Below are 60,948 nucleotides of genomic sequence, written 5' to 3' on the forward strand. Positions count from 1 at the left end.
ACATAAAGAATATGTAAATCATTCTTTTTCATATTTATTTATGGTTAATGTTTTTATGATATAAGTAATATTGTAAGTATTAGTACTCGTAAAAATTCATCCATCAGGGGGTAAAGTAAGGTTCGAAAGGTTGTAAAGTAAGTACTCTCAATCTAAGTACGCCTTATATAAAGTTAAATTAATGGAATTGAGTGTTACCGTTATGTCGTGAAAAATTACCATGTTAAGTACATCCGATAGAAATATAAAAATCCAACATGCGCTCGGTTAATTTATAAACCTATATTATAAGTATATTATAAAACTCATCAATCAAACTGCCTAACTAGAATTGCAGGTTAAAATATAATTTATAAGACAATAATAATCCTGCCATCTGTAATGATTACAACGGTCATCACCCGTTATAATTTTACAAGTCTTTTACAGTCTATTTATTTATTTGGGAAACAAACCATATTACAATCAATGTATTCTAAGATACGTGTATTCTTTTTTCTAGTTTGCAGTCTTAACATGTTAACAAATCATTGTTATTTTAGTTGATAAATAATGTAAGACTAATGTAAGGCCATCGATGTGGGAGTTGTATCTGAGTTAGGTGCTCTACATAAAATGTGTTAAACTGATCGTCAGAAAGTACTCACTATATTTTGAAGTGAATATCAAATGCGGAGTCGTAGGTACCGACAAAATGAACACAATATTTGTTCGTATATCATTTTGTGTCTATAGACGAAAAATGTTTTTAAATACAGAATTCGAATCCTTGAACAATTTTATCTTATGATTTACTTTTGTAGGAAACCTGGAACAAAAGATGTACCAAAGAAGATTAGCTAGCTATGTATTCTTAAAATATTATACAGGAAATGTATACAGAATAATTATAATGTAATAATTATTAGAATCCCTATAATTCCATGTGGTTGAATTTTATTCAAAAATGGTAAAAATTTTACTCAACGGACGTGACTAGAAATATGTTATTCAAATCGAATTTAGATTCGCCTTTAGCACATTACCAAAATTATTTAGATATCAATTTTGTAATTATGACATTTATAAATACTTAAGAATTCTACGACATATAATTCGCAGACGTTCTTTAAAAACAATTCATTACGCAAGAATTGGAAATATATTGTGCACTTTTCAATCTCAAGCGAGCATACAAAAAGAGAAGTAAAATATTTTTGACCAATTAACTACTTCGTCGAGCGAATTTAATTGGCAGAGCTATGCAAATAAAATTAGTCACGTTACCTACGACTCTCGGAACACAATAATATGATATATATGTCTGTTTACGTAATCCGCTCAACATGGTAACCGGTATAGAATATTCGTAAAACGCAATATAATAAAACGCCATATGACGCCAACGACCAGTCAGACAAGATAATATCGAGTAGATAACTATATATGACCAAATCTAACAGAGTTTTTTTCATAATTTTAGCATACTGAAAAGTTGCTTGTAGTGTTAATTTATTGCAGCAAATTATGAATTTTAATAAAGAAGCTATAGATCGGACTACCCATGGACTAAAAGCACCTTATCTGAACTTTACCAATTAGGTACGTGATACTGGCATGATTAGTATAGGTAACAGTTATGTCAATTCAGTTCATTCAAACTATATTCAGAGTTGAATGCAACGTGGTTTGTTTTATTTAAAATACAGGTTGGTAACAAAATATTATACTTTTTCACATTTATTTGAAATAGAAATATTTTCATGTCGAATATTTGAAATATGAAATGTAAAACACTAGCGATTTCTCTTTAAAAAAAAAATACCAGACCACAGATTTTAAAACGTACCTCCTTCTAGCGTCGGAAAACAGTCCTTTGTTTTTTTTATTTATTTATTAGGGAAAATAAACAATAGGGTACCGGACTCATTTTTGTTCTTAACTATTATCAAATATTTACATAATATAAATTATAACACAGAAGGTATTATTAAAATCCGGTAAAAAATCAACAAGTTAGAAGTCTTTGAATTTCGGTGGAAGGGGTAATTAACAAGAAACAGAAAAGAGACGAAATATCCACATGTGACGTCATCGGGAATTACGACGCGTGCGAAAAAAAGAGATAAAGCGATATCCCCACATCGCGCCCACTTCTGCACGTTACAATATTTTAAATATGAATTACTCGCAAATTTTTTAACCAATTTTTATGCAGTTTTCGCAGGAGTGCTTCTTTTTCGTATTATTAACCATTACATATAGAATAATGTACAAAATCAAGCATAGGCCGGTCCCCTATTGTACATTACAAGTTAGTTAAACAGTATTTAACACAACGTTTGTTGGGAAATGAATAAAACCTAAATTAAAACAATCTTTCCATGGGTGAAGAGCACAAACTTCTGTAAAATTGTTTGACCCTATTTTTATATTTAGATAGTTTTCAAGAATGATAAGCTCTTTGTTTTTTCATTTGTCTTCGATCTGCTGCTCTCGGCAATGTCTCATGTTTTTTCGTACTTTGCCCTTAAGCCATGAATTGTGCGGTTTCGTTTTTTTTGTCTGTTGACTTTCATCTGTTATAATGATGCTTTGTAGTAACTAACCCAATTTGAACTGGGGCAGTATCGTTACTCCAATAAGACTCCATTTATTTCAGGTGATAAACTTATGGAAAATTCTTTCTATGTTCCCTTTTTGTTATGATATAGTATCTTATATATTATATTATAATTCACAATGCAAGTCAAATACTTTAAATTGCCACCCTGTGGCGAATCTAATCTGATCCTTCCAGACGCCAAAGTGGGCAGAAGTTATCATTGTACCAATTGTTGTCGTAAATGTAATCTAGAGCTGTAGAAATTGCTTTCAGTACTTCAGCGAATTATAAGATCGCTGAATATATATCAGAGATAAAAATACTACAAAAGAAAGATCAGTGGAGAGCTATTTCCTACAATAAATAAAACGTTCCCACACATTTGTAAAAAATATATTAAATAAAATCCTTTTATAAATTATATGGTTAGATAGGCAGGCGCACTTTAATGACACTAAATGAAATAGACCATTAAAATTAATCATTTTTCAGATTTTATATTTTAATTCCCTAATTTCTAATAATAATAAAAAATTGATTAAAGTTACATACATGTACACAAGTCCTAAATCACATTTATTCACAGGGGTTAACCCTGGGTCTGTGGACACGTGCGTGCGGCACAACGGCGGGTCCATAGTGGATTTGTCGTTTGGGAGCCCCGCCGTCGCACGTCGTGTCCAGGGCTGGAGAGTCCTAGTGGGCGTGGAGACTTTGTCGGACCATCGTTACATCAGGTTCGACGTCTCCGCGTCCTCGAGTATCCGGCCCAACAGTGGTGGACCGAGTGCGCCTAATCAGGACGGCCCGCGGTGGGCGTTACGGCGCCTCGATAGGGAGGCCCTAGGGCTGGCCGCTCTGGTAGTGTCGTGGCTCCCCGCGCCGGAGGGTCCGGTGCGGGTCGAGCAGGAGGCGGAGTGGTTCGGGGTGGCAATGTCGGATGTTTGCGACGCTGCCATGCCCCGGGCCCTCCGTAGTCCTCCGCGGCGGCAGGTGTACTGGTGGTCGGCGGAGTTAGCGCAGTTGCGCGCGTCTTGCGTGGCTGCGCGCCGTCGTTACGCCAGGCATCGCCGTCGCCGTATCAGAAGCAGCACGCACCAAGACCAGGAGCGGCAGCTCTACGGCCTCTACAAGGAGGCGAAGAGAGCGCTGCGGGTGGCCTTGCATAAGGCCAAGGTCGCGGCACGCAGGGAGTTTCTGGAGACTCTCGACGCGGACCCGTGGGGGCGCCCCTACAAATTAGTAATGAATAAGCTTCGTCCAGCGGCGCCCCCGCTGTCGCATAGTCTCCGGCCAGAACTACTGGCCAACGTCGTCGCGGCCTTGTTTCCGGCCACCGAGGATACCACTCCTCCATCGATGGCGCCACCGGAAGTGGCGTCATTAGAGCTATCGGCAAGGGATATTCCGGAGGTTTCGCCCGCGGAAATGCGGACGGCAGTGTTGCGGCTGAGGGGCAAGAACACTGCCCCGGGTCTCGACGGCATCCCAGGGAAAGCCTGGGTGCTAGCCCTCGAGCACCTGGGGCCGCGGCTCCGCAGCCTGTTCTCCGCCTGTATGGTGCAGGGCGTCTTCCCGGCGCGTTGGAAAACCGGGAAGCTCGTCCTGCTGAAGAAGGAGGGGCGACCCGCAGAGTCGCCGTCGGCCTACCGACCCATCGTGTTACTCGACGAGGTCGCTAAACTCTTCGAGCGCGTAATCCATGCTCGCCTCGTCGAGCACCTCGAGAGGGTCGGTCCAAACTTGGCCGACTGTCAGTACGGGTTTCGGTGTGGACGCTCTACCGTCCACGCGATTCTGCGGGTCAAGTCGCGGGCGGAGGAAGCAGTGGCCAGGGGTAAAGTCGTTATTGCTATTTCATTAGACGTCTCAAATGCGTTCAATTCGCTCCCCTGGCCATGCATCAACGAGGCACTGCGGTACCACGTGGTGCCGCCCTATCTCAGGCGTCTGGTGCACGCGTACCTTTCTGACAGGTACGTGGTGTATCCGGGCGCCGACGGGTGGCACCGGAGAGCAATGACGTGCGGTGTCCCGCAGGGGTCGGTTCTAGGCCCCCCTCTTGTGGAACATCGGCTACGACTGGGTGCTCCGTGGTGCCAATCTCCGAGGCGTCGGCGTGACGTGTTATGCGGATGACACGCTTGTCACGGCGACGTGCAAGACCTTCCAGGATGCCGCGATCCTGGCGGCGGTGGGCACCGGCAATGTAGTGAGCCGAATCCGGCGGTTAGGTTTAAAGGTGGCTCTCGAAAAGACCGAGGCCATTTGTTTTCACGGGCCTTGGAGAGGGCCGCCGGCCGGTGCCCACATCGTGGTTGAGGGGGTGCGGATTCCCATCGGCAAAAATATGAAATATTTGGGTTTGATTTTGGATAGCCGGTGGGATTTCCGCGCCCATTTTGAGAAATTAAGGACGAGATTGTCAAGGGCAGCGGGCGCTCTTTCTAGCCTGCTGCCCAACCTGGAAGGTCCTGGTATCCCCTGCCGAAGGTTGTACCACGGGGTCGTGCGGTCCATGGCACTGTACGGCAGCCCGGTCTGGGCTGACGCCCTGGGGCGGCGTTCTGTCGCCCTCCTGCGGGGCCCGCAGCGAGTCATTGCGCAGCGGGCCATACGGGCGTACCGTACGGTCTCGTACGAGGCGGCTTGTGTTTTGGCCGGATTCCTGCCCTGGGATCTGGATGCCAAATCTCTCTCCGACGCTTTTCACTGGAGGGAGGAGGCGTTCGGGAACGGGCAGCGTCCGGCCCCGAAGGAGGTGGAGGCTAAAAGGGTCTCCTTACGGCGAGCCACCGTGGAGGAGTGGCGTCTCAGGCTGGAGGCCCCGTCAGCGGGGCTTCGGGCCGTCGCGGCAGTGCGTCCTGTCTTTGCGCAATGGCTGGACAGGCGCCACGGCGCGGCGACATTTCGCCTTACGCAGATGCTCACCGGGCATGGTTGCTTCGGTGAGTACCTGTGGAAAATAGTAGGCACAGAAGTAAGCGCCGTGTGTCACCATTGTGGCAACTGCCCGCGGGATACGGCCCAACACACGAAGGAGTCTTGCCCAGCCTGGGACGAGGAGCGCAGCGCTCTCGTTTCAGTCGTCGGAGGAGATCTCTCGCTGCCAGCCGTGGTCGCCTCCATGGTCGGCAGTCGGGAGGCCTGGCGTGCGGTGGCCCACTTCTGCGAGGTGGTCCTCTCGCAGAAGGAGGATCCCTCCCGCCGTCAGAGGAGACGTAGGAGGCGCCGGGTGGACGACTGACCGGCGTCTCCCGCCCTGTGGAATGGGGGCGTTTGGAGAATTCCACCACGGTATCCCCTGCCTGTCGTAAGAGGCGACTAATAGGGGCCACGAATGGGGTCGTCGGCGGGTAGCAGGGGGCTGTCCGCCCTAGTACATTTTTGTGCATTTTGCACAATTTTCGGTTGACCCCCGGGATGGACGGCAGTGTGTTGTTGGCCTCATACTGCCGTAGACGCCGAGGGCGTCCTTGGGTGCGCGGGGGCTTCTGAGCGCCCCCCCATAGGAGACGGGCCGCAAGGCGGCACCGCGCAGGGACGGCTGCGGTCGTAGACTTAGACACTACAACGTCAGAGGAAGCCCGCAGCCGTCCCAAATGCGCCGAAGAGGGCCACCGCGGAGTTTTAGCTGGTAGGCCGTGCGTAGGTTAAGTTGTACATATGGTTAGGGACTCGGCCCGGCAGTCGCTCGAAGGTCACCATCAAATCCGGGCGGCTCAACGTCGGGCCGTAAGGCACGGTTACCCTAGCATAACCGCTCAGTCGCCCCCCGCGAAGGCTGGGCGGTAGTAATAAGGTACTTTCTCCGCGAAACAAAAAAAAAAAAAAAAAAAAAGGGTTTAACCCTGGAATGCCGGGCCCATTTTGCGTTAATGTCTCTTCGGTGCCACGGTACATTTGAAAAAATCGAATTGAATATGTAATTGTGTTAAAATTTTTACACGATAAAATTATAATAAATTTAACAAGAAATTTACTCAACTGATTTGATATTTTCTTTCGTTTGGTAAAAATATACAATACAATTCCTATATTTAATAATTTTGATATCTTATCAAGAATATAATTCAATTTATAGTTTTAAACGCTATAAAGTATTATATTATTTACCGTGTAGTAAAGAGTAACCGGTGATAGGCGACACTATTCGTTGTTCTAAATCAACGTTTGTAGTTTCTGCACACAAAGTCAAAAACTGTCATTTTTAAACAATTGAAATTCGCGTAGCTACAGGTGTGAACTCAGTGACGGCTCAAAGCGTACCTGAGACCTGCGCGCGGGGAGGGGATATAGAGGTGAATAATTCACCTCTATTTATTTTGACGCATTTGAAGCTGTCAGTGTCTATCTAGATATATTCTTAATCAAATGTAAGAACAATATTATCCATGTTCTCTTCGACAATAATTTTAAATATTTGCATTCGTTTTTTTACCGGCCAGCTGTCTTTAAAGATAGGGTGCTGGCTCAGACAGTATAACCAAGCTATTAATAGGTACTGATATAATTATGTATCATGATTTGTATGATTCAATTATAATTTAACCAAATTGACAATAGTTAATAAACTTACGGAGAAATATTAAGAATATTATGTTTTTTGGAGTACCCAATTTTTTGTTTACCTTCCTACATAGAGTATTTTGTGAAGTATCGTGTCTATTAATTTGCCCGGAGTATAGTATAGCTTCAAAATAGAAAACAAAATACACATATGTCTTTATCCTACAAGGGGTAGGGAGAAATGTGAACAAAGCACCCACCTTTTGCCATGCGTATCTGTCCCATAACGTGATAGGTGAGCCTATCGGCATATTAGACATCATTCCAGACTACCTTTCTAAAACGTTAGCTTTTACCTGTGGTTCCGCTTGTGAAAAGTTTTTCCGTGATAAATATTTACCCGCGATATAAAACCTGTAGCACTCAGAAGTAATTCGAAGCTCACTCAGCTTCCTATTAGTGAAAATCCGTTTAGTAATTCCAGATATTAGGTAGCGCCTTCAAACTAACAAACAAACAAACTCTTCAGCTTCCTCTTCAGTAACAATACAATAGTATTAATAAAACAATTGTTTAATAAAACAATAAATAATAAACTTATAAAACAAAAAAAATATGAATGATGAAACGTCACCCGATGAAAAATTTAGGTACTTAAGCACCTATACTTATTTTATTGTATTCATTCCGAGAACATTAATTCTAAAAAAATGTATTATAACGGATTAACTACGGCGTATCCTTGTTAAGGAGTTAGAGTATCCACGTATATCAATCTACAATCGATAATTATTGAGAAGAATTAGAAATTAGAGTTCCTCACGCTTCTGTCAGACCGATTCTTGACTTGACAAGAAGCCCGACTTTGAGAGCATCTTCAAAGTATTTATTAAACATTATATTTCTCTAATATAGGTAGGTAGTTAAATCAATATATTATGTATTATGTACTAAAAAACAATAATATTTCCAATAATAGGTACAATCATTGAAACAATAAAGTAACATGTCATAAATGATTGAGTAACCACAAGATTTTATTGGCAACAATTGTTTATAATAGAACTGCTTGAACTTTATCCTCTCATCTGCTTGAGAGAGTTTTGGCGCGTTAAGTTTTAGGAGGCAGTTTGAAATACTCAGCATGAAAATGTTTTGGGGGTGACCTATCGTCATTTTAGATAATTAACTTTTTGCATTAGTTACAGTTTATAAATAACAAACCAGTGTTTTGTTGTTGTGTTTACGCCCTTATTAATTCGTAAAATAAAAACGTTTGTAGTTATACCCTTGTCTACTTTCTCAATATAAATAAATGTCTAAAACCCTTTTTTCGCTGTATTTTAACTACACAGATCGAAAAAGCTCGAAAAGTTAAGTAAGGCTACAACATAGTTATTTTGTCCAAATCTTCTTCTATCTATATATATAAAAAAGAATTCCTACTTCTCTTGGTTTCCCTCACGCGTGAACGGCTGGACCGATTTCACTATATTTCTTTTTGTTTTGTTTGTTATTATCAGAAGGTTCTTATGAAAGAAAAATATAAAAAAATTGCGCGGAAAATTAGAAAATTTAAGAAAACTTAACGAAAATATTAATCTCATATACCTGTCAATTGTTTGAAATAACTGTCGAGTCAACTAGTGTTAAATAATGATCAGAGATCTCTCCACCTGAGCGAAGTATACCACATTACCTTCATAAGTGGTTAATTAAAATACTGCCCAGTCCGTCTGTAAATATAACAACACGATTTAAATTGAAATAACACAAAATTATTGAACATAGGTAAGCAGGAACTAGGAAACCATTTATAATTAATATCTAATATGACGACTCTGTGACGCCAAAAGGCAAATTAAACGCATAAATTGCTTATAGTAAATAAGTACGAAGCAAAGCTTTGTTTGTCGTAGCAACGATATTAATTTCGTAGTGTACCTGATTTTAACTCATAAAATCATTCAATAAGTATAGGGAATGTATAGGTATTATTCATGATGCGTTTTATGAAAAATATATACCTAAATAGGTATATATATCGTAATATCGAGATTAAATATTCTCGATATTACGATCGCACTATGTCGATGAACAGGTATCTAGTTATAGTAACTTTTCGAAACTTGTATGAAGCCAACATAGCTAACTTAAAACACATTACCGTGGCGTATAAGCATAGTATGAAATTTTCCCTAAGAAATAAAATTACTTAGGGTTTCTTTTTAGGTCATTCTTCTAGGTAGGTGCGTGTAGGTAAAGTACTTATAAATTTATGTTGGATAGATTCACCAGTTTATTGATTACACTAAACAGAGCGCAAGATGAAAGTGATCATCATTTCAACATTTCAACATTTCGACATTTTACACTTTCTATTAATTCTAGATTTTTTCTTTATTAATTCTAAAACATTTTTGTTATACTTGATTTATTTTTAAAAGATGGTTATTTTTGTAACTAAATACTGCAAATGTAACAGTTTTTTTTTAAATTAATGAAATAATATTTCACTCTAGTAAAAAGATCGAAACGTCGCTTACGATATTCTTGAAAAAGTTCATTTTGTTCATGACATTGAGTCCTATATGACCATAGTGATAATCAAGAAGATATTATTTATCTCTTGCGTACAAAAATGTAAATAATTAAATTAAATCGCGATTGGGGATTAGTTTGTGTAGGTATATGGGGATACAAACAGGCCGGCACAATTATGTCGACTGGTAGGGGAGAGGAGAGGTAATCATCGTTCGTCAGTCGACACCCTATGGGACCCTACGCTACTTACTATCAGGTACTGGACAATCTGCAAAAAAGTATGCTAATACAAACGCAGGCAAACTTGACGACATGAGAAAATGCTATTACAGAGAAGCAGTTTCCACAAGAGAAGAATGGGCAAGATACTCTAGTAGGTATTGCTCTTTACAAATTCCGTTCAAGGATATAAAGTAGGTATATATAGTATTAAATGCATGAAAAATATCTTGCTTTCTATTTAGTTGAGAGAAATTAATTTATTTACTTGCAAAATAATAAATTTTCAATCACGAAATAATTTGATGATATACTTAAAATGTTAACAATATACTACTAATTATTGGTAATTAGATATTATAGTAGACGAAATGGAAAACACATAAGCAGCACCCGTTTACGAGTAAGACGCATGTTTCAGACATCAGCCTACTGAACCAGGTTGCGGGGAAACGGCCGACCCAGCACACGACATCACCCTAGGAATAAACAGTTAGAGCACGTCTTACCCAAACCGCTAACAACTACTTCATTATTATTTTTTTTAATTATCCGTGAAAGTCTAAAATTATATTTTTCTTACTGCTACAATATTAAAAAATGTGTCTCTAATTTAAGTAATTCTTATTAATAAATTTGGACTTTGTGAAGTACAAACATGTTAATAACTATTATCTTTGCTATTATCTATGTACAAGAACCGTCATTAAATTTGAAAAGAAACAAATGTGTGACCTCCATTGGTGACCTCAGAACAATGACAAGCAATGTGAGCTTGCAAAAACGTTCACAAAAAAGGTTTTATTTTTATTCACCACCGTTCAGACCATAATGTCTCAGACATAATGTAGATATAAGACAAAGACCATAAAGACAAAACTTGGATCGCCTCCTTAGTTTCGCGGCAGCGTAATAAGTATATGAATGTGAATTAGAATTTCGTAGGTTCGATTCTCACATAACGCTGTTTTCCGTTTCTTCAAGTAACACTATGTTAATTTTTATATTATAACAATTTACCCGGGATGGCATTCTTCAGAGAAGATAGACGTCAAACCGGTAGCCGGTTGTAAACACTTACCCAGACCATTTCTGCAAAATGCTTGATGAAGAGTAAATATTAAGTCGACTAATCAAAAAGAGTAATCACGGCAACATCGGTAGTTAGTCTCACTTACTTACTGTAGATGACGGGGGCGTTCATCTGTGTGCAGGGACTTATGTGCTTTACGATAATCATAGACAGGTCGCTAGGCGGCATCGTGCATGGACGATTGCGTTGTTTAAGGTGGTAGCTCAAGGTCCATTTTCATACATTTTGTTTCGGCTTTAATCTGGGTAACTAAACAAGTATTGGCAAGTAAAGAATTTAAATTCACGTCTAGTTAGTGATTAGTTCTCGCAGTTGAAGAAAAATGTAAAAATAATTAATAATCATGGATATTTCTGCCTTTAAAATTTCGTCATATTAAATTTTAAAGGCCGAAATATCCATGATTATTAATTATTTTTACATTTTTCTTCAACTGCGTGCCAATACTTGTTTAGTTACCCAGATTAAAGCCGAAACAAAATGTATGAAAATGGACCTTGAGCTACCACCTTAACAGACAGGAGTAGGTAATACAAGAAATATCTCTAGCGTTATCAATGCGCCGAAGGACACCGCGGGGTTTTGGTTAGTAAGTATTTATTTATTTATTTATAGATACAGATACAGACAACAGATTAAATTGTACACATAATTAGGTACATTCATAACAAACATGATACAAATCTTGCGTCCATTTACTACTGTACACAGCAATCACTCACGCAGCATAGATATAAAAAAACAGCAGTTACGTTCAGTTTTAACACTAATACTAACAATAAACATTAGTTCATAAAATTAAATTAATTTGAGATCTTAAAAAACAAGAAGCATCACATGGGTGATTTGATTTGAATATCCCTGGCATTACATTATACACATATTATTATTGTTGTATGCCGGTATAGGATGTATATACATAATATTATAGGCATAAGATTTGACATTTTATTTAATACTGTTTACATACGTCTAACATACTTACTTATATACTAATTACTCTACACACATGTACATTATCTTAAAAGAATATTTTATCCTAAAAATAATAACATTTTTATTTTGAAACTAAAAAGATCAAGAATTTTTTTCAATGCATACAGGAGGTTATTAGCTAGATTTTTCAAATTACACCGCCATTTTCAAACTTCCACCAATGTCTGCAACCAATCTACAAAAGGTGACAAATGACATTTAACAGATTTGACACTTGACAGCATGAGCCGGTGACAGCCCAGCTGGAAAGATTGTTAGTGCTTTTTGATATTGATATTTGAAAACAAATTGGAATTGGATATCGATAAATAAATTACAGTTAACAAAAATGTGCAATAAAGGTTTAAAAGTTGCTGAACTTTTTACCAAAGCTGTAGCTTCTACCAAGTGTTTTGATCAAAATCTTCGAAAGGTATGATATTTGTAGTTACTTAGTTAGGTAGATTACATAGCTTTTATTTTTATATTTTCGGTTACGTAAATTCTAAGTCTTATTAATTTGAATTAATTTGAACTTGCGCACCTACATTAGTAGGTGCGCTTTATCACAAATTTTATAATGTATATTTATGTTATTGTTACATAAATTATTATAGGTAGGTATTAATACATTAAAAAGTTTTAATAGATAGGTAAAATACATACCTAGTATCTGTTTGTTTATAATAATCCCTGGCACTCAGCTACAATATTCATATAAAGGTAGGCCTATTCCATTAATCACATAATTTCTTTTCTGTTAGCTAAATATTTTGTCATGGGTCTGATAGGAGTACCTTTACTTAGCAGTGGTGCAGATAAACTAATTCTTATGGTCATACCTTTGCAAACATGTCAAATAAGTATTGTGTTTGCTACATTATTAATATAAAAAAATTGTGTAATGATAAAAGATTTTCATCCTTATTCCTTCTAATTACTATCACATAAACTATTCTGTTTAAAATCCAAATTAAGGGCTAAAATTTATATGAATTATTTGACTAGAAAACCCTTACCTGAGGGTCCAGTGAACAATTGTATTGTTTTATGGATCATCACTTATCATATTATGATATTGTCATAACCTTCACGAAGAACTGCCCTAATTGGGAAAAATACTCATCTCAAGAAAAAGAGTGGATTCATTTATAATATTATGTTTTATTTAGGTGAAGGTAGTATGTTGTGGAGAAGGTAAAATGGTGACAGAGTTTCAAGTTGGTCCTGAGCACCTTAATCAGAGAGGAACTCTTCATGGTGGCTTCATTGCACATCTTGTGGATGCCATTTCAACATATGCATTAACTACTAATGAAAAAGTTGATACTAGGGGTGTATCTCTTGATTTAAGCATCAGGTATGTACCTAATACATCAACAATATAGAGAGAAATAGAATGTAATTATTTATGAAATACCTATGAAACATTTAATAATAATAATATAAGATAAGCCCTGTATTATATCCTAAAAATCCCACTGTTGGGCATGTCCCATTATTGAGAGGGATTAAGCCATAGTTTACCACGCTGGCCTAGTGCGGGTTGGTAGACTTCACAAACCCTTGAAAATTCCTCATAATAGAGAATTTCTCAGGTATGCAGATTTCCTCACGATGAAACATTTATTTCCATTTAAAATTTCTGTGTTATTGTTATATCCTAGCAGATTTTCTACCATAGCATTCAACTATAATTTAAATAGTTTATGAAATCTTATTTCTAAGTTATCTGTAGGTTCTTTTTACATTTAACTTACACTGCAATTTACATATTATGTTATGTCATGTATGGCCTTGGTCCCCTGTCATTATGAGAGCTGCAACAATAATTCTTACTGTAAAATGGGTTCTGAAGGACATTGGATATCACTCTAGGTTGCCTCACTTGTTAGCCAGCATATGCTGTAAATAGAACTAAGATAACATTTTACAAAAATATTTCATGCAGATTATTTGAGATATAAAACAGACATATTGCAAAATACCCCAGTAGGTATAAGTATATGATTGGTGTGCACTTGGTGGGGCCTGAGGTCACTACCCACCTGCTATTGCTAAATCCAGTGAATTGTGAATACTGGTTTAAACCATCAGAAATTCTAGACTTGATAGGATATATTCTATTTCTTTATGTTATTTGTCTTGTTTCCACTCTTTGGTGGTCTATGTGTAACAGAGTCAATAAATACCTTATATTATTTTTGTTCAGTTACTTGAGTGCTGCAAGAGAGGGCGAAAATATTGAAGTAGAAGCGGTTACAATTAAAACAGGTAAAAAAATTGCTTTCTTAGAGGTGAAAGTACGTAATAAGGATAAAAACCAGTTGTTGGCGACTGGTCGTCATACTAAATACATTGGAATTTAATTTGTTTGCTTTAAGTATGTTTATGTACAATGATTAGTAGAAAAAAATATTTGCCTTTTATTTTTAAGTACATAAATAAACAGACATAAATTCTTCATGCAATTTTATAATCTTGAACAATAATCTGTGGTCTACCATATTACATATGCATGTATTATTTACATTATTTTATTAATGTATATTGCATATTAAATATTACCAAGAAATTTGTGTAAATTGTTTACTGTTTGATCCAAGTGTATCTACGTATCAGTGGCATCCTTGGGGAGGGACGGGGAGGGGCGTGCGCGATTCGGTTCGCCTTCTGGAGCCTCTCGTTATAGGCAGGCATTGCTCTTACAGAGGAACCTCGCACGGGATCTTAGCTGAGAAACTTTTTTTAGGTTACCACCACTCTCTTTCTTTTTGAAGTTTTTAAAATCGGGTAGCTCTATTTACTCCGTCCCGAAGTCCCAAGTCTCGGCTAAGGCCGCTACTGATACCTATAGATAGAATAGAGATAGAAAAGTTTTTAAATAGCAGTTAATTTTATTTCCTAATTGTACATTTTATGACACAGTGATTTTATAATGTAATAAAATGTGTATATTTATTATTTGTAGATAAACTAAATATAACTGATATTAAAATAATCTTTTATTTCACATTCGTACGTAGTTAACTACTAGTTAGACCGCAGAGGTTGGCAACTTTGCAAGGATTCAGGAATACCTTCGATTTTTTGTCGTCTTTGCAAATCATCACTAGCCAATCAATATACTTAACACATTTGTAAGTATGTCACAGAAGCTAGGTTCTGATTGGTATATTTGAGATAGAACGAAAAAAGCGATTGGGATCATTTTATTGAAAATGGCGGTAAATCGATTTAGTATTCATATACCTACTACAAATAAACGCGTCATACACTAACAAAATTGCACACAAAAACAGCGCATTATTTACTATAGTCAATGCCTTAGCGGGTCGCATTGATACGACCCGAGTGGGCCCGAGTGTGCCCGAATGGGCCCGACCGTCGACCGCCCCGTCGCCATGACAGTCGAATAAAATGCATTTATTAGTTAAAACATAGGTTAAATAGTGTATACTTATTACTAAAGTATGAAATGAAACCTTTTTTTCATTCGCAGTTGGAGTATAATTTGTACATCGTCTAAAACACAGGAAGGAATTTTATTTATAAAAATACAAAAAGTTAGTAAGCCGATTAGCCGCGACAGTGGTTGGAAGTTAACTAAGTGAATATCGGGCAATTACCTTACTTTCGTCTTGCCAGTATTGAGCTCGGATAACGTATCTATAATCTATGTAATAAAAACATCTAGCTTTACACACGCGTGGCTAATTCTAGCGATATGTGATAAAGCATTGGGTGGTGATTTAGTTAAGTCAAGGCACAGTATCAGTCCTGCATCGATAATAGGGATAACGTTTAAGTATCGATGTAGAATTCGGATTATAGATAAGTATCTGGCGAAGGTACAGAACCAGCAAAATAACGACGGTACTTATTACTGTCTTACTGCGAATGTATGTACTTATCACTAATGAATCCCTGGAAAAAGTCCATGCATGCTAACAGTAGTAAATATTGTGTCAAACATCTTCTTAAATTTAAATGCCTGTAGTATTATCATATTTTAAAAAAATCCTAGTGATGAATTCCGCACCTGCTCTATATTTAGGTTCTAGTTCTATTATGTTTATTAAATGGTACAAGCAGGTATTATTACTTACTAAATATTGACTACATGTTTGTTCAAGACAAAATGACTAAAATTAGGTTTCATTGATTTTGCTTTGTCCATGTATTGGTGGAGATCAAAATATAAACCCTCGTATAAGTTTGGCGTATGTACCTAAATCCACGATTAATTTTGCACAATTATTCTAGCGTTCATTACTTGCGTAGAAATCTATGAATTGGTATCATCTTCCATTTTCATCTATTGTGTTTATGATTAGGTCGATCCAAGTTCCGCACTCAAGTCCGCACAGATAACCAATTACTTGAGCTGCAAACCAATAAAAGCGCCTGTAATCAAAATTATTGCAAAGTTGCACTTGCCCCTAAACCAGATTCTAAGCCGTGAATGTAAGTCCAGAGAAGCTCGTTGACAAAATGGATAATGGAATGTGGAAGTGAGTGAAAATGGATTTAAACACATTGGACGCTTTTTAGTTTAAATGGGCTAGTTTTGTGGAAGAGGTGGCAAAGCCAGCATCTGCAAAGATTTCATCTCTTATTGTTAAAAATGTTAATTACTTGCCTTTTTGTTATAATCTCATTCTCGCTTACTGCATAAATACAGAACGTTATTGATTTAATTTCAGTTATTGGATACCACGCTAGAGGCATTAAGAGTATAAAATCCTCGTACTTCATATGGAGTCCATGAATTATTATAAGTCAATAATAAATGTAAAAAGATAAGTATTAAAAAAATATATATTCATTTGTTTTATCGCAACTGAATGACGAAAATAAAAAATAAGTAATACCTTTGTTTAATGTTTATTATTTATTTATAAGTTCCTATTGTGTTTAAGTTTTTACAAAATTTTAATTTTTTTCCTCCTAACTATTAATGTTTGTTAGTCACATTATATTTACTTTGTGAATGTTGTATATGTATACCTGTAAGTGGCATGCATATCAGCCAATTGTCAACACGCAATACTTTTTTATTTAGATTTAAGATTATGTATGCTGTTGTTGTACGTACCTTATTAAATAAATAAATGGGCATGTCGGTCACATGTAAAACGATACGACCGCCCATAATAGTATAAATAAAAACATACAAAACTTTGAATTAGAAAGTACTAGATTTTGCTTTCGCCTGCGTGAAGGAGTTGTCCGGGATATTTTTTTTCCGACTTACTTGACATATATCATTATATTATGACCAAATTAGACAAAATCATTGTAAATTGTGACCTACGTGTTATTCTGAAGTAGGTGTAACCAATATTACTATAAAGTTTTATCCGTGAAAGAGGAACAAACATACATATACATCCATACATCCACCCTCACAAATTTTCGCATTTATAAGATTAGTACGATTAGTAGGACTCGACACTGCACTTTGCTCGTCATCTAGAGACGTATAAATGTTAAGTCACATAAAGCCCAGTAATTAAGTTGGCCACAGTAACGTTTAAACTTTGACATAGCAATGTAAACATGATGGTGCTTGCCGGCAGAAATAGAATAAGTGTTATCCATCACAAATGATTTGAAAAAAAAAACATATATAAAGACGATAACTCTGACACAAAAAAACTTGCAAAACAAATAAAATGTTTTCGTTAGCTCATTAATTTCTTTATAATAATAATATCAGCCCTGTATTATATACTTGCCCACTGCTGAGCACGGGTCTCCTCTACTACTGAAAGGGATTAGGCCTTAGTCCACCACGCTGGCCTAGTGCGGATTGGCAGACTTCACACACCTTCGAAATTTCTATAGAGAATTTCTCAGATGTGCAGATTTCCTCACAATGTTTTCCTTCACCGTTAAAGCGTAAGCGTAAGATAAATTCACAAAGATTATAGTAATATTATTTCTAGTAATAGTATTTCTTTATAGAAATATTATTTCTAGTAATATTAATTTATTTTAATTTTAAGCGCACTCGCGTCACGTGACCGAAACCCAACTGGGCGGGAAGAAAATACTTATTTTAGCGTTTTTTTGTAATAAAGTTAGACATTTTTGTTTACTTTTTAGAGATATTTTTGAGTTAGCGGTTGTTAATTTTTTTTATTTAATTTTTCTTTCAAAGTTTTAAAATAATTTAAAATAATTAGTTTCGCCTCCATGCGGCCGCGATAATCATCTATGCAACATCATTATACTGATTAAGAGCATTCTTAAGAATCCAAGCACGCATCTGCTATAAGTTGCTGAGTGGTCGAATATCCCACGGACTATTTGATGCTGCAGAATCAGTTTATGTTGCTTTGTCTAGCAAATAACATCGAAGTAATAGCAGGTAGGTAAATCAAATTTCAAATCAATCGGACCTGAAGAAGGGTAGGAAATAAAACTGATGATCTTTAAACGCCTGAACAGATTTTCATAAATTATAGCTGAGACCCATCTTGATCTCATTAGCTTTCAAACAAAACTCAATAAAATCTGCCCATTCCTTTGAGAGCTGAAATGCTATAGAATGTGAGTATGTGTACTCACATTCAACTTTCAACATCCCTATTTTTGGGTGGGAGGTTAACAATAGTAGTTTTGCAGGTTGTTATGGAATTTAGAACTAATTTATTTTGAACAATAATATTAAAAATAAACAGTCTAAAATTACGTTAACAATTCAAAAATTCTTATTATTTATTATTCATTCTTTTGTTCCGTAAAATCAGTTCATTTAGTTTACTTCCAGAATTGCGAATGCGCGATATTATTAGTACCACGTGGCACCGATATGGATGTATTGCTTTTTAATTAATTATGTATTTTTAATGAATATTTATTAATCTATATCTTCTATACTTATAATAAATCTGTAGAGAGGTCAATTCTGTACATGAAATATATTTCCAAAATAACTATCAGGGGGTGATTAGGGATCGATACTGATGCCAAAAATGCAATTAGTACGATTTTTGTCTGTCTGTCTGTCTGTCTGTCTGTATAACCGTTATAGAAACAAAAACTACTCGACGGATTTTAACGAAACTTGGTACAATTATTTGTCATACTCCTGTGCTGGTTATAGTATACTTTTCATCACGCTACAATTAATAGGAGCAGAGCAGTGAAGGGAAATGTTGGGAAAACGGGAGAAGTTACTCCCTTTTTTAAGCTTCCGTCGGGTGTGCAACCTTAATGGTTAAAGCTACACAGAAATCATGTATGACGGAAATGTTCTCCTTAAAATTATGTAAAAAATATCCCACGACAGCATATGTCTATCTTTTATGGTTGACTCACAATAACACATGTAACTCCCGATAGCTTAGCAGTTCGGAGATTTCTCATTATATTTGTCTACTCTTACGTTTATAACACTCTCAGTCATCCCTAATTAAAAAAGTTAACATTATTAAATATTCCATAAAAAAGAATCATAGAAATACCGAAGTTATACATGAAATACGCTAATAATAAGCCATCATGCGTGAATACTGAAACATGCTATAAGGATTATTTTTGTATATATATAAGGTCGCGAACGCACAGGCAGGCGGCTTGCTTGGCACCTAGAGGCTAGCGAATCACCTAGCGAGTAGCTTCGTAAAACGAACATTCTCGAACGTTCGCGACCGGCTCCATTTTTGAAGTCCGAAATCCACGCGGGCGAAGCTGCGGGCGGAAGCTAGTTTACAATAAATTTGTAAAATACATATGTCAATATTGGGATGTTGACATTTGTCACATTACTATTAAACTTCTTATATCTTTGGCAACACTTCATCTGTCAAATTACTTCGTTAAAAACTAAACTGTATATTATAATTTATTCACTGCTGCAAAAGTTCGAGGTCGAAACGCCCAGGCATTTCACTAGAAGTTGGAAAAAAGAAATGCATTCATATTTTAAATATCAGGAAATTGTTTTCTTTGGGAAAATTTTCATAGATGCGAACTTTAAAGAGTACTACGTGTACACAGCACGTAGAAGATTTAAAAGTCATAACGACAATTTACAACGTTTAGGGTGCATTCCCACTAGGACCCTTATGAACTTTCCATTCTTGTATGCATATGTATAATATATTTTTTTACTCAATAGTTCATTAAATAACTTAATGTAGTAAGAGTAATCCGGTACTTGCAGCTAAATATGCAAAGGTTTGTGAAAATGTTGCTCACACACTACATCTGTATGCCCGAAGGAGTAGACAGAGATGCAACAATGCGAAAAGTGGGTACCGTCGTTTCGCAAGCAATTTAATGTATGTATTTTGTATACATGTTGAGTTTTCCGAACTTGGACTTACATTATAGCTATAAGTTATGATATTTAAATTAGTGCTATCGAAGTGCTAAGTCTTCTGGGAAACCTAATAAATAAAATAATGAATTTGACCGGAAAAACGCAATCACATCACTTTGCACGACCAGAGTATCGAACCCAGGGTATCACGGCGCTGTGGTACCGCGCGTGCAAGATCACTACGCCACAGACCGTGAAGATATTAGGAAGTTAGTTAAGGCCTTGTGAGGTACACGAATTTTAATAGTTTTGCCCGGCTTTGGTCGCTTAACATCACTGCTGCTGGTAATGAAATATCTGTTTTACCATTTTTACATTTACCCAAACCTTTATAATTTTTTTTTCGTATTTCCCCAAAACCTTTATGTATAATTTGGACTGGCACGCGATATACAGGTCTAATTTATTTTATTAGGGTCTTAATGTACTTTCTGTTCATGTCGGCGATAATGCATCAGGTTCTTAATGTACTCTTAGTTCATCTCGGCGATAATTAAAAACCTAAATGCAATTAGTTCACTTTAAGTTTAATTTTTCAATCTTCAAATAAAAGTTATTCATAGGGTTAATTTTAGTTGTAAATTTAATAAGGTTTTTATGTATTTAATGAGTATTTTTATTCTGTTGATTAAGAAATCATTCTTAAAATGAACTGAATAATAATATGTCGGAGAGTAAAATAAAACAATCATTATTTTTTATTTTTAATCCATAATTCTTAAGACATACGACACTACGCATCATATATTGTATACATAACTAATGGTTAATGTTTATTTAGGTGTATTTTCATATTCATAATAATACACTATCTTATGCTAAGACCAGAAAAAATGTTATATATTGTAGGTATCCATATAGCCTCTAACTTTGAAAATTTGCTCATGTAAATCGTTTTCTAAATCTACAACATCAATACATTGTTTACGTTTTTGATTATAATACTTATATTGAAATATTTATTTCAGAGTTAAATAGTTGATTATAATGTATTATGTGTTATTACCTCGTATAATTATCAAGCAGTTTATTAAAAGGATGCAATAACATAAAAAAGTGTATTTCAGAAATGGTAGGTATTGCAATGGAAAAAAAATTGAGCCGTTAGTAACTTACACTGATATTGTCTAAGACTAATTTAGTAAATACATCAAAAATAATAACAGTGCAGTTCGTATTCTTATATCAAAACTTTATAATAAGATATATCATAAAAAATAATTAGTTTAAGTCTCATTTCTTTGGACCTCATAGGAAGAATTAGCGAAAAGATAAATACATAATACTTAGTTCATATATATGAAGGGTTAAGTAACAATATATAATAAAATAATAGTATAATGTATATCGCAATGTTTAGCCCGATTTACAATTTTGTTCGAGAATGTTAATTTTTTTCTGCATCTGATCGATAGTATTCAACAGATATTTCTGTATCTTTTCCAGATTACTTAAACGATCTTCTTCGTCTGTATCAAGAGTAAATAGATAATCATTTGTTTCCCTTCGAAGACGTGGCTTTTCTTTGCTGTAACCGTCATTGTCAGCGCATGATTCGCAATCAGCCCAAAACCGTAAATCCATCGAGGGAAGGTCTTCGCAAGAAGAGAGTCCATCTTGGACTTCCGGTAATAAAAAGACATTTTCTCCAATTGTATCAATATTGTCACCATTATCGCATAAAACCCGAGCTAAGCTTGTTTCTTTTATTTGTCGCAGCTGATCCATCTTAAATACACTAGGATTTTCGTACCACAATCTATCACCATCTCGTAACCGGGTGAATTGTTCAATCAGCAAACACCTGAACAGTGGTCCTATTTTGCCGCCTTCGACTTGGTCTTCGAGGATGCCACCTACCCAAACATCGATATTGTGTACGGAACCATAAAGCTCCTTTAATTTGTCTCTGATTGTTTTATCACTTATTTCGCCAGCTAAGTCGTCAAAATCATCTACTTCAGTCATGTTACAGAATTCTCGCCATTTTGTGTAAGGTGGTATACCGTGATCGCGACCCCTCTGAATATTTATCGCAGCCAAGTCAAGAGCAACAGCGTGAGCGCTATAGAAAAGTTTTTCAGTCAGTTCGGAATTCAGATTTTGAGTTGGAGTCTTCAATTTAGCGGGTGTCGTAAACATGCCCCTTAATAAGGGATCAACTCCTCCTTCATCAACTAGCCGCCATGGTGAGAAAAAGGCATGTCGAAGGAGTAGGTGGCCTTGTGGGATTGGCTCGAAATTTTCGTCATAGCGATGCAGGACAGGGTTAATCATAGAATGTCCAAATCTCAAAGCAGCAGTGGCAAAAACATTTGAAACAGAGGGATTTATATACGAATCATATTCTTTATATTTTCCTAGTTGTTTATAACCTTCAGGCCCCAAAATGATAGGAAGCCAGTGCTCGTAAGTTATGTATTGTATTTCTGCACCTACTATTTTTCTGGCTTCTTGATATACTTTGTCGCCGTCCCAAAACGGATTTAAAGCTTTTAACTGCAAAGCAATTCGGTTATGCTCTCTCATCCAAATAGTATGCATTGCTGCTAAACCAATTTGTTCATTAGCTCTGATATCACCAGCGACAAAACAGTTTCGATTACTTTCTGCTAGGTTAAGTCTGCAATCCATGCCATTTATTCCCACTGTAGGCAGCAGAGGTTTCCTACCTGGAAATGTAGCACCCACTCGTAATAGTCCATTGTTGTTTGTTAAATCTCGTAGATCTTCAGCGACAGCTTCTTCAAAACCATAAACTTGTGATGCATCAATGAAAGAAGTTAACTGGTTAATTTGCTCTCTCGGCTGTAATGTTCCGAAAAGAACTGATGTCATACCAGATCCACAAACTGCACTTGTTCGAATAAAATCGATACACCTTCGATTAGTGACTCGCGGATCTTTCGGCGGAATATCGATAGGAAAACAAGGTGGCGCGTAGTCACAAGTTTTTTTGCAATCTACTCCATCCCATGTCTGCGAACTAACTGAAGGCAATGCGTGATCTAAGTCATGGTCTAACCATTGACCCCATTGCATAGCCATATGAGTGATTTCTACATCTTGGGATATGTCTTTAGTAGTTATAATAGATGTTGATACTAAGCGTGCCGGCGGTAAAGCAAACCCGTTATATTTTAAATCTTTATTCCATCCTACAGGTTGGCTGAAACCATTTTCGTAGATGGGATATAGAATACGTCTAAATCCAGTCAGAGAACTTCCCCAGGTGGGATGCGCGAAGTTATTGCAACTGCCGTCAACAGTACGATATTTACTGTGATAACACATATCAGAGCAATCTTTAGATTCTCTGTGGGCCACACATCCAGACAGTCTAGCGATAATGTCCAAGTGTTCGTTTGTTAGAACATTCTGATAATTAAATGGTTCTGCTGAATTAATTTTCTGGCCATTTTGGATATATTCTTTAACTTTATCCAAGGTCCTTTCGTAAATTTCGGCTGCGCGTGCAATTTCTCTCGCAGGGGCATTCGGAAATCTGGTCATTCTGTAGAGATCATGGATATCTACCTTAGAACTGTTATTTTTAAACATTTCTTCAATTGTTCGTGCAATGGCCTGATCAACGTCACGAGTAGCTTGTGTTAAAGCGATATTAACATACTCGTCTCCTGGAAGCACATGATCTTTTACTGTTAAGAAAACAGAAGTAGTGTCACGACCATATTCGTTAAAAGCTGAACATTCATACCGACCGCTGTCAGTCACTGATACGTTTCTAATAATAAGGCTTCCAATAAGTGTTATAGAAATTCTTTCGTTATCCAATATACGAGAACCATCCTTCGTCCATTCTACTGTTGCTGGAGGCTCGCTTTCTACCTCACACGGTAATTGTACAGATGTTTCTTTATAAGCGTCGGTATCTTCAGGCTTCAATACGATCTTAGGAGGAATTACCTTGATATCTTGGACTTTTAATATAGCCGAAGCTTCTATTTGCCCCTCAGTGTTTTCTGCCCTACAGTGATAAATTCCTTCGTCTTCATTCGTTACTGCGACTAGTGTCAAGTTTTGATAATCGTCATTAAATATTACATTTTCGCCTGGCGGTAAGATTAAAGTGTTTCGGAACCATTTCAGTATAGGCCTAGGAATGCCCCTAGCGGAACACATAAATTCAGCGTTATCTCCGAGAGCAACAGTTTCATTGTTCGGAACAACAATAAATGATGGAGCAGCTGAAAAAAAATGTGTTACTATTGAGATTTAAAGGACATACAAGATTATGTACTATTTAGAAATCGGACTTACCTTTCACTTCAAGTGAAACTGATGTGGCAACTTTTCCGTGCCTATTTTCAGCTTGGCATGTATATTCGCCTGCATCGTCTTCTTGAACATTCTTTATCGACAAAGTGCCATTGCGATGAATAGACATCCGTTCAGTTAATAAAATTCTTTCACCGTTAAGAAGCCACATTAGATGAGGCATTGGGAAGCCACTTGCTACACAATCGAAACTTACAAATGGTTGGTTTACTTTGGCAATCTGTCTCCTGGGCAAGAGCGTAAATTCAGGTACACCTGAAAATTATATATAAGACGTATGAATACAAATTATGAAAGATGTTAATTGTATTAACACGTCATATCCTAATAAACACTCACTACTTTCTCCTTGCGCATCACGTTGAACTATCATTTTGGCCGGTTTGGAATGTGCAGCACCAGCAGGATTTACAGCCATACATTCGAAGACTCCGACATCATTTTCATCAGGTTCATGAACCATAAGAGTTCCATTATCAAGAAGTTCATAACGGCTTCCGTCCAAAGGTACCGCAGTCGAATCACGCAACCAAATAATATCAGGTTCGGGTTCGCCACTTGCAACGCATGTGAACGTGGCATCATTTCCAAAACTTACTTGTACATCTTGTGGATCAGTTTTAATCTCGGGATGTCCTGCAAAATTTTCAATTGCCAATCAATAATCTCAATGTGCTTATAGGGGCAATGTCCTCCTTCACATTACCTATAAGCACAGGCGTAACCAGCTTCCAAGTCAGGGGGAAGAGGAGGTAAAACATAAGTCCCAATAATATTCACATTATACTAATAGCTACCTACTTATATACAAATGAATGTTCTTGTTTTGAATCTAGGTGCCACATACCGACCTTCCCGTCATTCCCCTTCAGTACACCTATGTCTAAAGGTGTGTTTTATCTATAATTCTTCAATAGCTAATCTGTCATATATACTTATAATTTGTCATAGATTTTCATCATCGCCTATATCAGGCGTAATTCGTAATCAACCTTTTTCTATACGGGCCAGAAGTCATCTTTGTTATGGTGCTTCGGGCCACGCAAATGCATATACCGACTTAAGTGTCTATAAACGTAATTAAAATTTAAGACTTATTTATTTCGTTAAAACTTTCAAATTTAACGGATTCTCTATGTTCCTATTGTATTAAGTTACAGTACAAGTGATCTTGGGAAAATTTTCTTTAGTTTTCTTGAAATTTTTGTAAACAAGTTGGCATCTTGCAAGAGCTCAGCTGACCGTATGCAAAAGCTCGTCGGGCCGATGTCTGAGTACCTATAGCAATCTAAATTACAATATTATTTTAACTCTGCTAATATAAAATCTGTTCATTACGTATAATTTAGAGTAGTTAGATTTCGTCGTACTACACTATTATACTGCATAATTTATAACAAGCTATTTTTTTAAATTTTGTATGCTTATTAAGTAATACGCAATAATATTTGATCAGTTGTGACTAAAGTAATGGAAAATTAAGTATGCGCTCATTGTAACGCGACGGAAGTTCGGCGACGTAAATCATTCATGACTCCTGGTGGCACATCACTAAGACTGATAACAAAATTAAATATATCTACTTAATTAAGTATATCTACTTAATTCATAGCTAAAAGACATAAGTAAACATTATATTTGAAGACATAGTTGCACTAAGTAAGGATTGTTCTTACTAACCCTAAAAGGTGTTAACTGTAAACCCTTAAGCAAGTTACCCATAACATGGTGTGGGACGGACATGGGTTAATATATTCCATTAATTTTGGAGTACAAAAATCATTAACTACCAACTAATGGATTACATTTGCTGTATCTATAACTATCACATTAAATTATATTACAAATCCAGTAACAATAGATCGTTGCTCACTGCTCAAATCGTGCAAGAATATCATCAAAGAGGTTATGAATGCATAAAGTACCAAAAATTACATACGACAATTAAAATCGTTTTCGCTCATGGATGCCAATGCAGTTCCAGTGACGCTGGCAGGTTGGTAGCACGTGGCGGCAACATTCATATCGCTGTGCTGGGCGAGCATCCGAACCAACCACAGCATGGAGCAATCGCAGACCAGAGCGTTGCTGTCCAGGCGTAATTTACGTAACTTCGGCATGCCGCTAAACGAGCCCTTCGGAATGCTTTTTAAATGGTTGTTATGCAAGTACCTAAAAATGTAAAAATAAAGTGTACACTTATGTATGTCATTATATAGATATTACGACGGAATACTGAATATTACCGGTAATTATATCTATGATGCAATTAGGCCGCAGCTCGCATTAAAATGGAATGACAAATTATAATTATTAGTAGCAATAACCTAGCGGGAGTTAATTAAATGTAAATGAGAGTTTCGGGTTCGATCCCAGGACACCGGACACGCATGGGTAACTTTTTCACTTAACGCTGTTTAGTTACCAATCGCTTGGTTCTGTGGCAAAGGTAAACATTACGAAGAAATCCGTAAACCTGGAGTTCTAGATAGGAATTTGAAAGGGCACTTTGCAGATCGCATTAAGCTAGCGTAGTGGACAAAATATCTAATTTTCCTGTACTAAACAGGGTCATACTCATAAATCAGGAAAACGCCATTAACCCGTTCTTTGAAATTACTACTTAATATTGATGTTATTAAAAAAAAAAAACGTAAAAAAAACTCTCGTAAAATCATTTCACAAGGACCCATTACTCGCGATACAAAATTAATAACCTCAATTTTTCCTCAATAGCATATTCTTTTGGTTTTAGGGTTATATAATCATTATGCTAATTAATCCAAACGAAACATTTTTTTTTTACGTGAATATCGACTTTCTATAACAATCTGTTTGTTAACCGGTTAACACCTGTCGAAGGGGTTTTACCCTTACCTGAAAAAATAACCTGAGTCAAAGAGCCTTTTTGGTCGCTGGTTTTCCATGCTGTTTTACCCTATGACTTATTTTAAAAACTCTATCTTGTAAACTCCTCAGAACAGAACCCCATAAAAATCTCGCTGTTATATGTATATAAACATAGATTTTATTTATCGATATCGATCAACAATCGAACATTTACTCGCTGGTTGTTACCTATAAAAGGGTCCCGCTACAACTTTGTTAGTGTTTGGTATTTGTTTGTGAGATTGTTTGTTCTAAAAATTGCGATGTTCATATTTACCATACGCTAAACTGATATTTTTTCCCTAGAATCGAAGTAGGCATTTAGATATGATGCGGAACAGACTGCACTGTTATCATTTAATAAGAGTGGAATCATTTCCCACTTTTATTAATTGCAAATTTATAGTATGTATCTAAGTACTATACAAACGGTGAGTGGGTAACGAGCAGGAATATGCAGATTTCCGAATAATGTCTTAAAAAACTATTTTGGATCTTTTTGGTAATTTTATACTACCATAATATTCCTTATTAAATTGTCTATCTAATAGTCTTGGCTGAAAATTAAATTGATGTATACTTTAGGAGGAGATAAACACAATCAACAACTTTAGTGGTATTTTCATAATAAAATGATCGAAACAATATCTACATAATAAAAAATTTGAAATAACCAACGTTTAAATAACATATTACAGAAATACGATGTTATTTTTTTTATATTAATTATAAATTTCAGCCAACTTCTAAAAATTGGTTAGCACGCCATGTTGCTACCTAATCTCTAATGAGTACTTGGTTAGTTGAAGATCATGAGAGTTCACGACTGCAATGTCGATTAAGCGGGCTTTATTTACATGTTGCCTATAATTATTATTGTGGTGGCATTAATATATTATTATAGTTACTTACAGTCTTTCGAGGCGAGGTATATTAGAGAACGTCTCCGGCTTAATATGGTGTATTTCGTTCACATGTAAATATCTGTAAAAAAAAAATTATTTACGAGAACTTTTTCTACAAAATGACACTATAATGCACATTATATAAGAATAAAATATAAATACGTATACTAAGAAAACGATAAGTATCTATTGGTAGAAATAAATCAATCGATCACCTAGAAGAACAAAAGTGGAGAAATGTGATGGATTCCTAGATCGATTCCCACAAAGTAAACGTTATTACTATTTGATTAGTAGGTTGCCTTTATTTAATATCAAGTTATTTAAAAGCTAGTTTTTCTATCAGAGATAAAAGTTAGATAAATATAAGATACCTGAAGACAAAAACTAAAACAAGGTTACTTTAAATACAACGCAAGTCAATTTTAAGTTATAGTTATGTTATTGAAATATTACTGATTCACTTTCCTATTCAGAAAGTTTGTAATGTATAATAAAGGTAACTGATAATTGAAAAGCAGACAAGTACAAGTTGGACTCGTGCGCCGAAGATTCCATACAAACTTGTAGGTACGGTATCTAAGTGCGTATATAAGTTTAAACTTGACAAACTTAACTTTGCATCCCTAGACACGGTTGTTGCATCAACCGCATATTATAAGTTTGTATTAGTAAATTTCGTTTCTTTTTGTTATTGAAGTATATATTGTCAGATTTCAGTTTTTTTCTTCAATGAGCTGTTAGGTACTTAGTGTTTCTTGTTAAATTACATGATCCTGGGTCAACATGAACCAGAGGTCACCTATGGGTTTGAACTTAAAACTTTGATTTTTTTTTTTCACCTAAAAGGGACCGTAGTCCCGAGTATTTGATATAAATTTTAAATTGATAACTCTACGCGTTTCTTACAAAAAAAAAATTTGATAGATATATCGTACTTTTGTGGTACGGAACCTTAACAATCAGCTCAAATAAAAAATAGACACGACAGAAAATAAGTATTACTTTTAAGTATTAGATGTTCCAAACTGTCCTGATTCAGGGAATAAACTGAGATAATAAGTACTACAGATTAAATGAATTAGAATCTGTGATCAAAGCAACTATAACTGAATAAGTACCTACTACTTAATAGTACCTATTTAATATGTGCACAATAAATCGAAAAAAAATTACGCCTGCTGCCACCAACTTATGCGTAACCTAAATGATATCTTGCGGCTAAAAATAAGTAGGCGCCACTATTCAAATTGCAACCGAGAACTAATAATAGGCGTATCGGTTAATTTAATATGCGAAGTCATGTGCTTTGATTTCCCCTTTGTGTAATTAATGCGAATTATTCCGCAACTGGAGTTTACAGTGAACAGTGCCTACGCTTGACAATATACCTAGCGCCCACTACCATTCGAAACTATCAAGGATATATCAAATAATGACATAAAAATATCAATTTCTAATAAAGTATTTATATACTTAATAAAAAGAAAGTCGACAAATTGTACTTTCAAAGAAACTTGTTGGAGACCGTACATAGAAAATGGACATTAATATATAAACCAATTTGAAATATAGGCACAAAATAAGTTTTCAACCTCAAATTGTGATAAAAAGCAATAAATAAGTTTTAGCACAACTTGTAGCAAGGTTAAAGGGTTACGAAATAATGACAAATCTTACTTGTTACAAACCCACATCATTCATTATATTAACAGACTATAAAACTAATTTAAACATAAGTACTTTCGTAACAAAAAGTATTGGAGGACACATTATCTAATATTTATTATAATATTAACTATAAGAGGAGTATGTACTTTACTTAAATAAAATTAAAATTTATTTATTAGAATTTTCAAATTATCCCTGAAGTAAAATTAATAGTGTCTATAACCAGGATATCGTGAAAACATAACTCGGACTGGCTACGCATATTTTAATTTTCGTCTCCAATAAAATGTTCACAAGAAATTGTGTCGTGAAGTTTTAGAGACCATGATAACTCATCGACAGTAAAATAATCGCGTACTTTTTATTTAAAGCTGTAAGAGAAACATAGAATACACATACACCAACTATTATTGTTTCGTTATTTTTGCAGTTCACAACACAACAATTATGAGCTATTTCAAAATACAAAACAAATTATAGCAATATTCGAAATAGGTGCTTAATTTAGTTCACTATTGTTGTAAAATTCTGCCACGGCGTGCGCTGCGATCGCTTTACTATACTCTCATATTGCACTTCGCACATGAGCAACTCGGCACATATGCGAGTACTGCTTTTACTACTTATTGTCATTCCTGTTTTGGGTCAGAATTTTACTATTTCTTATATTTTTTCGCATATTTTGTCGCTTCACGCGCTCGCGGTGGGCTAATAAGTATTACATGACGGTCAGCTTTGCAGGACCCTTTTTTTGCTCCTCGTCCGGAATCACCGATTTTGCTGTTTTCTACTATTTATTTTAATATGATTTCTTGCTAAGATTGCCAGATTTTTTTTCAATCTATAAGAGACAAATGCTTAAATGGGCAAAAAATACGGGATTTCTTTTTTTTTACCCGGGACAAATAAGAAACAAAATTATTTTGTGACATTTTTTTATTTTTTCCGCGGATCGAGTCAGTTTTAACATATTTTTATTCAATTTAACATATTTGTAAAAAATATAATTGTAATTAAAAACAGGTATGAACTCTCTTTTTATTAAATTTATTAAAAACCGAGTCTTATTGATATGTTTGCGAAAATGCGAACATTGCGTGTGTGAGTACTAGTCAATCATAGATCGATCGATTTACGGGACCAAAGTTCGTCCCGCCGGGACATTTTAAAATATGCCTAAATACCGCACGTCCCGGTAAATACGGGACGTCTGGCAAAGCTATTTGTTCCATATATTGTTTTACATAGCTAAAGCTGTACAGTATAACGCTACTTATGTGTGGGTTTACACACATTCCAATGTTTCCCATGTCCGTACGAAGTATGAACTGAGGTGCCATATATTGTGAAGTGAATTGTTCTTTCATTAAGGTTAATTACTTCTTTCTGCTTAGAATATTAAATAATTTGTTCCGCGACTCATGGAATTTATAGCCAAAAATTTTAGAATTTTCGTGCATATAAATGTGGCTTGAGTATTTAGGTGTTAAATGGCTTGCTTTTGTATTTGCCATAATTTTTCATTGTATTGCATCTACCAATTATTTGGTACCGACAACGCTAATGTTATTATTTTTTAAATGCTCTAAGAACAAAATAATTATCTTTATTAAATAATAACAATAGATAAAATATTCTTGCACACCACATTTTTTGTTTTGTAAAGTAAGTTAATAAAAATACCTAGTTATAAGTAAGTATATTTATATAGTAAATGCTATAAGGTGCGTTGCGATAAGACAGTCTTCAGGGTAACATCGTATAAATCGAATGACTTGCTATTGTATTATAATTGTTGACTTCTGACACCATTCTCGGCGTTGCCATTATGTAATTCCCCACGATACACTAGTTTGGCTGAGGAGAGACAATTAAGATGCGTTTACGGTCCCAACAAATTAAATACCTGTATTTTACCGTTCCCTTAAAGATCCAGTCTAGCCCATTGCATGAATTTGCTTTATTTAAATTAAGTATTGAAATAAGTAGAGTTTTTAACAGCTTTTCGAGTTATACGGTAGGTACAATTAAGTAAAAAAATCTCTAAGCTTATCGAAACACGTCTATTAACTAAGATCTGGTCTATACGGGTAAAGTTATTTGTCTTATAAGAATGGATTAAATTTATCTGATCTTAAGATTGTAAAATTATATAAGTGTTTGTCAAAGTTTATACACAAGCTGTATTCACTTCGCAATTCATTTTTTAATGTCAATTTTTTTTTTTATGTTTGTGTAAATTACTACGCAGGTCGGAATACTTGCACTTTTTACATACTTTGGAGACTCCTTAAAATGCACGGTTTTACTGCTGTGAAAGTCCTAAATTTCTCGCACATTGCTAATAATATAGTAAGTGCTATTTTAAAGCCTCTTATAATATTACCTGTTATTTTTAAAGAAATAAGAAAATGCATTAACAATGCATGCATTTAACGCCTTAAAAACGATCGATTTTACCCCAACGCATCTCTGACCATTTTTAACTCTACTTACTTTGATTGTAGCTCCTTTATCCGTGTTATCTATATGAGGCGTTTTTTTTTCGAAGAATATCCAAACTAACAGGTAACGTATAAAATCATTAATATAGATCCATAAGAATTGCTATAACACAAACGACGCTAAAGTAAAAGATCTAAAGACATAATCAAGTCGCCGTACGGCTAATTTGATGACGTCCTTAATTATTGCAAATCTTAAAATTTGTTACTTAAAGACATTTGTGGTCCTCTACGATTTAATTTTAAAATTTGTCTCTCCTTTGAAAAATTACGTTATATAATTAAAAGCGGTGTTTTGTAAGTAAAATAAAATTAGTTGACCCAAATGATTACTAAAATTTAATAGTCGATCGATAAATTATCGATTATGGGATTGCGTAACTTAGTGGGTACCTACTTCATTTTTTATCGGGTTTAAAAACGCTTTATTTTCTTTCGTGGCGCCATTTACTATTCATTACAGATAAAAGTATCTCTATGAATGGTCATGGAGCGGCAATCGGCTCCAAAAATCTTATTAAATACTTGCTGCTATTTTTGAACCATTATTTGTTGCCGTTTATACAAATATTCATACAACCATTTTATTTTATGTTTATCATCGACTCATGCTAAATAAAGATTTATGCGTACTTTATTACTCACACAAAATATAGAGTTTAATTGCATACCCGATATATTATAAACTACCGGTGGCAGCCCTACATAATAGACTTCGAGAGAGGCGTTGCTTTGTTTTCTATAAGCGTTAACGGTATAAAGGCACCTTGTCTACTATAGGTATTTGGATGGATCGTCAATGGGATGGATCAATTGTCCTTTGTTGAAAGATGTTCCCAACAATAAGAAGTTGTAAAAACCTATTCATCAATAAGATAAGTTTTTATTTGAATCTAGTTATTAAATCAGCTATTTATTTGTTCTTTCAAAGTACCTTTATTATTATATAATATATACTTTAATCGCCCCGAACATATCATATTATTACGTAAGTACCAATTAGAACAATTTGTACATTACAATATTTAGCAAATTTTATCTGAAGTAGCGGGAATATAGGTATTTATATATATTTAATTATCAGAAGCTTCTAGTGTTTGTTCTAAATTCTAGAAGATCCACATAATACTTGAAGAACATAGAGACGGTTTCCATTTTAAAATGAAGGAATAGGCATACAGGAAGGCGGGAGGTGTTTTGCTTCCAAATTCTTACTCACTACTGAAGCCAACAAGTATTTAAGTGTGTGAAGTAACACTTCTGCGAGACAGTGGTATCATCGTGCTAGAACCTGCCAGCTCCTACTGTAGACACTGTACAACTTAACAAAATAACTGGATTCTACAAAATAAAAAATAGTTGCTTAATAGTTTTAGGTCACAAAAATGTACAACACATGTTATTATAATACATTTATTTCAGTGTTTACCATAAATTTCAGGTTGGACTTTATTATTCTAGTTTTATTATTTCATACCAAACTATTGGTTCTAGTCCCACAAAAAAAACTACTTTACCAAAGCTAGATAGATACCGATGTAAGCACTTACTGGAATTCTAACATACTTTTTAACAGCCGCTATTTCGAAAAAACATTTACATTTCGTCACATCTATTTTATATATCGCTAGTAGAGCTCTCTTTGATACTCATGTACATTGTATATTTCATACCTACTTATATATTTCGCTGTCTAATGTTATTAAGGAAAAATTTAAAGGAAAAACAAAATCTTGTTTTTAATGTAGGTACTGAGTGTACAGACAAAATATTTTTTTAAAAAACAACTGAATCATAACTCATTACTCAACTCGTAAATCAATGGCACATAAATATGCCTTTTTAAATTGAATAAATTATGGCTTATTTATGAACGGTTATGTGTTTAAAATTGAGGTCAATTATTGTTATTGAACGAAATATATATGCCAAAACAGAAAATCGTCTCCTTATCAAATATCTATTATTCTAATCCACTCATACTTGAGAACAACAATAATTGTAGTCGTGACCGTCTCGAAATTATTTGAATTCAATGACGTTTTGTTTGTCCTTAAACAAGTGTTTGCGGTTAGATATGCAATATTTATAACAAAGCAATGACATCATTTTCTGGAGAAACTATTAAACAGAGACGAGCACATTCTCGCCATAGTTACATATCTCATTAGAACATACCATTTATAAACTCGGTGAGTTCGTAAATAACGATGTAACCTACGTAAAGTTTTGCGCACGGATTTCGCTTATTGCAACGGTAAAATAACTTTATGAAGAAATAGTTTTAAACGCTGTTTAGATATTTACACTGATATTTATAAAAACCTCTGTTTACAGCTATAAAATTTTTTGCTATGACTTTAAAGAGATGGTTATAAGCAGTCTTATTATTAGGAAATAAAAAATCCCATTTATCAAACCGTTTAGCTATGTAAAGAGCAAATATTGGTTCCAGAATCTGATTTTGATACAAAACCAGTAACAGACTGTATGATACAGAAATCCTCACTCAACTAGATAGGTATTACTTACGCAACAAATGTTTTAGCATCATGAATGAAATCATTAGTTAGATATTAAATTACTTTGAATCTATGACATGAGGACGCGGTTATTATTATTATGATGACACCTACGTCAATTTATGAAGATAGTTGGTACTACATATTTTAAGTGGTATTACCCAGAAATTTGATAAATCGTTGTATTATTTTCAATTACAATTTACTGTATAGACTCGGTGTTGGATTTGTCAATATATCTCATAATCCCACGGTTTAGGGGTAACAGCCGCCTAGGTGGCGACTTATTTAAAAGTAGGAGCGGCACAAATAGGCCAATTTTCTGAAAATTTTATGCGAGACGTCAAGTATATGTAGCTTACCTGAGGGAGTTTTCTTTAAGCTTGCAATATATTCGGTAATATGTAGATAGACTCAATGTTCATAATTTAATAAATTCAAAATAAACGCGTTTATGAGTAAGGTCATATTATATCATAGAACATATACACTATAATACATTTAGGTGAAGCGTCTGTCCGAGAGGTCAGGTGAAGCGATGGGAAAGTCGACATAATTCTGTTAAGTATTCTTATTTTATTTTATGTTGCTTTGTGTGTTTAAAATAATATTCAGTATCATGAACTGTCCTCAGTTTAAGATTTTACTAAAATACATTTATATTATATAAAACATAGTAAAAAATATGACACAGTTTTACCTTACTAAGGGCCTGTTTGACAGCTTCTGAGTAAATTCCTTAGATAAATGTCACTATGTAATCTATGCTCCCAAATAGGTAAAAATAAAGTCAGTAGTGTACCTATGTACTATCTACATTTAGTTTTATACGATAACTGTCAAATATAATTGATTTAAAACTCGTGAAACAGGCCCTTATTAACTATAGTTGATTTGCATATTAGAACAAAATAAATATTTAAAAAAGAAAAAATAGAGTCGATTATTATTAAGTTTATATAGATTTTTTTTTTGTTACCTTTATTTCATTGTATTTTAATTATTGTTATTGTTCACTCTTTCCATACCTGTGTTATTTATTAATGGAAACTTCGCTGGATTCTGTAACATATTCTTTAATTATTTATATTTGATATTTTTTGTTTGTTTCCCAAATATTAAATTAATAAATAAAAATAAATATTATTCAGGTATGATCGCATTACAAAATCATGATTAATATCTTAGGATAGTCGTTTTCACGATGAAATGTGACTTAAACCGTTATGTAAGACTAAAATCCTGTCTTAGTATTAGAATCTACCTGTTATTTATACCCGGCGCTATCTCGGCCTCTTAACGTAATTATTCAGTGTTACGGGTTGGAGCTGGAGCCGTTTTCTTACTAACAACTAGTTTAAAGAGTTTACTGAAATAAATCTACTCTCAATGCGATATGATATAATTAAATATCTTTTTTACAAGCTAAGAACTCGTATATAAGCTTATAATCAGCGATCCTTTTAATCTGCATATTTCGATATTATCATTTCGTATCAATGTGTGAAAATCCTACACCTCAAGCCTCACTCATTTGCCTACGTATATATAGGTAGGTAATAGAATCCAAAAAAATTGTTTATTTTGCCAATATTTTCAGGAAATCTAATTCCAGCAACTATCTTATCACGTGCTGGCGACCAGGATGGCACCTGGTTATCTAATGCTGCAGCGGCTTTAAGGAAATTCCACATTTTATCTGGTTAGATTACGCAAGCATTTAATCCGTTGCGTGAGAAATTTGGGATAGGTACTCGTGAATATAGTTATTCGCGGCGCAATTTAATCGAGCTATGCGACGGTTAGGGTAAATAAAGATAACGAAAGATAGTCTGCACACTGTCCGTTAGACGTATAGTTTGTTTGTACTTTGTCTATAAGAGCAAGCCAAGCCGTAAAATTAATAAACGCGCGTTCAAATTTATATAATAGTTGCTTTAAAAGCTGGATAATAGTGTGTACGCTTATAAGTAAGTATTTCATTAGTTTGAAACTCTAGTTTTTATTTAGTACTTAGTAATAAATATCAATGCAATATGGAAACAAACATATTCAGTGCACGTCGCCGTTTAATCTATATAAATTTAATAAACTTCCGAGTGGTTTTCCACCAACATGTCATCAAAAGTTTTCTGAATGCGAGAATGTCTCTTTAGTTACATTCACGGAGTTGTATGACCACGTTTCATTAAATAGTCTGTTTGAGGAACTTCTCTGTATAACGTTTCCTATTTAACGGATGCAAATTTAACTTAACTACAAATATTGTAACTGCGCTATGAAATGCACCTGTTTAATATTTATCACGAACCACTATAGCGCTGTCGGAATCTCCATATTTCGCTTATCTCGCTGTTCGTTGCGCTGAAAGAATGTGCCAATGTAAATATGGGAACTAGGATGTACTCACAGTTGTTCCAAGTGAACTAATTCCTGGAAAACATTAGCGTCTATGTGTTGGATGCGGTTACGGTACAGATATAAATATTTAAGCCGCCGTAAGCCATGGAAAGTGCCCGTACGCAACGCTCGCAACCGGTTGTCGTTGAGCAGCAGCGACCGTAGCTGGTGGAGGTGACTAAAGCCGCCAGGCTGCAGTTCATGGATCTTGTTGAAACGAACATCCCTGTAAGAAAAAAATCACTGTTAATATATTTATCAACACCATCTCATCTTCGTATGATGATTTACATTAAAATTGGAAGACCGTTTTTTTTTTCAATGTAAATATTTAATTAAGCAAGAACTTAACTCTGACATTTTTACTAAAAATAACTAACCTTTTGACTGACATTATCGAATATAACAAATAATAAACCGTTAGTCTGCTGACATTTTCCTATCGACTGGTAGAAAAGCCTTTCTACCTGGTAGAATATGTTAGGTCACTTCGCCAATTGACCTAACATATATTTTAAATAGCCCCTTTTATTCCTATAAGTACCTACTGCAAAAGCTTAAATTGCTTTTTTATGAATTAGGACCCTGTAATGGCAGCACTGTGATATAGTTTTTCGTAATTATATTCCAATACTAGCTTTTGCTCGCGGCTCCGCCCGCGTTATAAAGTTTTTCAGGCTAAATGGTCCCATTATAAAAGTAGTAGTTTCCCGGGAGCCTATGTTCTTCCCAGGGTCTCAAACTGTCTCCATACCAAATTTCATCTTAATACGTTGGGTAGTTTTTGACAGACAGATGCAGCGGGGGACTTTGTTATATAATATATTTTTTAGAACTTTTTAAGTGAAACAATCCCGTCATACATCATTGTTGCATAACTTTAACCGTTTACGCAGCGCACGCAACGGAAGCTCTCAAAACTAATAAATTGTACCCGTATTTGAACATGTTTCATTACTGCTCCGCTCCTATTGGTCATAGCGTGATGATATACAGCCTATAGCACCCCATAAATAAAGGGCTATCCAACACAAAACGAATTTTTCAGTTCAAACTGGTAGTTCCTGAGATTAGCCATTACTGCTCCGCTCCTATTGGTCATAGCGTGATGATATATAACTTAGAGCAATCCACGAACAAAGGGCTATCCAACGCAAAAAGAATTTTTCAGTTTGGACCGGTAGTTCCTGAGATTAGCCATTACTGCTCTGCGCCTATTGGGTATAGCGTGATGATATATGGCCTATTACACTCCACGAACAAAGGGCTATCCAAGGCAAAAAGATTTTTTCAGTTTGGACTGGTAGTTCCTGAGATTAGCGCGTTCAAACAAACAAACAAACTAACTCTTCAGCTTTATATAATAGTATTATAGTATAGATTTTAACAGCCAATTTTTACGTGACACTTTATTAAAATTCTGTAGAGTCGCAACTTGTGCCTGAATCCGGAGTCTATTTAACATAGCACTAGACAAAGGCCGGCCTTTTTCCCAAAAAGGTTGACGTCAGGAAAGCTACCGACCGTAAAAAACTAAGCCAAATCGTTTCTGCAATATGTATGAAGTATTTTGCATCGACCCCGTATGGGAGTGAGATTTAAATTAAGAATATGATAAGAGGAGCATAATTTTACGTGTACGATTATCATTTTTAACAGGTCGCTTAAAACCAAAATCTGATAAACATTAACCATTCCGCTACACTTTAAATATTGTCGTGGGTGTAGCGTTAACAAAAAGGTACCCACAGGTATATTTTAATAAACGTACACTCATAGTTCTCAGTTTGTTGGTAAAAATATTCTCATTTAACTTATACGCGGAACGAAATTTGCATTACGGAGTATCAACGTATGTATGGTTCGAAATTTCTCATTAATTATGTTTAATGTAACATAATTAATGGGGAATATAATTATTGAAACGTTTATAACAAATCGAAAACCGCTTATGTAGCCATAGGGATTGTTTACACGAAACGAATAAACACAAAAGTTATTAATGGAAATGTATTTCAAATTAATTTCGCAGGAAATACTCGCGTTCATCAATTCCACGTTTCTATTAAGTACCTGTAGTCAAATGCACGATCTGTATTTACGGGGATAAATTACGATACGAGGTTGAGAACTATGTTAGGTAAATTAAGTATATTAACATTTCACTAGGCAATAAATTGATGTCCACATTTTGAGCGACATTCTAGCTAATGCTGCAATATCATGTATAAAAGTACTTTATGAAATTGTGGTATTTTAGAAGTGGTATGTTTTCTTCTCTTGCAGTTTTCTCTAATATACTAGCTATTGTGTGCGACTCCGTTCGCGTGAACTACAAAAATAATTCCAAGGATTAATTAAACCGTATTTAGTATTTACCCATTAGTTTTTTCGATTTCCTGTAACGCTATAAAACAATGTTCTTAATGTGAGTTGGGTACCGAGACTGAACATTCCATCGGAATACTGTTTTGTTTATTAACGGCGCCTTCGGTCGAGCAATTAAAGCGACCTAATTAGTTTTTTTTGGGATGTAATTACCGTAGTCATATGAAGAAATAGTTTTCGTGGTTTTATTCGGTACTGGGTAGGATGATAGGCGGTAGTGCCGAAGTCCATATAACCCAATTCCTGCCATTAGTAATTAACACTACAAATAAGTCGTAGAATAAGATAAATTTATTTTATTTATTTATTGTACATTAAAATAGTGGTACAAATTTGAAATAGTCCCTGACTCCCAAACTAGCGTAGCTGTATATCAGGAGTCAGTTACTTCCCATTATGAGGTTGAATTTACTTAAGTTTAATGACAATAGAAAGAAAATCTAAAAATATAGGTACTAATGACACATTACAGCATTATCTGCGTGAAAGTGTGTGTGTGTGTGTATGTGTGTGTGTGTTTGTGTGCACATGGGTGTATGTGCATGAGTGTGAGTATGTGCGTGTGTGCTATTTTATTATGGCCTCTACATCATCATAATTTAAATCTAATAACCACTCATGAATTTTGGATTTTAGTTGTTTTTTGTATTGTTTCATCTTACTCTTCATATTTAATTTATTATATAGTGTTGGTACTAAAAAGGAATATTGTCTTTTAGCAAAGGCACCTCTAGGACGCGGGACTGGACAATAATCTATTAAATAATATCTTCTAAATAGAAAGTTATTTTTAAAAATTCGTTGATCTAAGTACTTCTCTAAAAAATATAAGTATTCAGATATAAATGATGACATGAGACCGTAAACTGACAAATATCGAGGATTTAATAACTTCTTATTGTTAATGAGCGCATATAGGTATTTACATGCATAATTTTGTTGCCAGAAACAATAAAGATAGTTGAGGCAGAGCGAATTGCTTGGAATATACCTAGTTTCAAGTTTTTAAAACACGATTATAACTTATTCTGCCTTCAAGAACAATGCTTGAGTCTTGCGTTAGCTAATATCAGTTGGCCTTTCTTAGGTTTGATAGTCATAAAGACATGCAAGATACAGTTCCTTGCGCGGGTTGCTTATACACTGGTCACCAACTTGTTCTAACCACCGAAGAAATAATACCTATACCTACGCCTTGGGATGCGTTCCTGTCTAAGTGAATTGTTTTTCTTTCAGTGTGGTGGAGCTTTTGTATTGAATGCTACAAGCTGCGTTCCGTTTGCAGAGCAAGTTAATTTTACATTTATGTCTGCCGGTGGAAGACTTTATACAAAACACGTCACACAACTAAAACAGGTTTAATTTCACGAATGCAGTGAGTCGGCGAAACACATTTATTTAATGGCTGAGTCGCCTACTCCCGGTCATGTACTACACTTACTTTATGTTTTATGGAAAAATGTATCATCGAACGGTGCGATTTAATTAAGGGAATTTAAACACACATTAAGGGTGTGCAATGTGCAATAAGTATATGGAAAAACAGAACGATACAAGAACATGTAATACATCTACTCTAGTATGCTCATTTTCGCCGTCACGCGCTGTCCGGTCCCCTGTTTAAAGGGATTCGCACCGCCCAAAACACGTTATTAAAGCGCTGCGACATCGGCCTATTTAGGCATTACGCCACAGTACCGCTTTGATGTGTGTTCAATATACGAGATTACCCACCTTTATATTCAACGATAGTAGTTAATTAAAATATAGAGAATATTAGTATAATCAGCAATAGCTCAGCGGGGAGTGGAACGGATTACAAAGACGGGACGAGGCGAGACGATCTCAGATTGAATCTCGCCCTCGAGGCATGCACCTCTAATGTCTCTGACTTACGTTAATATACATTGTTAAGTATTTTCGTAGCTTTAGCAGCGAAGAATATAAACGTGTAACAATCTACATAAACGTCCTCTCATATACTTCCTTAAGATTTCAAATATATATTCAATAGATGCTCTCTCGCATCAACTTAAACTGGTGCCCAAAAGCCTTGATCTCCCGAGTTCTGAGGTAGGCTCTGGGTGACAGACAATATAATAATATAATAGTAAAAGGTTGTAGAGCTATTCTACAAAAAAAAAATAATAAGATATACTTTTTACAATATACGAGTATGCTTTTGATATTATTTTATAGTTCCGTTAAGCTAATAACTATCATGACATCTGATGAAAATATACGATAACACCAGTGCCACTATCGAAATCTTTTTTACTGTATACCGATTAGCGTGAAATACCTACGTAAAGTCTTAAAAGGCAAATCTTCAAATATTTTTTGTGAACGCAAAAAAACCTTCATTAATAAAATAAATATTCATTAAAATCAATTTCCTAGTTTATCTTAATGTAGTATATGTATACTCGTATGGTAAATTATTTATTTCGAAAAACAAAAATAATATATAAAAAAAGGCTAATCATAATTTGTGGCTTCATTTTAATGAGCTTGAGTTAGCTATTTTATTAATGTTTTTATGTTCTTATCATAAGAAACCAAAAATAAAATTAAAAAGGAAGTAATTATAGCTAACAACATAGTAGTTACATATTCATACGTTTTGTCCGCTAAAATCAGTAAGTATTATTATATCTAATTACTTTGTGAATGTTGTCTTTGTCTGTAAGTTGCATGCATATCAGCCAATTCTTTACTCGAATACCTACTATGTTTTCTATACTAAAGATATCTATGCTATTATTAAATAGTATAAATAATAAAAGTTAAAACATATTTTTTCATCGTATATTGTTATTACAATAGTATGTATGTATGTAATACATATTGTATAGTTATACTTTCTATAAGGCTGTGGGTTAAATGTACATCGTAAAACAAAGGGACGCCCTTATAGACTTTATCGTGAAGCAAATTTTGTGACTAGTGGGTAGTGACAGGTTTGATTGGATAGTCCAGTCCGGGAAATCAATATTACTATCATAATATGTCAATTGCACTGAAATTCGCAATAGCAACGTGGGGCGGATGAGGTCTGTAAACAAAAGGGTTGATGGCATATTTGTTCCCGTTGCAATGTCAAAGGCAAATTAATGAGTTTTCAGAATACCGTTTTAAACGCTCCTCGGGACTTTAACGTACCATTTCCCAAATTAATCAACCTTTGAGTAATAAGCGACAAATAAAAGGAATAGAGATTCGCAATTTAGCTTACTTTTTTATTAGGTGCATTGTTCGGTCATAGCACATGTCCCTTTTTTGTATGGCCGCTGGTTCTTTATTTCGAATAAATTTCGACCAACCGCAAACTTCTCTATCGATACCTATTATTACCTATATGAAGCTTGTTGATTGTTTGTTCAAACAGGCAGATAGATGAGGCGGGGGACATTGTTTTCAAATATATTTTTTAGATCTTTTTAAGAGGAACGATTCCCTCATATATGATTGTTCTGTAACTATAACAGTTTACCCAGCGCAGGGAACGGAGACTCTCAACAGAAGTGAATTTTCCCCGTTTTTGCAACATTTTTCATTGATGCTCCACTCTTCTTGGTCATAGGGTGTTGTTAAAATGTCCATAGTTATATAAGTAATTTTAATAGTTGTTTAGAAATAATAATAATTATTCTTATGCTTTGTTTTGACGTATCATAAGTGCAACTTTGTTCGCCTACGTGATTAATTTTATTTATTTAAAAAAAGACAAATAGTATAGACGGGCAATTCGTAATAACATTTCCAACAATATTGTAAATGCAAAAAATGGTGAAAATAATTGGATATTTCTAATCATGTTCACAATCAGGGTAGACGGCCTTAGTGACGTAGTTACCGACTATAACGCTAAGATTTCCCGTTCAATCTCAGGGTCGGGCAAAATGATTTTGGCCAAATAAAGTGAAAATGATTTTAGGCATTACATGCAAAAACAGGCGAAAATAACCAAAATATGGAAATGCATACAATCGGGTCTCTAGTAATAAGTAATGAGTACTACTTGTACTAAATCGTTTTAAATTATTTGACAATCATTAATCTACAGTATTGCTGTCTTCTCTAGGTATGTAGTAACGCAGCTGCCTAATATTTTACGTTGCCGAGCACAAGTTCCTTGAACACTGCACTCAAGAATAAAGGTAAAAGCTTTTTGAAGCAAGACTATGTGTAGTTTGAAAAGTTCTGCACGGACGTCTTACAAAAGATTTAGAGCAGGATATGATAGTCATTAGTATAATGGCTGCCAAATTTCTCATAACTCCTGTTTATCTTCAAAATGTTTCAATAAGTAAACGACGTGCTATTTTGATTCAACTATTTGAATAATTTTATTATGACAATTATTTTACTTCGGCAGATCTTGAGAACTATTCGGTTCTCGGTTGTCAACATAAAGCTAATTAAGTATAGAGGGCGCCCACAAACTAATATAAACAGATCACAGAACTAGCACAGCTAATTCCCATATTTAGGAAGTTTACTATGTAGTTGTGATAACCAAAAAGGTTCTGGGGACGCAGTGCATGTATCATCTGTGTATATAACTATATACATCAGTGATTTAACAGATGTTATTGCAACTCTAAATTACCTCTTAAAGATAAATATAAGTATGTAGGTGGCAGAAAAAATCGATACTCAATAATTCGTTGAGTGTCATAATTTTAAAGAAATATTATTATATGGCACTTAACTAAGCTTTCTTTTCTTCACAGCTTTATATACAAATTACTGTACCACTTAATGTTATTGTATACGATTTAGTGTCCTTTGGTTTTGGCATATAAATTACTTCCATGTTACATCGGAATTTGCTACGCTGGTGCATAATATTTATTATTTTCGCAATATGAATAGCACATTGACACATTGACACACAACAAATATTAGGATGTTATGTTTGTTCACATTAAACTTTGTTGGCGCCTCTGGCGAAAATATGTTCGTAATCTCATCAATCGCACAGTTTATAATGAGTCACAAACACGTCCCGCCTACAAGTGGTCACCCACAATACCAGCTGCTGAGCATTCTAAGTACTTCAAAGCTGTGAAAGCAAAAGTAATATAGAAACATAATTCCATGTTTACTGAATAGGTACCCTTAGCGCTTTACCATAATTTATGAGTACTAAAACTCATCATCTTAGCAGTAAAATAGATATAACTAGCTGGAGCTATATCTGTGCAGATATGTGTGTGTCATTATTGTTACAACTGCCTGCTGGATACGGCCCAGCATACATTGGTGTTTTGTCCAGCCCGGGAAGAGGAACGCAGCGCTCTTGATTAGTCGTCGTCGTGGTCACCTCTGCGAGGTTGTCCTCTCACAAAAGGAGAGTCCGACAGAAATCTACTATAGACATCTAAAAGGCTCCTTCCGCTCTGTGGATTGGAGGTGTTTAGAGAATTGCACCATGATATCCCCTACCAGAGAGGCGTAAAAGGAGACTAATGGCAGCCATCGGAGAGTCACGAGCGGGCGGCACGATGATATTTTACTTTTGTATTGTTTAAGTATATTGTTATTACCCCGAGATGGACGGCAGCGACGCTGGTCTCACGCTTCCTATGACGCACAGAGTACATCCATACATAAGAGCTTTTGAGTCCCCATCCCCACAACAGGAGACGGGGTGTAATAGACGGCACCACGCAGGGGCGATTACGGACGACGATTAAACACTCTTTGTCAAAAGAAGCCACCGCAGTGTTCAGTCGGTATTACTACTAATATAGTGTTAAGTACACGGCCCGGTGGACATCCGACGTTTCCTAACTATCCGGACGACTTAAAGCTGGATTTAAGGCCGGCGAACCCAACATAACCCTATAGGTCGCACTCCATGAAGGCTAGGCGGTATAGGTTAATTATTTTCACTGTGAATCTAAAAGATGGTCCTAGAATATAACTATCGTAAAATGTGTACACAAAATACTCAAATCAATGTGTAATATTAGGAATATTATTTTCATTTGATAAAGCAACACTTGAAATGTTAGCATGGTTCGAATGACTACCAGCAATCATTTCATTATAAAATTATTGGTGTACACGTTATAGTTTAGTTAATATGCTAACGACGACACCACATGCTCACCTGCGTTCAGTAAAAAATGTTTCTTACATAAATGTTTCAAATACATATTTTTTTTTAAATATTGGATGTTACAAGTTACGCATACGTTACAAGTTCAAGTGCAGCATTTTATATAAATTACGATCAGCTATGCGACAAGGACTACTAGCGAGTCCAGAAAGCCCAATACTATAACTCGACCAACGGTTTTGACAATACTACTGTCGACACAATATGCCATTTCCAATTCCAAACTCATCGACCGCCGCATCTGCTAGCGGCTAGTATTCCTTGCGGCTAATAATTTTAAGCAAGCAGTCACTCGGTAAATTAATAATATGAAAACAACATTTTGCCAATTAAACAAAACTCAACAGCGATAGTAACATAGTTTCGTATATTAAAACTATTTTAATAACTGCTATAAAATATAAACATTTAATAGGTATCGTTCGAGGAAAGAGGGCTTAGGTAGGAACGTAAGCCCCGTCCCATGAACATTTTTATCGGGAGTCTTACACTTCATAACTTGTTATTTTTGAATACTTAACACAATACCACGTCACTTGCTGTCATACCAGCGAGTATCCCGCCAGTTAGCACTGTGACTGTATACCTATGTGTGCATTAACGCATCATCTCTAATAAATGAATAATAAAATAAATACTTCCGTAATTTTTTTATTATAAAGTAATTTAAAACTTTATGTTTCCTACAGGTATTGCAATATATTGTCTATCTTTAATGTTATTATTAATACCTTCTTAATTTATAACTATTATTATTTATTTATTTATTTATGATCACGACCACTCTGTCAAAAGTGTATGTCTATGAAAAAGAAGAATTTATTAGTAATGATATTTTTATAAAATCATACTCTGCGATTATTCCGACGTCTTCCTAATACAACACGACTACAAGATCATCTTAATTTCGTGCAAATCCACAAATAAACATATTGATGTCGAATTGGTGTCCTAATTAGCATAAGAGCGATGCAGGCGCGCGATTAAAATGATTGATTATAATCTATTCGCAAGAACTAAGTTTGTACAAACGCGCGAGCAAACACTTTGATGTCGATAGATGTACAAATTAAGGTGTACGAATTAGCTGCAGTTGATATTTACAAAACTAAACCAGTAGAATAGCGAGTAAAAAATTCTACCTGACATATATTTCTTATTTAAGAAACATAATAATAACACGGGTCTAATAATTGATACCTGATATAATTTTTTCTGATTTAAAGTTTCTTTTTATTTAAACGAAGTATGCCGTAAGGTAATTAACGATGTGCGTAAAAACATAAAAAGACAGATTGAATAGAAGATATCATTGCATATGTTTTAATTATATCGTATGAAACCTTACTTAAATAAAGATCAATATTTTTTTGGCTTTGGAATTAGTTTTTCTTTTTTTAAAAAGTATTAATTTCAGCTTTTTTGTTAATTATAAAACACTGCTACGTGAGCCCAGTACAAAAAGAATCATTAAAATCCTATTTGATTTTAGAGTTTCCTTCTGCATCTTAAAAGTTCAAAGTTCTATAACATTGAAATGAAAAGGGGGCTATTCCGAAGCTAAAGAAAATCCAATACACAAAAACTCATTTAAATCGTACCACGGAGTAAAAAACAATCTATGAACAAACAAAAAAAAATACGTCGTCCTTTAGACTCGGTTAAAAAGAGTTGAAACTTTGAGTTCGTGTGTTTAATATTCTAAAAATAGTTAAGTACTAAGATCTAAATGTATTTTACAAAAAGGTTGTCATTATAGTTACAGTATAAAATATATACTTAACAGAGTTGTTTTTTGGAAAACTAATAATTAGTGTTAAACTAAAGTTAATGCTAATAAAGAAGTTGATCGCAAGATATACTATACTTATTCGTTTTTCTGATTTTTTTTACAAGCGCTACACTCCCCTATATACTTGGAGAATAAAACATTATCTATTTCTACACACAACTCATGTTGAAACGTTAACTGATTTCTCCCATTCCTGAATATGCACAATTAAATACTGCGCAAACGTCGACTTTACCTTTGTTCATGTATTCTATTTAGTTATTTACAATGCAATTGTGTTCTGCATCTACTAGGAACTCAATTAGTACCTTGGTGAATAAAATGTTTTCCGCTAAACATTTTATAGAAAAGCTTCTTATTTGATCTTTTTTAGTTCGTTCCTTTTAAAACTTTTAGTACCTAAAGATCTTTATCTTTATTTATCTGCGTAAGTTTTTTTTACCCATGTCATGAAATAATAGCTTTTGCTTACCGCTCCGCCCGCGTGCAAAAGTTTTTCTAGAAAAAATATTTTTCTATGATAAAAATTAGCCTATAGCACTCACAAACTATTGTAGTTCCATAAATAATAGAACGTATAGATTAAACTTATCAAAATTCCTTAAAAATATAATGGTAAATATTGTTTACATTATCAAGAGTTTACGTCAAAGTTTATACACAAACGATAGGGTGTGGCACGCCGCGCCTAACCCGTTTATGGTCCATAGAGCTGCTTGTGATATCAATCAGAGTCTAACAATTGCAGCTAATAAGGTAGTCATATTGTGTTTTAGAAGAGCGAGAAGCGTGACAGCCGTGGCTTCAACAAACATCGATGAAGGCCACCGGATCCATTACTTCAAATAAGTACGTACAACACTCGTTGCCAAATGTAATGTATACACATGCTATAATCAAATTCCAAAATCTTCAGAACTTGCAGCGATTGATTTGTCACAAATAGATGTCGAAAAATGGCCCAAAGTTTACGAATTAACAAAGGTAATAAATATAAATAATGCCTTTAACTCCTTATTTGTTATCCTTTAACAATTATAATTTTAAGTAGGTATATATTAGAGCGTTTGAGTCGTACTTCATAAAGCCACTAAATTCCTTATATTATAACTAGTAGAAAATGAATAAGCGCATAATGAAGATCAATAGACAAATTTATAACTGACGTTGACCTTCAGTCTTAAGAATACTACTGTTTAATCAAACAGCGAGGTGCATTTTATACATGGTTGCCGTTCTAAAGGTGTTAGTTTTCTATTACTTATTTTTCACAGATAATTGTAGTGTCTTGTACGTGTGACAGTATTAACTAGCACGGAGGGTAAGATTTTTAAATTGTATACGTACCGTTTTAATTATGTGCACTAATTTAACACACTCATTACTTTGTTTTGTACTTTACCTTCAAATGCAATAAATCATTGTACGAAAAACTGTTTAAATAAATTTCTTTCTTTCTTTATTTCGACTTTATCAGATTTCTAACAATGATTAATAGAAATATTATATCTGAATACAATTGCAAGAAAATGTTAAAATATTGTCAGGTACCTATAAAGTCGATAATAATATGGCATAAAATGTAAGCCCCCCATTATGTCGCTTCGCATGTAGTGAGCTTTATCTCTCATTTCGTTGGCTTTAGTGCTGTCAGCGGCTGCTAATTTAATTATCCCGAGGTCGGGGAATTTTAATTTATATATTAAAATATTTTATAGTAATAATGGTGCTGCGTACTATTCTGTTCCATAGGTTAAAAAAATCACATGTCAAGTGTACGTAAATATCACTCAATAGTATGGTAGAACCGCCTCAGTGACTAAATACAATAAATTAAACAATTAAATAAAATTTATAATCTATTGTTTGACAATTATTAAATATTATTAATTTCATCACCAAAACCTCTTACAACGCTGTAATTATTATAAGCTAGAAATGTCTTGTCGGGACTCTCTGTTATCCACTAGGTATCATAAAACAATACAAAATACTTTCAACATTAATTAATAAAGAATCAATGAATAAGCAATTATTGATAAAAAAACACAATCGACAGCACTTCTTTTGCCGTATCTCTGTTCGTTGAGAAGTGCGGTTAGTTTACTTTTACCATAAAACTGTGCATGCGATTGTTTTGCGCTACGTATCGTCAGAAAAATATATTCTTTTTACAATTTCATTTCTGGATAAAAATTGATTACCTATCTTTGCTTGTAGTTTAAGATCTTTCTCATTTTGCTTTATAATTTTTAAACTTTATTAAAATACATACATACAATTACATTGTGTTCTACATACCTACATTTTAGCTAATCTTAGATACTTAATTGGCGCGAGGCAATAACTCAATTTAGGAGTAGAATGGCGGTATCAAATAGCTGCATCACTAGGCAAGAAACAATAATGTTACCTATTAACCTTATAAAAGAAACAATGGGTAATATAATATCAAACAGGCATCAAAATCTATGTATATCCATGCGTCACTATTTCATTAGGTTCACACTCCACACCCAGCAATGAGTATGGCTCATGTAATACTAATAGACATAATATAACATTATGAACAGAAATAGGGGAGATGCGGGATTCACTAAATGTAACTAGATTTAAAAAATAAACACAAATGATGAGCTATAACAGACAGATTGGATTGTGGAAACTGATTGCGATAAAACATATTACCTGTATATTTTAACCCAATTTAGAAATTTAACCCTTCAACTTCGGCGAGTTTAATAATTAATTATTTAATCTATTGTTAAGCGTTAACATTTCACAATATAAAAAAAAAATAACTATTTGACCGAGCGTTAACAATTAACGCAGAGTTATATAAATTAACTCTAGAACGTGAAAGCGGCCCTAAGTATCTCAAAATTTATATGCAAGCGCTCCTCCGTCTTCCGTTTTTGAATACAAATCGGTATTATTAAGCATCAATCCAACTGTATGTTCTTAGCCATGTTTGATTGAAATTTTATAAAATTTTACTTTTGTTGCCAGAATGAGGCAACGTTCTTACAATAAACCAATATTCATAACAAATATTTATAAATAACCGGAATGCTGACGAACAAAAGAATGACGACCATTTTTCAACGATTGTCCACGTTTCTGTATATATTCCACCTATGAATTTTCATGTCACAACTTTTTCAATGCTTTTATTAAATTGGATCGAAGTGTAGTTTGTGAAGCGCATATATGTATAATAAATTTTGACCACCTACAGCAGAAATAGGTAGTTTATGGAAATACATAGAAATACGAACACAATTTGAACTTAATTTAAAACTTTATAACGTTTCGATATTGTTTCTAAGTCGCCATACAAGGGATTAATTGATATAAATAACATTTTAGTGAAATGACTCAATCTTCTATAGTTTTATTATATTTCCATTTATTCACGTACCGTGAAATACTTAATATTAAACCATAACATCTTTAATGATTACGTTAAGCTTTCTGAAATCAAGACTTTCGAATGTTTATTTTGCAAAACATTAGACATAGTTTAATTTTAAAAATATCCACAATATCGTTCCAAACAACGCTGCTACGACATATTGTTACTAAAAATAACTTTCGAGAGCAATAAAGACGAAGTAGTTATTGTATACAGCAGCAGATTTACCTCGGTTTTCGGATACTCGAATAATAAATAGGAAGTTTAAAAGTGTGAGATGGAACTAGGATCCAGGGAAACACTTAATTTTGATATTCGCCAAATTAAAGAAAATCGCTCAATATTTCTCATACCAGAACAAATATTACACAAGATTTTATTGTTAAAAATAATTGATCAATTTTTTTTTAATTCAGCGGTATAGTCAATGTTATTTTGCTTCGTAAAAGAAGTTTTGAATGCCTTTTATATATAAAAATGACACACGCTCACCCTCTCTTCTTTTATTCCTAAAGAGGTAGGCTGGGGCGCAAATGGTGAACCCACCAACCGCCGTGTGAATTCCATCCCATGATGTGATGGGGGACGAGCGGGCTGAAAGTAGCTGAGTAGAAAAACACCATAACACTTTGTCTGACTCTAGAATCGAACTAGAAACCTCAGTTAGCACTACAGTTGTACCATAATACAACTACGCCACCGAAGCAGTGTCTGCCACAGCAATTAGAGAGGAGCAATATTAATTAAAGAAAATTTAGAATAGTTTTCTTTATGATTATTTTTTATATATTTTTAGTTATTGAGTTAAATTTATTTGTCCTTTAAAGTTCTTTAATATTTTTGAAATAACTAAATAATCGACTGGACATATTTAATCGTAACATCCTGATTTCTGTGTATGGTATTCAAATAATTACCTCGAATTGTTTGAACTGGTGAATTGATTTAAACAAATGAGATGTGTTTGGATTTGCCGCGATCCGCACAGCATACATTATACAATCACAAACACATAAACACTTGACGATTGTGTAACGTTAGAAACCATGCGATTTTTTTTATACTTTTTCATTTGAAGACAAAGAGTTTTCGAACTATAACCCTCTTACCGAATTATAGTTACTCACGTTATGATGAATACGTACATCAAACCCAGGCCGTTTAAGATTGCATACACATTACAATGCAAATGTATTTGCACAAATGTTTTTGCCGATGTTAAATAAGAATTCAACAAGTTGTGCCTGCGTGAAGCTGCTTTGTGTGGCTTTCACATATTCGTACAGGTTTTTTATTTTATTTATTCAACTGAAACAAATCTGTACCCTTTTCAAACCATACCACAGCTAGTAAAAGATCATCATCCGTCATCATTCACGTAGAGCACGGCCAACGTGCATATTCAATGGAATGAATACTATCTAGATTCCAGTGTTATCAGCACAGATTCAAAGTAAAAGTAAAGTATCAAAGCGGATTCCACCGCCACATAAACTAAATCTTATATTAAATTTTAAAATAAATATTGTAGATCAAAATACATCAACATGGAATTTTAGTAGATTAAAACTTGTATTTATGTAGTTATGAAATACCCTTATGGAATTACACAATACAAAGATTTTGGGGAAAGGAAGGATCTTTGTCGGTCATAAGCTGTGAAAACTACAATATTTAAGTCTGTGGCGGATTATCGCTACGAGCAACGGATAATATTTTTCTCGGTTGGCAAACCAGAGGGGAGACCAACATATCCCACCATTGCCCTCTATTAACACCGACACGGGAACAACAGTCAGTTCTAAAAGGCTTATGTACAACGGACAATTCCCTTTTACATGATACTTAAGTATTTCCCTCTATATTTTATAACAAATCACACAATTGTGACCGTTCCATTGTAGAGACCGGCCACCGTACCCACAAGTCGTATTAAAACTTTCCAACTTACAATAACAAAACAAAGAAACCTATCTACTTTTATTCATCAAGAAATTATTCTAGTCTAGCAGCTGCACCCTCTTGACACCTACTTAAAACCCTTTAGGCATTCGAACAACTCGACTTATAGCCGTTTTCAATAAACAATCTCAATATCAAAATTTCAATCCGATTCCTAGAATGAACCAATAAGTAATTTGTAATCATGTCAAAACAAACTTAGTTCTGATTGGTCCATTTTAAAGATAGAAAAAAAACGATTGGGGTCGTTTATCGAAATTGGCGGTTAATCGCTAATAGACTTTGAAAGTCCAACGTTGAAAAATATTCACATTTCTAATAGTACAAGCAACCATCTATTTTCGTTAAATACGATGGCAATAATGAACGCGAATTGCTCGCAGCGGTTTTAAGTAAAATATGGAATAGCGTACAGGGAACGGACTCCACGTGTTGCCTGTCACAGACCATTTTACGTAGCACCTATGCGGCTGCGGCAGAAATTGTTGATAGTTGGGGCATATTACTACTCAGATAAGAGAGTTTATTTATAAGGATGAACACAATTATGGTTTGTGCAAACTTATGAATATATTTTGTTTTTGGCCTATAGATCGCTCTAAGTATAATATTATTAAAACATTTCACCTGATCTGAATTGGCAAATAAAATAAAAAATCAATTCGAAAGCGAATTTTGTTCTCACTAAATAATATTGTAACTGCAAAACTTTGTGAAAATCTTTGAAAGTAAATTTAGAAACAGCTGAATGGATTTCAGCACATATATAGACTATTCTTGAATTAAAATATAGACTTTTGGCCTCGTAACTCGCGTACGAAATAATTGACTTTGTATGTAGATGGCGCTGTCATCATACAGATGGCACTATAGCTATGTACCTTAAATTATAATTAATTCTACAAGATGGATGCACAGCGTACCCTCGAATGGGACAGAGCGATTCCAATTTATACGTGTTTAACACTACATCCTACCATTTTTATACATAACAGTTTCAGTATTTTTCTAAAAGAAATTATAATTAACACTAATTTTTGTAAGTTAAAACTGTGGCGTTTGAAGAATTCCACCACGGTATCCCCGACCTGTCGTAAGAAGCGACTAATAGGAGCCACGAAGGCGGTCGTCGGCGTTTGCATTTCTGTGCATCTTTTGCACATTTTTCGGTTGACCCCCGGGATGGACGGCAGTGTGTAGTTGGCCTCACGCTGCCGTAGACGCCGAGGGTGTCCTTCAGTGCGCGGGGGCTTCTGAGACCGCGCAGGGGCGGCTGTGGTCGTAGACTTAGACACTTCAACGTCAGAGAAGCCCGCAGCCGCCCAAAGACTTTTTCTACGAAACCAAAAAAAAAAGGATGTCCTAAACACAAATATGTTGACAACTTTCAAGTTTGTCGACTGAAGTATGTATGTGTCGACTGTCGAACACAAGTACCGTATTCAGAAATCTGTGGTCTGGTGGTACAAAGATTTAGAGGTTTTGATAGCAAATAAGGCTTTTAACGCGAGCAACACCTTTTTTTTTGTTTTCGCGGAGGAAGTGCCTTATGACTACCGCCCAGCCTTCGCGGTTAAGGGGGGTGGGCGAGGTTATGTTGGGATCACCGTGCCTTACGACCCGGCGTTGAGCCGCCTGGATTTGTTATTGACGTTCGGGCGGCCGCCGGGCCGAGTCCCTAACCTATATACAACGCACGGCATACCAACTAAAACTCCGCAGTGGCCCTCTTCGGCGCATTAGGGACGACTGCACGCTTGATCTGAGGGAAATGTCTAAGTCGTCATGCCATCCCTGCGCGGTGCCGTCTGTTGCGGCCCGTCTCCTATAGGGGTGGGGGGGAGCTGGCTCCGAAGCCCCCGCGCAACCGAAGGACGCTCTCGGCGTTAACGGCAGCATGAGGCCTACTTTCCACGCTGCATTCCATCCCGGGGGTCATCACAATGTGTCAGATGTGCACAAATGTACATTAAGGGCGGACGGCTCCCGCCGACGTGCCTCCGATGGCCCATATTAGTCGCCTTTTACGACAGGCAGGGGATACCGTGGTAGAATTCTCCAAACGCCCCTATTCCACAGGGCGGGACGCGAGCAACACCTACTAGAAAATAATCTAATATAAGATGCATAACTATATTCTAAGACCACTGCAGTGGCAAACCATAATGCATAAAGCAAGCTCGTTTGATGGTAACCGATTAACGTAGCTTATAGACGCTTGCTTCTCTAGAATTGAGCGCATCACTATAATAATAGACCTATTGTTCCTTTCATACCTTGAACGGGCCGAGCAATAGCGAACTAAATTTACCTGCATGTAACAGCCCTCAAATAACATAATATACTTACTATGATAAATCAAGAAGGTGGTGTTACAATCATTATAAATATGAATAGGTATTTTGTGAGTAATCGCTTTGGCATTGAAAATGTATGACATCAGAAAATACATTTGCAAACAAAAATAAATATACGTTAGAATAAATAGTTATATTTTATGTACATATAAACGGGAACTATATTAGACAAAAACAGAAGTTCATATAAATTGTTTGTAAATGATGAGTGACCCACAATGTCAAAGAACCCATTGAAACAAAAACCAAACAAGTGCAATTTGAACTTGGGCACCGAGGGCTCAATACAACCATCAAGCAGGTACGTATCAAAGTAATATTATCTAAATTCAAACTTTACAAGCTTAACTTTGCAGTTAGATCCCTAAACACGGTTGTTGCACCAACCGCAAATAATACATTAATAATAATAATAATAAGCCCGCAGGGGCGGCTTTGTGGCGAGCCGACGGTGAGTGGCGACACCGCGTTCCCTGATTCCGTGGGGGCTAAATGAGACCCCCTGACCCTTGGCTTGCCTTAACTGGCCGGCTAGGGGTGGAAGTCGCAAGAGCTAAGAACCTCAGCTCCAGGGTGGAAGTGCTCAATCTGCGTAATAGCGAGGAAACCCGCTCCGGGACGCGATAGCGACCCGCGATGGTGAAATCGGTGCACACCTCTCGACACAACTAGAGTAATGTATCTTAAAGGGGCCTCTACGTGTTGGATCCATGTCCCCACGCAAGCCTTCCAAAAGGACCGGCCTTTATGCCGTGATTTCCCGCAGGAAAGATACAACATAATAATAATATCAGCCCTGTATTATATACTTTGCCCACTGCTGAGCACGGGCCTCCTCTACTGCTGAGAGGGATTAGGCCTTAGTCCACCACGCTGGCCTAGTGCGGATTGGTAGACTTCACACACCTTCGAAATTCCTATAGAGAACTTCTCAGATGTGCAGGTTTCCTCACGATGTTTTCCTTCACCGTTAAAGCGAACGATAAATTCACAAAGAATACACACATGATTTTTAGAAAAGTCAGAGGTGTGTGCCCTTGGGATTTGAACCTGCGGACATTCGTCTTGGCAGTCCGTTCCACACCCAACTAGGCTATCGCCGCTTAATATAATACATTAGTAGTAGTAAATTCGTTTTATTTGTTTTCAGATTATTTTTTACATGCGAAAGATCCTATAGGTTTTCTTTCTTATAAAATAGTAAAATATACGACATAAACGGTCATATATTTTGATCACGTTGACTTACAAATTAGAATTTTTCACAGCTGAAAGAGACCGTAGACCCGTGTATATGCAACTTGATACTTCTACGCGTTCATGAGAAAAAGTATCTTGACACATAGATGGACAACAAAATTATTCTAAAGAGTTCCTTTTTTAAGTTCGGAACTCTAAAAATTGGAAAGTCAATAGGTAAATGAATGGTCCAGTACTTATGTAATTAATAAATACCTAAGTTAATACCTTAATTACACCTTTAGCTAAAATAATTTCTTAATTAATTAGAGTTATTTAATATTCATTAAATATATTAATATTACTTATATTTGTAAAAAAAAATATTGTTATATCAGGGTACATAATATAAGTATTTGTACATTTCATAAAAATTGTATGCCTATGGCGAAATAAAAATAAACGTTTAATAACCTATAGCCAATATTTTATACCATTGAAAATTTCTATTAATTAATATGAAATTCATATAAAATCATTTTTTTTTAAATTGATTAACTAAAACATACTATTCTTTAGTCATAATAGGAATATATATATATATATATATATATATATATATATATATATATAGGAATTGATAAAACTCGCATATCTTCTAAAAAGTTTTTGTACCGATCGTAAAGTAAATTCATTGGTGCGAGTTGTACTTGCGCAACGTGAATTTCTTGTATAACCATGTAATTTTCTTTATTCAAATATTTAAATAAAAGTAATACTTATAGTGTGACCGAAGATAGCTCGGATATCTGGTCGCAGGCCGCTGTCGATAGCTCCGTATGCAAATCTTTAGGGAAGGCCTATGTACAGCACTGGACATTGTGTAGCTGACAGTAGACTGCAGTTTTTTAAAATCCTAATAAAACTTTATCAAACAATTTCAAATTATGGTCTTATACGCCTGCGACCGCATACTAAATTGCATCTGCGTTTGCTTCTAAATGCATTGCCAATTTCAAAATGGCTGACATTGTTTTTATGTAATCTGCCGCAACGTTGGACAAATTATGATTTCCAAGAGGAAAACTATTTTAAATAAATAAATATCATGTGAAATGAACAATATTGCGATACGTTGTGTTCACACACCTAGATACAAACAGCATTGATTCACCGTAGCAACATCATCTGGGTATTTGGCAGGTATCTGTTCGGCATGGAATTATAGGTAAATTTTGTTAATTTCCTGCCTTTTGTTATGTTTTCACAGAACTCAAGTAAAGTGCCCAAGTTTGAGCCGCTACATGATTCACAAACAAACAAAAAATTACTTAATTACGGACTGTACACCGATGTATTGTTTGTTACTTTGCTGCCAAATATTACGCTTCATATCTGTAATTTTTTCAATTCAGTTGAATTTTCGTTTCACTTTTCGTTTTTTGGAACAAACCTTTATTTCATTACGCCAAAAGGAGTATGTAATAATTAAATATTGATAGGTACCATACATACTTGTGTTAATATAATATTACAGGCTATATTTCCGAAAATTTATTTCTTTTGTCTCGTAATGCGAAAACACACTTCGATTTTTTATTAGTTTATTTATTATTGAATAATGTATACAAATTTTATCAATTTTTTTTTTTTATATTCCTTCAAGAAACGTATTATTGAAGATTTTCAAATTATATTGACAGTTAATGTTTCCGTTAACTTATAAATTATAAGAAAAGAGGATAAAGTTATAATATATGTATAAATAAATAAATAAGTGAAGCACAAACATAACTTCGTAAGAAAAAACAGTTTTCTCCTAAATAGCTTGACGCCGCTGTTAATGTTCCAATGTTAATTTTATAAGTCTATAATCACATTATATTTTTCAAATTACATGATTTTTGTAGTAAGTAACTAGTTCACTGGACATTTCGCTACCGGTTTCGATGGCGGATTTTCGAGTATTATGCTATTCAATATTCTAATAACTTTATGATCTATTAATTAATATAGTTAATATCTATGAAATGATTTAAATGTTAATAATAATAATACCTAGGATATTTGTTACAAATAAACTAATGAACCGCTTAATGGATTTGAATAAAGGCCCACAGATAGTTCAATTACTTAATAAACGTTTTTTTTCTCCCGGATAAATTAAAAACAACCTTTTATTCATGTAAAACCCGCAAACACAGGTGGAGCCACGAAAAAATAGCAATATCTCGTAATTATTTTGTCTTAGATACTTTTTTACCATTAGGAGACATATTTTTTTAATTTTGACTTAATAATTTAGCTACTACCACTGCGCGTACGTGAGAAAAAGGTCTTGACTCTTGACGAGCGGACAACAGTGATCATAAAAAACTATTTGCAACTACCAAAGTAAATAAGTATAATATAATATTGTACAAAAATTTATTTTTTTATATGTATTAGTACGTATTATGAATTTTTAATAGATAGCTTTTAAAAAATGGTTAGTGCGCATCTAACTGCGCCGATTTGCTTAGGCGAGGGAATTAAATTAGACTTTATAAACTTACATAATATATTATTTACATTTGTACCAAGTGCGTCATATAAAATCCATTTCTTACGGTAAAATGGCGTTTTACTAATAAAAAATATGCAAAATTGTGAGAAAATGCTTGGATTTTCATTAATAGAAAATACGGAATAAATGTTGCATAAAGACAGACATACAGACAGACACTAGCTGGGACTAACACCATCATAATATTAAATAGATAGTTCCTATAGATTTATTTCAGATAATGACACGATGGATTTATTAAACTGCCTACAGGTACACGCAATAAACATATATGTAAGTATTTATTTTTAAATAAAGATTGATTCTCCGAACTCCGTATTAGTTTTATAACTAACTAAAATTTTACAGAATCTTTTTGAATGTTCCACAGAACAATGACATCACCTATATACGCAACGTGGTGGCATGTCCGATAACATGCCTAAAATAAATAAAAGACAGTGAACTTGTTTAACGCGTTCATTCGCATCAGGATTCAGACCATCGTCAGTCATCCTTGTTAATTGTTGCTTAGCTCCGAATCAAACTATTTTTTAATAATTGAATTATTGTAAAATGTTATTTAAGAGATTCAAATTTTTATAAGTATCTACTTTTGTTAAGAATGTGTCTTTTTTTACTTAAATCTATGGATAGTAATTATTTTATTCCTCATCGTTTAGCTACGAACCGCTGACGTTACTTAAATTTAACGTGGATCGCATTATGAATAGACTATTTTGTACATCGCTTAGCGTTTATTAATCGGACATGTCTCGTAAGCACTAAAATAATCCAAAGCAAAAGCATATGGTTTCGCAACAATAACATTTCGCATTCGGCGGCAGTCCACGCGCTTGTTTCATACTTATTTATAAATCATAGCCGGAGGTTATAAATAAATTTAAATTGAGCATAAGTTAAAAACTTTTAAAAACTTACAATGTGTGAGTATCGGCCGGCGTCTTGGGAACGATCAACAAATCTTGATGAAGGCACCCAACCTTGTTTCGGTTACATTGACATTTCGGTGGGCAGAATTTAACCGACCAGGATAAATTAAAAAAGTTAAAGAACAAGAGAAAACTAAAAAAAAATAACAGCTTCATTATGAATGGACCGTTTTAAAATTTAAATTTCGTAAAGTTAAGGTGCGGAGGCGCGCGACACCGCCAAGCCGCGGTGCGAGTGACCGAGTACGAGTCCCGGATGGCGACTGGCGATTCTGGCGGCCGACTGATCGCGGACTAGTTGGGAGATATCAGTCTGCACGCTGTTCACTGCTCTCGACTCTCTGATCTCTCGCTTGCATTAAACTACACTGGGTTTCTCATTCCTGGTACCAATGCCAAATTATATGATAACTATATTATATTTCGTATTAGTAATAAAAATATAATTATAAAACTACTTACAGCAAAAAGACCAGTGGTACAATTACTATATTAAATTAGACACCAGCACGAAGAAAATGGTAGTGTGCATACACATACCTATACATAAACATAAAAACATAAATTGGAATAAGGACTAGTGTTTTAAATCATTTCACAGTACGTTAATATATAAAGTTCCATTATTCTTTGAATTGTAGAGATTTTTGGAGTCGGTTTTATTTTGTATTTATTTTAATTATTTCCTTTTTTGTCAGTTACAATAGATATACAATTGAACTCAATGAATCATTCTCATGCTATATTATTACAGAAGGGATTATGAATTATTCAAGGT

General features: G+C 35.0%; 2 protein-coding genes across 2 annotated transcripts; one reads left to right on the top strand and one right to left on the bottom strand.

The window, feature by feature from the left end:
- Positions 1 to 12,150: 12,150 nt before the first annotated feature.
- Positions 12,151 to 14,922, top strand: LOC115447962 (acyl-coenzyme A thioesterase 13). Its single transcript, XM_030175261.2, has 3 exons — positions 12,151 to 12,357; positions 13,097 to 13,284; positions 14,137 to 14,922. The coding sequence occupies exons 1-3, from the start codon at positions 12,274 to 12,276 to the stop codon at positions 14,291 to 14,293; spliced, it is 429 nt and encodes a 142-aa protein (XP_030031121.1). The 5' UTR covers positions 12,151 to 12,273; the 3' UTR covers positions 14,294 to 14,922.
- A 6,028-nt stretch (positions 14,923 to 20,950) lies between these two features.
- Positions 20,951 to 60,459, bottom strand: LOC115447964 (peroxidasin). The gene is made up of 7 exons (XM_030175262.2): positions 60,160 to 60,459; positions 37,460 to 37,675; positions 28,360 to 28,431; positions 26,498 to 26,730; positions 24,898 to 25,194; positions 24,541 to 24,813; positions 20,951 to 24,467 (listed from the first exon to the last, which is right to left on the bottom strand). Exons 1-7 carry the CDS (start codon positions 60,324 to 60,326, stop codon positions 21,616 to 21,618), a joined length of 4,110 nt encoding a protein of 1,369 aa, XP_030031122.2. The 5' UTR covers positions 60,327 to 60,459; the 3' UTR covers positions 20,951 to 21,615.
- Positions 60,460 to 60,948: the final 489 nt, after the last annotated feature.

The sequence above is a fragment of the Manduca sexta genome, chromosome 27 (assembly GCF_014839805.1).
Source record: "Manduca sexta isolate Smith_Timp_Sample1 chromosome 27, JHU_Msex_v1.0, whole genome shotgun sequence".
Classification (NCBI taxonomy): Eukaryota; Metazoa; Arthropoda; class Insecta; order Lepidoptera; family Sphingidae; genus Manduca; species Manduca sexta.

Coding starts and splice junctions, on each gene's coding strand:
- LOC115447962 (XM_030175261.2), top strand. CDS start 12,274: ATGTGCAATAAAGGTTTAAAAGTTGCTGAACTTTTTACCAAAGCTGTA. Junction 12,358..13,096: donor TTGATCAAAATCTTCGAAAG/GTATGATATTTG, acceptor TGTTTTATTTAG/GTGAAGGTAGTATGTTGTGG. Junction 13,285..14,136: donor TCTCTTGATTTAAGCATCAG/GTATGTACCTAA, acceptor ATTTTTGTTCAG/TTACTTGAGTGCTGCAAGAG.
- LOC115447964 (XM_030175262.2), bottom strand. CDS start 60,326: ATGAAGCTGTTATTTTTTTTTAGTTTTCTCTTGTTCTTTAACTTTTTT. Junction 26,731..28,359: donor ATACCTCGCCTCGAAAGACT/GTAAGTAACTAT, acceptor TTACATTTTTAG/GTACTTGCATAACAACCATT. Junction 25,195..26,497: donor CGAAAACGATTTTAATTGTC/GTATGTAATTTT, acceptor AAAATTTTGCAG/GACATCCCGAGATTAAAACT.